Here is a 72089-nt window from a genome sequence, read left to right as displayed (position 1 = left end):
AGTCATTCATTGACCATATGCCCGGAGTCGTCAACTTCAATTCAAACATTCTTAATTTCAACCTGTAATTTATTGAGACACATTTGTAATTTATGGACAATCTTCTTGTTGAATTTATCACAATTTCCATTATTAGGAAACCTTTTGTTTTAGACAGAACATAATGGAAATATGACTTAGTCTCCATTAGTAGCCATGACAAAGAAACCCATTTAAGAAACCCATTTGAAATGAAAAGATAGGATGAAGAATCAAATATTCATGAAGCATGATAAGACATCCCATTCAAGGAAATGGGTTATCACATCTTCTCGCTCTAAAAATTTACAAAATCCACATTTTTAAAGTAAAGAAGAAATTAATGCCACTCTTTTTTGCATATATATATTTATAATAGCATATGACTTCTAACTTTAATCACCCCCATAACATAGTAACAAATAACCTTCTGACTCTAAAATTTTGCTTTCCTTTCTGTTTAAAAGATTTTCTTCATCTTCATGAATATATATGGACTTAATCTTTATTTAATAAAGGGTTAATTGTAAATTTATACACCAACTTTACCCTAATTTGCAATTTTTTTTTTGATGAATCGAATATATATTAAAGACCGAAAAAGGCGACAAAAACCCCCCTACTCAAAGCTTTCGCATAAGAAGTGGCACATACTAGATGGCACACTAAAGGCTACGACTAAGAGAGAAGATTAAAAATTTACATCCTGAAACAGAATACAGTAAGGATTTCTAAAAAAATCCAAGCCTGAATAAGCAAAATTTCTATTGAAACATTTAAATAAATAAATTACTCTCGAAAAGCAATTGAAGGTGACCTCTTCGCTAGAACTAGTTTTGCCCTGAAAGATTTGATTGTTGCGATGCTTCCAAATCTCCCACACTATTAAAAACCAAAGCATCTGCCATAATTCATGGTATTGACCGTTTGGAACAATCTCAAGCCATTGCCTATAAAAATCAATAAAAGAGTTCGGAAAAACCCACAAAATATCATGCTTATGGAGAATGTTACACCAAACCTCTTTAGCAAAACGGCAATGGACAAATAAATGAACTTGAGTTTCCACCACATCACACAAAGAACATTTATCATTATCTCCCTGAATAATCGACCGTCTTGCTAAAAAATCAAGCGTTGGTACCCTATTGTGAAAAGCAACCCATATGAAGAACTTAATTCTTGGAGGCATATTTGATTTCCAAATCTGAATAAAAGGAGGTCTTTCAAAGCTCCGAATAATTCTTCCTACCCTCACTTCCGCAACATAATTAATTCTCCCTGTAATAGCACATGAAGTCCTTTCTCCTATCAAGTTTCCTTCGGCAGCCTCACCCCTAGCAGCCTCACGCCTCATAACAGCAGACTCACGCCCAACAGAAGCAGACCCATCAGCAGCAACCTCCCTCCCAGCAGCAGCAGACCTGTCGGCAGCAGCAGACCCGTCGTACATCTCCGCAGCACTCGCTTCAACAACCATAGGACAGGTATAAAAAGAACAATAAGAGGTTGCAGTGTAGTTACCTTTGGCTGTGTTCCAAGTTACCTCATCTCTGTGATCAACTCTCCGAATAAGACGAGTAAAAATCGTGATAAAAGCTGTCAAAAAAATCTGCTCATTACCACGAAGACGCCTTCTCCATCTCCATCCATTAATCCAAACATCTCTTATTTTTGCACGTTTCATATTCGAAATATTAAAAATTCGAGGAAAAATACTAGATGTCAAACCATTTCCCATCCAATTATCATGCCAAAGCAATATTGAACTCCCATCGCCAACGCTATAATTAACATTTGAAATAAAAATATTCCACGCTTGCTTATCAACACAGCAACTTTTTCGAATTCCTTTCCAAATGTACGAAAATTGCTTTGAATCACCAACCTGTAAATCATTCCATCCAGCAATAGAAGAACAATACAGAATAACCTTATTCCAAAGTAAATTCTCATGATTTATACGAATCCTCCAAACCCATTTAAACAAAAGACTTTGATTTCGAACTCGAAGCGTGTGGATACCTAAACCCCCTTTGTCAAGATCTTTGCAAATATTAGCCCATGAAACTTTACTAAGAACCCGAGAAGAGGTATCACCTTCACAAAGAAAATGCTTGATATACATCTCAAGTGTAGAAGAAACCGCAGATGGCATATTGTGAACGGACATGTAATAAACCGGTACACTAAAAAGCACAGATTTAATAAGAATTAATCTGCCAGCTGGAGACAATAACGATCCTTTCCACAATGCCAGACGGGATTTAAAGCGCTCTACAACATGCTCCCACGACCCAACTGTAAGTTTCCGATTTGCTAGCGGCAAACCCAGGTAAGTAATCGGTAAAGAGTCAACTTTACAGCCTACCACATCTGCGGCCTGTAAAAGACCACTAGTATTGACATTAATTCCCATTAAAGAGCTTTTATGGAAGTTAATAGTCAAACCTGAGATTAACTCAAAACAACGCAAAATTCTAGTTAAGTTCTGCAATTTTTCCATGTCAAAAGGCAGGAACAGAAGCGTGTCATCAGCAAACTGCAGTAAGGAGATCTGATCATGATTGTCTGTGAAGTTAAACCCATTGGTAAAACCCAAATCAACTTATTTATCAAGAATACGTTTCAGCCCCTCAACCGCAATCAAAAATAAATAAGGAGAAATAGGGTCTCCCTGTCGAACACCTCTCCTTAGAAAAATTGGCTTCACAGGACTACCATTTACCAAAACTGCAGTATTAGCTATAGACAGGCAAACAGACATCCACACCACCCACTTAACTGGGAAGTTCATACAACACATCACATCAAGCAAATAATCCCAGCTAATACTATCAAACGCCTTCTGAAAATCAAGTTTTAACACTAACAACCTGTCTTTTCTTCTTGATGCTAAGTGAATGAGTTCATTAGCAATCATCGAACAATCCAGAATACTTCTACCTTTCAAAAAGGCATGCTGACTATCTGAAATAACCTTGGACAAGATAGGTGCTAGTCTCAGAGATAAGGTTTTAGAAAGAAGCTTAAAGAAGCCGTTGACCAAACTAATTGGTCTATAATCTTTGACGTTAGCAGAACCGACCACCTTAGGAATAAGCACCATAAAAGATGTATTAATACCCTTAGGTAGAGTATTGATACTGTGGAAAACATCAAAGAATTCAATGAAAGTCTGTTTCATAAAAACCCATGCACGCCTGTAGAAATAGAAGTTAAAACCGTCTGGTCCTGGTGCCTTTTTCTCTCCACAAGCTGTAAGAGCTGCCAAGATCTCGGATTCAGCAAAAGGAAGAAGCAAAAGTTCGGCCTCCTCCTCAGATATTCTGTTGAAATTAAGCCCAGAGAGATCAAACTCCATCTTTTCTTGTTCACTGTAAAGATCTTTAAAGAAGTCTCTAACATGAGATCTAATATCGTTTGGCTCTGAAAACACTACATCACCCACTTGAATAGAGGAGATGAAGTTATTTCTATAATGTTTGGAGGCAACACTATGAAAAAACTTCGTGTTCTTATCCCCTTCTAAAGTCCACTTCAGCCGCGATTTCTGAGCCCAAATAATTTCAGCTCTTTTTTCAGCTTGCCATAACTCTGCTTTCATGTTGTTTAAAGACACGCGTTCCTCTTCGGAAATCTGAGTTAAATCAGCCCTCGCTTCCTTAATGAAAATTTCTGCCGTGAGGTCTTTGATTTTTCTATTCTGGTCTCCAAAGATTTTATCATTCCAATCTTTAAGAAGCTGCCGAAATTTTTTAAGCCTGAAAACTAAGCTAGGAGAAGAAGAACACACCGAAGCCCAAGTAGTCTCTGCAAATGAAGAAAAATCCTCATGGTCCCACCATGCATCTATAGAACGAAAAGGTTTAGGGCCCCAATCAATACCATTACAAGAGCGAAAACAGATAGGGGTATGATCAGAGAGATTCCCTGGAAGCGCAGATAAAGACATGAAGGGCCATAAAACACCTGCCGTAGCTGAAACCAAGCAACGATCAATACGCGATTTAGAAAACGAGTTTTGCCAAGTAAAAACTCTACCCTGAAGCGGAAGATCTAAAAGCTCATTAGAGTTAACAAAATCTCGAAAAGCAATCATAGACTGAGAAAATCCAATACTATTCAATCTCTCCTCCGGAACCAAAGTTTCATTGAAGTCCCCACTAATAATCACTGTCCCTATGAAATCTGATAAACCGCTCAATTCCTGCCATAACAAAAGCCTCTCTGGAGCTGTGTTGTACGCATAAACAAGAACATGACGACAATAGCTATTTTGCACAAAAAAATCCATCACAATCCATCTAGCACCTTTAGTAATTACAACATTTCCCAAAACAATTGGGTTCCAGATCAGCAATAAACCACCTGATGCCCCAATTGATGGAATCCAATCATAAGAAAAATCCATAATTGGCCATTGCCTTCTCACCAAAAAATCATCCACTACCTCTTTTTTTGATTCAAGTAAACCAATAAAAGATAATTTATGATCGTAATCAAATCTCGAATAAAATTTTGCTTTCTCAAACTCGATAAACCGCCTCTACAATTCCAGGAAGTAAAAGAGAATGGCACAGACATTAAAAAATAAAAAACCTTGAAAAAGAGAATAAGTTAAACTTGCCTCTTTCTGCTTGATACCATGTTCTGCTTCAACTTCGTTAGAGTAGTCGATCGTGTCTCTCTTTTAAATATTCCCAGCTCATGACCAATTTGCCATGTTTTGTCTATCTCCTCATCTGAAAAAGTGTTGCTGATCGTTACCAGTGAGTTCAACCGGTTCATATTTGTAATGTTCGAGTCTGATATTTCATTATCTAATTCCTGTTGCTTGTCCTTGTTCTCAATTTTAAGAGATTTAGCATTTAAAATTGCTGGTTGATCAGTCCCTTCCTTGATCACAACTGGACATGTCAACATAGAACTCTGATTTGGACAAAATTGCTGCCGACCATGGGAATCATCATCATCAGTTACAGTCAAAATTTCTGGAAGCAGGTTTTTGACGGGAAAATCTAGCAAAACAGTAGTTGAAACCTCCTTGGACTGTATCAGATCATCTGCATGACCCGACGCTGTATCGTCACCCTTAGCACTTCCAGCGTTAGAGGAATTAAAAATTGAAGCAGCACTTCCTTTCCAGCAAACCCGACCTGAAGTCATAAGGTCTTCATCATCTTCCGCTGAAAAATTTCCATTAGATTTAATTGGTGTATCATCAACAAAAGAGTCTTTGACAAAACTGCCAGATGGTGAACTCAGTTTGCTAATAAGTTTTCTATTCCTGTAACTCACTCCACTACCACTCTTAAAAGGAGATTTTCTTCCATCTTTAAAAACAATAGGATTTGGAGAAACAACCATAGTATCTTCCTCTTCACCACAGTTGATTTCCTTTTCCGTATTGATGTGAAGATTAAAATCCTACACAGAGTTAGGAACCCTATTCTCAGCTGAGATATTAGACAACGATGCCAAATTCTTATTAGAATCTTTCCAAGCATCGGGTTCCTCTAAGAAAACAGATTTACCAGATTCAACCAAATGGATAATTCGAGAAGCATCGCCAATTTTAATCGTAGCTGAGTGATTAATATATCGACAAGTGCTCGAAATGAGAATTAATCCTGTATCCAAACGATCATCAATGTCGAACGCAATGGCCTCACCAATAGAGTTTCCAATATCCAGGAAGGTTTGTGCTGACCAAAGGTATAACGGTAAACCCATGACAGAAAACCAAACCAACCGTTGCAGTGACTGTTTAAAGTCTGCAGCCCAAGAAAAGGATTGAAAGAAATCCAACAAACATGGACCCTGTGAATCCTTAAAAAACTTAGCATCTTTAAACGATTCAAAGGTCAACAAGACAACATTACCTCCCATTAATGAAGTCTTGGCCTTAATATTATGATTTGAAAGGAAGTTATTGACTGTCAAAATCGTATGAATATTATTAACCCTAGCAACAATTGAACGAGACATCCATTCATGTGTTTCCAGTAAAACCGCCTCATTCGAAATTAAAATCTGCAGGTCCGTATTTGGTGCTTAAACTGAAGAGGAGTTGTGTGCTATTTCTTTGTTTGACAAAACATCCCTGAATGATCTACTATCTTGAAAAGCTGGAGAATTAATAGGTTTAGGGGGATGAGGTTTAGGGCTAATCTGATTCTGCAAGGGTTTGAATTTCTTCTCCGGGAACCTAGAGCGGAAAGCCCTAAGCTTGAATTTGCCAATAGCAATCATATTAAGCTGTTTCAGGATCCAGGATAAATCCTTTTCCATATCTGGCCTATGGAATCCAAAACTACAATTGCCTTTTGATAGTTTTGTTGCTAGAGAAACTCTTCCAATAACGCCATACCTCGCAAAAACTTTTTCTAAATCTCTATACCTCCAGTGTTTCGGGAAATTTTCGAAGTAGATAAGTTTCTGAGATGAATACCCTTGTTGATCTTCCGCTGACAGTAAATTATCGTTTGCTGCAGATAATTTCCGTGCATGGTTTTCTGATTTATTAGGGTTAACCCTAATAACCTGAGCATGAGCTGTGTTGCTGATTGCTGGATGTTCTTGATGATTGATGTGTACCTGAATTGTTGGCTTTATGTGTACCTGAGTTGCTGGCTGTTTGTTGTTCGGAGTGTGGCGGTTCGAAATCGCCGGGCTGGGGTTCCAGCGGTCGTCCATTGCTACTCGATTTAATCCTTTTTTAATTTGCAATTAAAACATAAATTTTGAAACTTGGCAATGTTAGTAACCAACTTTACACTTTTGGTAAATCGATGCACCAAACACGAAAAAGACTAACGTGGATATTGTAATATACCACCATGTGTCGTTGCGTGATTGATTGGTGTACCAATTTGCCAAAAAATAAAAGTTGGTTACTGACAATGACATTGCCAAATTTTAAAGTTTATGTTGTAATTGCAAATTAGGATAAAGTTCGTGTATGCATTTGCAATTAACCCTCTAATAAAATCTCTACGTTATGTAACTTTCTGATATGGAATTTATCGTTTTCTTAAAAGAAATTTTTATGCTTATTTATAAAAAAAAGGCTTAAATGCACAAAAAACCACCAACTTTCGCGTATTTTTGGTATTTAACATGAACTTTTAATTTTTGCGTAAAAATACATGAACTATCAAAATTTTGCATATAAGACCAAACTTGCATTTTTTTTCAAAAAATGATGTCGTTTTAAGGAAAAAACAGTGCCGTTTTAGGGGAGCACCGATGTCGTTTTATGTCCAAAATGATGTTCGTGTTATTATTGCAAAAATCAGATAGTTCGTGTATTTTTATGCCAAAATTAAAGTTCATGTTAAATACCCAAAACACGCGAAAGTTGGTGGTTTTTTATGCATTTAAGCCTAAAAAAAATTATACTTTTATGTTTTATTTTGTGATTTGTTTTTTTAAATCTTTCAAAAATTTGTAGTGTTTGTTCGGATTTTAAAATTAATTTCTTGTAAATTTAAGATTTTAAAGGATTATTTATTGAATAAAGGATCAATTCACCCCCTCAACTTGGCACGAAATATCAAAAAAGTCATTTTGAATGTTTTTGGATCAAACAAACCCGCAACTTGCGTTTTTCGGTCAAAAAGCCCCTCCCCCACTCTCAGTTAAGCGAGTGTGTTACACTCTCCGTATACAATTGGAAAAAGTTTGAAAAAACTCTTAATATTTTATTTATTTTTTAAATTGATCCTTAATAATTCTAAAATTTCAGTTATATTATTATAATTTAATAAATTTAATAATTATTTTAATTTTAAATAATATTTTAAGGACCTAATTTTACTTTTTTTTATTTTTTCTTCTCTCTTTCTCCGGCCAACTGCTTCTCCCCCAACCAACTCCTTTCACCTCCACTTCCAACCGAACCTACCTACAAAAACCGGAACAACCTCCATCACCGTTCTTCCCTTTTAGGGATGAACAGCTCTGTTCATCCCTAAAAGGGAAGAATGATTTGTTCATCCTTTTAAAAGGGATGAACAGTTCATCCCTTTTATAAGGGATGAACAGTTCATCCCTTTTATAAGGGATGAACAGATCTGGTTCATCCCTTTTAAAAGGGATGAATCAGTTCATCCCATTTAAAATTCATCCCTTTTAAAAAGGATGAACAGATCAGATCTAGTTCATCCCTTTTAAAAGGGATGAATCAGTTCATCCCATTTAAATGGGATGTACAGTTCAGTTCATCCCATTTAAAAGGGATGAATCGATCTAGTTCATCCCATTTAAATGGGATGAACAGTTCAGTTCATCCCTTAAAGGGATGAACCCAGATCGGTTCATCCCTTTAAGGGATGAACAGCGGCACGGATAGGGCGACAGCGGTGGTGGTGGCGGTGGGTAGGGCGACGGCGGCGGAGGTTTCCGATGAGTTAAATTTAAGTGTAATTAGTTATAATTTGGTTTAATTAGTGTTAAATAGAGTTTAAATTGTATTTAATTAATATTTAATTAGGATTAATTAGATTTAAAATTTGGATTAACTAATCCACTCTCTTTTTAGTGTCAGAAGGGCTTTTTTGATACGAAAACGTAAGTTGCGGGGTTTTTTGATACGAAAACGCAAGTTGTGGGTCTGATTGATCTAAAACCCTCCAAAATGACTTATTTGATATTTCGTGCCAAGTTGAGGGGGTGAATTGACCCTTTGTTCATTATTTATTTAATATTTCAGTGCTAGTCCACCAAGGACTGAAAAGAAAGGTGTCCACACCAAACATTAAAAAAAGGTTAATAAATATACAACTTACATGGCAAGGAAAAAAAGGTTAGTAAAAAGATGAAATTCTAGCATGAAGAAGCAATTAGTGAAAAACAAGTATAAATATGGAACACAAAATCACCAACAATCGATGCAAACACAATCTAGACAAAACACTTTGGCAATTTTTCTACTCCCTCCATTCTATATTAGATGACGTTTTAGATTGCTAATTCTGTTTTCAAATACTTGGCGTTTTGTAATTCCAAGACACTTTTAAGTTATGTATTCCTTATTTATCCTTATCTCCAAAAGCATGCAAACGTGTATTCAAAAGATATATACCTCTTTTTTATGGATAAATTAGTCAATAACAGCTCTACTAAAGGTAAATTAATTGCTATCTTAATTTTTGTGCTATTTCCTTAAACGTCATCTAATATAGAATGGAGGGAGTACCATTTATCTTAGTTTAAGTATTTAGCCAATTAGCTTCAGTCTCATATATTTTTCTATTTTAAATGCTTTAACAAGTTCCTTTTAACTTTTTGTATTTTAATTCTCTTTTTATGAATGAAATTTTATAAAAGTAATCAATGAAATTTTCAAAAAATAAATGTTTTAGATTTTCAATTAACGAAACCGAATCTAAATATAACCGTTTGAGTACTTTGAGACAATAAAAAACCCTTATCAGTTACAAATTGATCTAAATCGCTGGCTTACTCACAACACATATTTTATTAGAGTTCTACAAAGTTTAGAAAACAATAGTAATTCAATAAAAAAAATAAGAAAAGTATGTTTATTTATAAAATAATTAAATTTTCTTAATTGACATCTAAATGTAAAAGAGCAAGTCCGTATATGCCAAGTGTTTGAAAATTTTAACTTGTGAAGTAGGTCTTATATTTGTTTAATTTAATTTTCTCTCTAAAAAAACTCTATCCGCCAAGAGTTTTTTTTTTAAATTTCTTCTCCGGCTACTGTTAATGGTTTGATTTTCTTTATTAACGGTAGACATTCCTTTATTTATGTTATTTTAATTTCATAGAATATAATAAATATCGATTTTTTTTCATTTTTTCTTGATAGATTAAAATCTATTAACGGAGCGCAATTCAGTTACTAAGAAGCGAAGATAGACTAAAGATCTTTCAACAACAAAATAGAATTGTTTATGAGCTATATTAGTTGTATTTATTTTTCATTGTTTGTCGTTTTTCTGAATATTTTATTTTATCCTTTGTTTATGAAAGGTTTGTTGTCCTTTATCTGTGAAAGATTTGCTGTCATTTTTTTATGGAAGAGTTATCAAGTGGTGATTGAATGGAATGTTGTGAGTTTGTGGGTGATTGGAGAAATTTGATCGAAGAGTGATTGAAAACTGTATTTATTTAGCGAAACAATTAGTAATTTATTTTTATTTTCGTAAGTACGATCCGCGAATCAGGCAGCATATTGTCTGTTCCATGTCAGGTCATCAGGTTTAGTTTTAAATTATCCCAATTTTTTTTACAAATATAACGGTTTTATATTCGATTTAATGAGATTTGATGATTTAAAAAAAAAGGTCTTATGTCAGTGCAATGTCAATTACCAAAAATTAGTTATTATCAAATTTAATTTGGTTACCAACTACCGAGATTTTATGGGTTATGTTAACCATTCCAGTTTCTAACATATTAATACATGCTATTTTCGTTTTTATTTAATTTAAAGAAAAATATCTATAAGTAGATGTCGTTATGGGAATTTTATACTTTTGCAGTTGTATACACAATTTAATCTTTTTATTAAAGTCACTTTATTAAATAATAATTTAGTTTTTAAAGTTAAATTTTGACAAATAGAGCTAATAATTTTATTTTTAAGGTTAAATTTTTATTAATAGAGTTAATAAATGAAATTAAATATTACAATTTAAAATAAAAATATAATTTGTTGATAGCAATTTATTTGACAGCAACACCTAAAACAAGCGGAAAATATTTCATATAAAGCAAACTAGCTAGTTTAGAGTTTTTCCTTAAAAGGAAACTTTTTAGCTATAGTAGTTAGTGGGCAGGCCACTAACTAAATAAATTTCAATATAAGTTATAAATAGCTAAAAATTAGTTAAACTAATATCATATAGTATATGATTGAAGTCTCATCATCATATATAACAAATTGGTCTGATGTATTCTTGTCATAACAGATCAACAATAAAAATTAATGTATTTTTAATTGAGATTAGAAGTCGATTTTTTTCTATATGAATAGATGGATTTTATTTTGGAGTCGATTCTACTCTCTCTTTAAAAATAATAAAATATTTTTTTCATTTTTTTGAGAATGGAAGAAATTTTTTCCGGTTAACCGAAAAATCATTTTCTCATCGCCCATATAACTATTATTTATAGATTTATCTTTCTTGTTTTAATAAATTTTATTTAAAATGTTTGTTTGTTTGGATTTTAATTTAATTGAATAAATTTTGAAAGCTTTTGCAACTCTTTGATTCAAAGTTTTAGATTGCTCAAGATTCTTTAGTTTTTTTTCGAAGTTTTAGATCCACATTTTTGTAGATATAAGATTTGAAATATATTCTTTGATGTTGTATTTTATTTCTTATTAGATCTAACTTTTGATTTCATGTTGAAGATGAGACTTGAAGTTTCAAGGATAGAGCGGTTTCAATATCGTATTTCAATAGGCTAAATATACATATTAGACACTCATGTTTGGTTCAATTTTGAATTTGGACCCTAATGAACTTGTTTTTCGATAAAGGTACTTAACGTTATAAAAGAATTTCACATCGGACCCTCCGAACCTAAATATGCCACATGTCCGTTAGTGACTGGCCAATGTGAACCGTCGAACTAAATACATCAGCGTTGAGTTGGCTAATCACTAATGGACATGTGACATTTTAGGTTCAGAGGGTCCGATGTGAATTTTTTTTATGACATTAAGTATCTCCATCGAAAAAAAAATCCATTAGGGTCCGAATTCAAAACCGAACCAAACGAGAGGGTCCAATCCATATATATGACCTATTTCAATATCTGAACCATAAATATATTTGGTGACCATTTGATGGTTTGAAAACCCATATCGATGAATGTACAGCTGTATTTACATCACTCATTATTATCTTAGAACAGTTATTTCAATTTGTCGAAGAACTGTTAATTTATGTAATTCTCGTTATTATTAATAAATTTTTTAGCTTTTGATAAAAAAAGAATAGATGGATTATGTCTGAGATGGTCTTCGCGGTACACAATTTCTTTTATTAAATATAAAAATTATACTGATAGTTTATATAATTGGCAAAAATAATAAAATAAAAATATTAAAATGGTCATGTTAAAATCTTTAAAGTAAATTACTTTAAAACTCCACATATTTGTTACAATTCATATTCTGATCCCTTTATTTTACAAAATCAAACAATCTGGTCTCTCGCTTTTAATTCTGCCAACAATTTAATTCCTCCATCTATTTTTATTATTAGTCAACCTAGTCAAGAAATTTAGGGATAAATTAATATCAAATTTGAGGGACGAATTCATAGATAAAAATAAAAGTGGGGGGCCAAATTATTACTCCCTCCGTCCCAATAGAGTTGTCCACTTTGCCTTTATCACACAGTTTAAGAAAAACAATTATTGTTTATGGGTTTTAAATAATTCACCTTACTTTTCTTGTCATACCCCTATTTAATATAGAGTTCACTTGTAATTTACTTTTTAGTGGATTTTAAATAGGTATAATATAGGAAAATTAGGTGTAAAAGTTATTTACTTTTTGAAAGTGGACAAGAGTTTTGGGACAAAAAAATTTCTCAAAGTGGACAACTCTATTGGGAAGGAGGGAGTATTTTATAATTAATTTTTTTTAATTCAGTCATTTGACTCAGTTGACTAGCACCAAAAATGAACGGAAGGACTAAATCTGTAATATCCCGTGTTTTTTCATTGGTTTTCGGCGTTCTTCCGTCACCGTGTTGATCTTTTTTTTTATGTTCGTTAGACTCGTTTTGGTCCATGTTTAGGCTCGGGTCCAGCTGCGTCGTTGCTGTGGGGCCCTGTGCAAGCTTGCACGTTGGTTATGGGTCCAATAAGGTAGGGCGCGGCGGAGGGCGCGATGGGTTCATCGTGCCTCGCAACGTGCCGTAAGGGAACTTGGAGGGCGCAATGGGTCCATCGTGCCTTGCAACGTGCCCTCTAGCGGGCCCTGATGCTGATTTTCTACGGGGTCTATCATTAGACCCCTTAACTTGACCTAACCTAATTTTTGACTTTTATAAAACCCTAGAGCGGCCCTAACATCTGAGATACTCTATTTCCCTTCATTTCCTTCGGTTTAATCATCCGGTAAGCGTTTCTAACACTTTGTTTTCTTTGTTTAATCAATTCCTTATTGCGTATATCTATTGTTAACTTATTCGAACCCCTTTTTCCAGCGTGTTATGGCGTTGATTCACTGTTTTCATTCGGTTCTTTCGCTGATCTTGTTTCTTAACGGTATGTGTTGCTATCCCTTGATTTTTTTGAGTAGGGATTCATATGTTAGGTTGCTAGACTGTGTTCTAATGTGATTTACCCATGTTGTGGCTGATTTGATCTCTGGATTTTCATGTCAATTCAATAATAGGGTGTCTAACATTAGGTTGACTTGGTTTAATAATTAAATCTCATATCAATTGTTGAGTTTAAATGATAGTTGATTTCGTATGTTTATGGCTTGTTAAATTTCTGTTTTAGCATTGTTATAGAGGGCTGGAAATTCATATTTTGGGGCTGATCTTATGTGTTTGAATCAATGGTACATTTTGACATGCTTGGTAAATCATATGTTTATTATATAAATTATAATGCATGATTTCACCTTGTTGTTGTGTTGATTACTTTTCAATGATTTAGTTGCTATCCATTATTATGTTGGGGATGTTCTGTGTCGTTCTTGACATGTTGACATTGCTTTGTTTGCGTTAGACTCATTCGTGTTGATTTTACCTTAGTAGACAAGTTTATGCAATGAATTGATTATCGTTTCAAATCCGAGTTTAACGTTTAAATGGATGATTTAATCCTTTTTGGTTCATTTAAAAGAAGTTTAACATACTTGTGTTAGTATGGAGTGATATGCCAATTGTTGGTTAAACGATGGATTGTGTTCTTGCTTTTAAAAGATTATACTTTTCATTCAAGTAATTCAAGATTTAAACTTGGTTTAACTTTTGGGTTGGTTTAGACTTTGGTCGCCCAACAAGTGGGAAGAAATTTGGTAGTTTGTGATAACTTGGCTGACTCACTGATATGGATTTTAACTTGGTTTATTTTAAGTTGTTTTCTGATTTATTCAGATTGTTTTTTGATATGGGAACTTATATGGTTTGTATTGTATAACTTGGATTATGGTTTGAATGCGTATAAATCTTATGCGTTCGGTTATACCTTAGCTTGTTATTATTTGTGCTAGTCTTATATGGTGTCTAGTACTCCCTAAAGTTAGAGTCTGTTTTTAATTATTATTTATACACTGTCTAGAGTCGTCGACCGTTCGTGCTTCTGAGGCGAACCAGAATTAGATTGCTTGCAGGATTATCGCGGGGATAGCTAGCAGTGAGTTTGTATCTCTATTTACCGCTTTATTAAGTAAACTATATATTTTGTATGTATATTGTATAAATAGCTTTCGAACTGTTTTTCGACATTATGGATCTGAATTGGAACGGGCTACTCGATGGGAATCATCGAGACTGGGTGCGCCGGTATGATCATATGGTATTGAGGTAGGTTAAAGATACGTCTCGCCTTAATGAGGGCGCCAGTGGAAGATACGTTTCCTGGGACTTACGTGATTTATTTAAGTGATAATCGGGGATCGGTTATGGAGATATACCTCACCGACACGAAAAATGGATTTAGATATTGTGATTTAGGGTTTCAATGCTTATCCATAATGATATAAATATTTTAAAAGTTTTCCAACTTAATAAATGTAAATGGCTATATAAACTCATCTTAGTATATATGACCCCGTTGTTTTCCCAACTTTCCAGGTTTATGATTTGAGCGTTTAGTTGATTTCCGATTTCTTCATACTTCGAAGGTTATTTTTATTTTCAGAATAAATGGTCAAACTGTTTTAAACTCTTAAACCGCAGTAGTATTAGATGTCTTATGTTCTATACTTATGTTTTATGTTCTGGACTTATACTTTGTTGGAGTGGTCCAACTGTTTTATTATTATTATTGACATGTATACATTGTTTATGGTTGTTATATATATTGCCATACTGTTGGAGAATCGGATTGAGCTGAGTATACTTTGGATACATGTTGTTTCTATATACTGCTAGACTATGTGGGAGTCTCGGTTGCCCCGAATATGTGGTTTTATGCAGGTATATTGTTATTTATTGATTATTGTTTGTTATCTGCAATGATAGCTACGGGTTTCGGTACTATCATACCCATACCCTAACGTCGGTCACGTTCTATGAAAATAGGTCGTGACAAAATCGTTGACGGAAACAAAAGAGAGGGAGCAAATTATTTAATTTTCAAACAAAACATACAAAAGTGTGAATTATCATATATGTGGGAAATTTTAAAATAATTTGCTCTAAATGTTAGTATACTAAAATTATAATATTCAATTTTATATCTAAATTTTTTAAAATTATTAGAGTTATATAGCGGATGGTAGAGAAATGGTCCTGACATGAGGATGAGATCCAAAATTTATTTTATAAAATATCATTTAAGCATCAATTTGCCTCTTTAAATTGCAAGCGATGATCAACACATATTTCAATGCTTCTTATCAGTTTGCCCCTTCAACTTGTCACTTTTATCAACTAGACCAAAGGATTATCACGTAAGTCTAAATTGGTATAAACAACATTTAATTTAGCCTCTCAATTCATATTTAGTATAATTAGGCTAAAATTATATAAAATAATTAGAATAATATTTTAAAAATCTAAAAAATATATATATTATTCGAACAAAGGATCAACGCGCCCCCTAAACTTGTGACACGGGGTCATCTAATCAAATTTATACTTGTTTGAGCAACTAACCCCGAAACTCTTCATTTTTGGATCAAATAACCCTATAATTATATTTTTAAAACGCGTAAATACAAATAGGAGGTAAGGGATGCAAAAAAATAATTAGATACTTCCTAAAATTGTTGCGACATTATTATTCTAAATTTATTTTTTAAAATAAAAATATAAATTATGGGATTATTGACCCAAAAATAAAGAGTTTCAGGGTTAATTGCTCAACCAAGTATAAATTGGGTTAGATGATCATGTGTTACAAGTTCAGGGGGCGCGTTGACCCTTTGTTCTATATTATTCTATATGTTTTCTCTTAAATTAATTTTAAATTATTAACGCAATAAATTAAGATTAACTCTAAATAAATAAAATTAATTGAATTTAATATATTCTATCATTTAAGGCGTAATCATAAAAAAATGTCAAACCTTTATGTCTTGTGTCAGTTATAGTCAAAATTTTCAAAATCACCAGATTTAACCAATTCTATCATATTCTGTTTCTTTTTCGGCCATTTTTGAATCGAACCATATTTATTGCCCACATTGCACATGTCATTCATGTCACTTCCAACTCAGCAAATTAGCTGACATGGCAACATCCCAAACCACTAACTCAACTTAATCAAATCAAATAGTAAATGAAACAAAATCAAATCCAACTAAATCAAATACTACTAAATAAAATAAAATAATTAATTGATTAATTATTAAAACTCATATATATTTAAAAAAATTAATATTAATTTATTTCATTTAATAACTAATGGATATATAATTAATTTTCAATTTTCACTAAATAAATTAAGTAAATAAAATCGTAAAATTCGAACAGACATCATAAAATTCAAAAATATTTATATTTAAAAATATTTATATTTAAAAATATTTATATTTAAAAATAATTAATATTATTTATTTAACTAATTAAAATTTATATAATATCTAATTAAAATTAAATTTAAATAAACTTATTAGAAAAGATTTATTAAAATTATATTTTATTAAAATAAACCTTAATTATCTCAAGACTCGCCGCCACTGAGACCGACTGCCGTAGCTCCTCCTCCGAGAAGGAGCAGATCTGCTCTTTCTCAAGCGAGAAGGAACAGATTTGCAAGAAGGAGCATCTTTCACAGGCGAGAAGGAGCGAGCTACTCCTTCTCACAACGGAGAAGGAGCGATCTACTCCTTCTCAGAGGAGGACCAACAACTTCTCCTCCGGCGGTCAGTCTCGGTAGAGGCGGGTCTTTAGATAATTAAGGTTTATTTAATAAAATATAATTTTAATTAAATTTTTCTAATAAGTTTATTTAATTTTAATTTTAATTACTTTTTATATAAATTTTTAATAAGTTAATTAAAAATATTAATTATTTTTAAATATTAAATTTACAATATTTGTTCGAATTTTATGATTTTTTATTTATTTAATTTATTTAGTAAAAATTTAAATTAATTATATATCTATTAGTTAATAAATGAAATATATTAATTTGTAATTTTTAAAAGGCTTATCCTCTGGGAAAAAACCCCCACCTTTTAGCCCCAGTTTGATTGCACTCTCACGTTGTAAAACCAGCAAATATACCCAAAATTACGACCTTTCACTTTCAGTTTCATCCTCAAGCATCAAATTGACATATTTTCACTTGAAAAAAGTTCAAATTAATACTTTAAATTTTAACATATATTATAAATAGGGTTTAATGTTATAATTGAAATAAAAATAAAACTATTCTTTTTAAAAATTATAAAACTTAACAATAATTTTTTATTTAATATGAATAAATATATTCAATTTATAAAAATACATATCCGCAACCACGCCGCGTCGACTCTACAAAGTTTTTAACGATATTCCGATATTTAAATGATTTTGTCGTCACTATTCGACTCGCTAAAGAAATTTATATTCAATAATTTTTAAAAAATAAAATAATTTTTCTAGCTATAAAATAATTTTAATTTTTTTAAATTAAAAATTAATACTCGTTCGTCTTTCTCGAGACAAACCATTCATCTTCCTCGGATCTTTAGGAAGACGATCTTCCTCAGACCTTAATGAAGACGAACTCGTCTTCCTCATATGAGGAAGACGAACTCGTCTTCCTCGGATTTTTTACTTTTTATTTTTTTTAAAGTAAAATTATTTTATATTCAAAAAACTATTTATTTTTTTTAAATTATTTATTAATATATTTAATTAATTTATATTTAATAAAAATATTATTAATTTTTAAAATTTAAGGTTTTTTGGGTTTAATTATAACTGTGAGAATCATTTAAAATATTTATTAAAATTTGAAGTATTGGAAAAAGGTCGATTTGATGTTTAAGGGTATAATTGAAATCAAAAGGTGTGGATTTTAATATTTGAGGGTGCAATTGAAAGTGAAAGGTTGTAATTTGGGTATATTTGATGGTTTTACAACGTGAGGGTGCAAACCAATTGGGGCTAAAAGGTGGGGGATTTTTTAGAGGATAAGCCTTTTTAAAAATATGTATGAGTTTTAATAATTAGTTAATAATTAATTTGATTTGATTTAGTTGGATTTGATTTGGTTTAGTTTGATTAAGTTGAGTTAGTGGTTTGGAATATTGTCATGTCAGCTAGTTTGCTGAGGTGGAAGTGATATGGATGACATGGACACAACAAATGCGGTTCGATTAAAAAATGGTTTAAAAAGAAACAGAATATGGCAAAATTGGCTAAATCTGGTGATTTTGAAAGATTTGACTATAACTGGCACAAGATGTAAACGTTTTTTTGGTGATTAAACCTTTAAAAAGTACTTAAAACTTTATTCAAAACCAGAAGTTAAAAAAACCAGACAATTTGGAATATTGCATTAAGTTTTAGTTGTTTTTCGCTTCAACTTATTCCTTCTTATTCTCCTGTTAGTAACTTTTTTTCCCAATTGTCAATGTTGTCATTATTTTTCTTCATTCCGTATGAATAAAGTTTGCAAGATTTACACAGCCTATATTTTTCAAACAAAGTTGTAATAACCCGGAATTTTGAATTATTAAATTAAGCTATATGTCGTAATTTGGACGATCGGGATTATAAGAAGTGATATTTAAATTCAAATGGAGAATTTAAATAATCGAGGAAGCTTATTAATATATTTGGAGTCCAAGGAATAAATTTGGGAATTTTTGGACGAAAAAGTATATTTAAGCCGGACTGCAATTGGACTGCAGAATGGATAAAGAAAATTTATTATAAAATAAAATAAACGTCCCGAGATAATAATTTGGAAGTTATTATTCATGAAATAATATTTGGAAATGTTTGAGAGAATTAAATATCGAAAATGATAAAAGTCAATTTTACCCTAAACTTCGATTTATTTACGAAATTGCCACAAGGGCAAACTTATAATTTTGCCTAAACTAATAAATATCCTAAGTCTTCTTCCCCACTTCATTTCCAGCAAATTTCTTTTACCTCCATTGTTGAATGCTCTCAACTCACCATTTACCCTTAACTATATTATTTATTTGTTATTTCTCAATAATTCCTTAACGAAAAACGTTGGAAATCACCCGCTAATTACTAATCTACAATTGCATGTAGGATCAAGGTATAATTGCTAGCTCAAATCTTTGTGTTTATTTTCTGATGTTTAATAAGTTTAAAGTATGTGTTTTAGTTGTTGAAATTTGTGGTTTAATTGTGTTTAATTCGGTTTTTGGGTATAGTTTTGATATATTCGGTTTGAATTAATTTTTATATATGGGAAATTAAATCAATTTTAAGTTATGGGCTGATGTTAAATATTATTTTTAAATATGTTTTAAAAGGTTGATTTTTATGGATTAAAAATGTTAAAAATTGTGGGTATTATTAATTAAAGATGGGTTTCGGTTTTTAAGTGTTTTAAATGCTTAAAATTGTTAAAAATATGAAAAATTGAGTTGATTTATATTTCTGGGCTGATGTTGTTATTTAATAAATTATATGTTAAATATTTGTGGAATTAAAATGTTTAATTGATGAATTTTGAAGGTTGTTTAAATCGAGTTCGGTTTTGATGATTTAAATGGTTTAAAAATTATCAAAACTATAGAAAATAATTTATTTTGACTTAGGGGCTGCTGTTTTAAAAATATTAAATTAAAATATGCATTGGTTGATTTTTGGGTGCTTAAAATTGTGTAAAAATGATTTTTGAACGTTTTAACGGTTTTTAAAGCTCATCGGAGTTTGACCGGAATCCGGTGACCGGAATTTGGTGACCGGAGTGATCAAAACATAAATGGGATTCTGAGTTTGAGAGTTGTTGATTTATTGAATTTGGTTGAGTTTGGACTTGATTGTCAAAATTTAAAGTTTAGGAGTTAAAGTGTAATTTTTGTAAAATTGAAGGACCAATCAGTAATTTAACCATATTTCCAGATTATTGATGTATATAATCTGATGTGAAATGATTTTTAGAATTATAAATAATTTTAATGATTTTTGGAAAGATTTGAATGTTTTTGCCGAAAACTAGAGTTTTGGGGTTAAATTGTATTTTTCCAAATTCGAAGGGCTACATGGTATGTTAGCCAACGTTTCCAGATTATATTTGTTAATAATCTGAGGTAAAATGATTTTGGGTATTTTAAGTAATTTTGTCGATTTTAAAATCGATTGATTTACAAAAGGACCTAAATGGTCAATTTTGAAAAGTTTGAGGATATTTGGTATTTTGACCAAAAGTGGAATTTAAGCTAATATGAGGCTGTTTTGATAGATTTAAATAAATAACTTTGAAGTGGAAAATATTATTTGATATAAGGAAATATATTTTATATAATAAAGTATATTATGAAAAATGAAATATTTAAATGAATATTTCCGAAAAATGGTTTTATGTGTAAAAAGAGATAAGTAAAGAAAAATTACCTGAATAAAAATATAGAGTTATTAAATAAGAAATTATTTGGGGGGGTTATAATTAATTAATTAAATTAAATTAAGATGGATAGAGTTAATTCCGTAGTTAGGATTTTATTAATTAAGAGAATTAATATTTTGATCCTAACTAGATTCGACAAGTTGTTGAGCTATCGGGTCGGAGGACCAAGGAAATTAATGGAGTTGTTTAAAGGAGCATTGACGGAGTAATACCGTAGTTAAACGGTTTCTGTGAGTACATGTTTTTACATTTCGGTATTCGTAAAGTCTCATATTTTAACATGCTGTATGATATATGTGTTGCGGTGATATATGTTTACATGCCTTGTATGGATGTATGTTTTATGTATATACTATATGTATATATTATTTTGATATAGAAAGGTACACACATAGTTTTGAAAATTATTATGCAATTGCTTATGCTTGAATGTGTACTGCATCGGTTGGCTTCGCTATCGATGTCAGGATTGTGTGTGTGTGTGTTACATCGGTTGGCTTTGCTATCGATGTCAGGATTGTGTGTGTGTGTTACATCGGTTGGCTTCGCTATCGATGTCAGGATTGTGTGTGTGTGTGTTACATCAGTTGGCTTCGCTATCGATGTCAGGATTGTGTGTGTGTGTTACATCGGTTGGCTTCGCTATCGATGTCAGTTTATGTGTGTGTGTTACATCGGTTGGCTTCGCTATCGATGTCAGGAATGTGTGTGTGTTACATCGGTTGGCTTCGCTATCGATGTCAGTTTATGTGTGTGTGTTACATCGGTTGGCTTCGCTATCGATGTCAGTTTATGTGTGTGTTACATCGGTTTGCTGTGCTATCGATGTCAGGCGATTAGGAAAGATCGGTTGGCTGTGCTATCGGTCTCAGGCGATTAGGAAAGATCGGTTGGCTGTGTTATCGGTCTCAGGCGATTAGGAAAAATCGGTTGGCTGTGATATCGGTCTCAGGCGATTAGGAAAGATCGGTTGGCTGTGCTATCGGTCTCAGGCGATTAGGAAAGATCGGCTGGCTGTGCTATCGGTCTCAGGCGATTAGGAAAGATCGGTTGGCTGTGCTATCGGTCTCAGGCGATTAGGAAAGATCGGTTGGCTGTGCTATCGGTCTCAGGTGAATATGGTTGATCGGTTGGCTGCGCTATCGGTCCCATTATATTGTGTGTGTGTGTGTGTTAGATCGGTTGGCTGTGCTATCGGTCCCAGGTGAATATGGTTGATCGGTTGGCTGTGCTATCGGTCCCATAATATTGTGTGTGTGTGTGTGTGTGTTAGATCGGTTGGCTGTGCTATCGGTCTCAGGTGAATATGGTTGATCGGTTAGCTATGCTATCGACCCCATAGTAATATGTGTGTATATTACATCTGTTAGTTTTGCCATCAATGATCGATGGATGGAATTGAGAAATGTGTTTTCGATTTAAAAGTCAAGGCGAATGGTTGACTTTTATTGATATGGAATGATTTGTCAAAATATGTTATGTGTGAGCTCAGGCTTCAATTGTTTTTAAGACGTTTTTAAAGGATTTCGAAAATACATAAAGTTATTTTAAATATAAAACGGTTTTCACTTTATATAATATTTATTTATAACAGCATGAACTCACTCAGTTTTATACTGACCCACTCCTCCCAACATTTTCAGGGAAAGCTGGTCCAATTTTGAAGGAGGCTTTCGAATGTTTATTTTTCGGAAGTCTATTTTGGTAAAAGACTGTATAAAAGGTTTTAAGTTCTAGTTGTCCGCAGTAGATTAGTATAGTCTTATTGTATTCAAATGTTTTAAAGCGCATTTAAACTCTGATATTTTGTCTCATCAGTTATTTAATAAATATTTCATACATGTCTATTTTTCAAAACGAAAAATTTATAGTGTTTTTTTAGGCTTGCTACGGGTTTCGGAGCAACCACTCCCATTCCCTAGCGCCGGTCTCGACTCGAGATTTCGGGTCGTGACAAAAGTTCCTGCGGAATTTTCATCTTTGTCATTAATGATGGATCTGGATGTTTGACGTGTGTCTTGGATCTTCGAAGGTGAACTAAGAGAAGAGAATTAGGGACAGTGAGTTTAGGGTCCGATATCCATTCTTGAGCTCTTGATTTGTAAATTGTTTAGCGGAGTGGACGTTGTTGGTTCAAATTGCCTGTCCTGGGCATATGGGCTTGTGTCTTTTTTATAGTGTTCTCTAGCGTGTTTGTCTATTCCTCCCTTTTTAACCGATGTGAGATTTTATAATTTTAACATTTCCTTTTGTTTTATTTGCTTATTCCATCATTAATCACCCCCATGAGTGATTATTGTGGCTGGGTATTTATGCCTAGCTTTGGTCATTGCAATTTTTGTGACTCTTGTTTCTTCTTAAATTTTGGTCGTTTTACTGTTTGTGTTTTATTCTGCTCCTCGTTTGCTGATGCCGTTTTGTCCACCCATTTCTGTTGTCCTTTGATGATCTGCTCCATTTCGAGGTCTGTTCCGTTTTTCTTTGCAGTTTGTGTTGGTGTTTCAGAGAGAATGGGATGCACGTCTGAAGCGGTCAGAACGGCCTTCGTCTATTTCTTCCTTTCTTCACTTCTGGGTTCTTCCTCTGCTTTTTGTAGCATGTTTTAGTTGCCTGGTTTTGTTTAACCCCACTAAAACAGGCTACAAAGAGACTAAGGAAGACTCCACTCTTTGGCATTTCCTCTTTTGTGTGTGATTTTCTTATTTCTTTCTCTTGTATTTATAGTGTCGTAGGATAACGCATTATAGCTGTCACGTCTTTTTGAATTTTCCTCTTTTTTGCGCATCGTGCTTCTCTCTCCTGATTGCTTTTGACGGTTGCGTTGCCTTTGCCTCTTCGTTTCTAGCGCTGCAGTGGTTGCGGTTACTTTATTGTCATTTATTACTTCTGCTTTTGACTCTTTTACCCCTTTTGTTTTTTCTTTTTACCTTCCAAGGAAAGGTTATAAATATATATCTTCTTTATCATTTTTTTTCTTTACTTCTTTCGGAATTCTCTTCTGCTTCTACTTTTCTTCTTTCATAAGAATGGCGAAGGACATCTTTGATGTTTTGGACGCAGGTATGTTGATTGATGACGAGGTCATTGTCATGTCCAGCCTTCCCTTGCTTGATCGACGTTCCACACCTTTTATTTCTCTTTTTTCTGATAATGAGGATGGGCCTTCTGCTTCTCTGGCATCTCTCCCGGTGGTCATGCCCGTTGTTGCTTTCTCCAGGGCCATTTCTTCTGTCGCCACCGACTCCGTATCGGTTGTGGTGGTATCCTATCCCACTGTTACATCGTCTGTTCCTCTTTCGTCAGTTTCTTCCGAGGGGACCAAGAAGCGCCCTGCCACCGGTCCTCCTGATTCTTCCTTGGAGCCAGCTTCTCGCCCACGTCGGGATGTTCCTTGCTCTACTTTTGTTCTCAAGGGTGGTATTGTTGATCGGGACTATTTTATTTTTCCAAAGGGCTCTCCCTTAGACTCTAATCACATTCGTAGCGCCATATTTGCCTGCCTTCAGAGTCAATGTCCGCTACCTATTTCTGGAAAAGTTCCTGCATTGGGGGTGTGCTTTCTCTATATGCCAGCGCCCTTCGTCTCCTTGACGACGTTCGTCGACTGGAGGAAGATCGGACCCGTCTTTTGGCTTATGCGAACTCTCGGTCGGAGGTTGATTCTCAATTTGATCAGATGTTTGCAGCTCTGAAGAGGTTTCAGGAGTTAAGACAACGTCAGGCGAAGGAGATTGTTTCTTTGAAGGCTTTGAATGATTCTTTAAGGACCGATCTTCATGAGAAGACCTTGATCGCCACTTCTTTAGAGAAGCAACTCGATCAGCGGGGCAAACAGGTGGAGACGTTGCAGAGTTCTTCTCGGTCGCAGGAGAATCATATTGCGGATCTAGAAGCTCGTTAAACAACGTTCGTCTTGACCGGGCGAAGGTGGAGGCAGAGCGCAAGCATTTGGAGTTGCACAATCAGGCCCTGAAAAGCCAAATAGAGGAGGCCACTAAGGTGGTTCCTCTGATGTTCCAGCATTACCGTCGGTCCATTAAGTCGGCTATTTTGAAGGACTATTCGGTGGCGGATCTTTCTTTCCTGTAGGTTGATCTGGCTCGGTTTCGGAGTGAGTGCCTCTCCACTCTAGCTTCTCACAAGTCTACGATGGATCTATTGGTTAGTGCTTCCCCCTCTCCTGGGGGTGCTTCTCAGGTTTCGGCCTTAGTCGTGGGCTCAGCCTCTCCTGCCCCTTCTTCTATAACTTTTTCGTTGCTCTCCGCCTTCTTCTATCGGCTGTGCTTGATGGAGGGTCGCTCTAATTTTGTTGTTATTTTTTTTTTGTACTTCCTGAAGAGTGTGGCCTCCTGTTGTGCTGCATATGTAATTTTAATAATATATCTTTGTGTTCCAGTTTGTTTCTCTAGCTATTGTTGTTTTGCTTATATTTTACTTCATTTGGTTTTATTTTGTGATTTCTCGTAGCTTAGTCGTTGCTTCGTGGGATGTATTCCTTTTATACTTGTTGTTTTCTTTGTTGGTTTTTTTCTTCCTTCGTTTGGTTGTTGCTTCAAGATATGTGTATCCCGAGCTATTTGGTTATCGTTTTCAGGAGATATGTATCTCTTTTTTAGGTTGTCGTAGCCTTTAGGAGATATGCATCTCTATTTTCATTGGTTGTTGCCTTAGAAGATATGTATTTTGTTATTTGGTCGTTGCCTTTAGGAGATATGTATCTCTCTTTATTTTTTTTTGGTTGTTGCCTTTGGGAGATATGTATTTATTTTGTTGCTTGTTTGTGTGGATTTGTTCGCATCTTTTGCTTATTGTTGTTTTTGTATTTTGCTAATATCGACAAAAGTGAACTTTGATTGTATTAAAATTAACATGAAAATTGCTAGCACAAAAAGTGAAGGCTATCATCTTTATCTTATTTGCATTCGGTCTCGGATTCTTCTTCTTCTTGGCGAGGCGCTCTTATTCCTCCGTTTCTTTCATTGCCACAGTGTAGCACCCGGATGCCATCTCTTGATCCCCTTTTACGCTGATGACCTCTTCCACAGTTGGTATTTTCATTATTAAGTAACAGATACTGGTAATTGCCCCTGAATCGAAAACGGCCTTCCCAGTATTCCGTTCAAGACCAGCGGCATGTCAACGACGAAGAACATTGTTTTAATCTCTTTCGTCTCCCTTCCTTCTCTTCCGAATTCTTTTATCAATTCCGCCAAGCCTTTGGGTTGGATGGGTGCTCCTCCAAGTCCTATTATCGATATCGGGCAATGCTTGAGCTTTCCTAGCTCTCCTCCGTTTCATTTGTATGCCTCCCACGTTAGTAGGTTCACCGCGATTCCCTTATCTACTAGCAGCTTTATGACCAAGAAATTGTTTTTAATTGCCTCTACTACTAACGCATCGTTATATGGTCCCTTCGCATGTATTCCATCGTCGTTCGAAAAAGTGATTGTCTTTGTTACCTCCATCTTTCTTTCTGCATGCTCCATTACTTGAATTATTTCAGCCATTTGTCCTTTTTTCCCTTCCCTCATGCTTTTTCTGATGACGACGTTATAACCCCCGCAATTTCTTTCTTCCTTCCCCTTTCTTCATCTTTATTTTCTTCTTTGTCGGTTCCTTCTTTCCGTTTCTCCTTCTCCTCTTTGTGGCTTGTGAACTTCCTTAACGCTCCAGACTCTATCAGCTTCTTAATTTCTTTCTTCAGGTCGTAGCACTCTTCTGTGTCATGTCCGTAGTCCTCATGGAACTTATAGTATCAGTTTTTATCTCTTGAGCCTGTCCTGTGGATCATCTTTCGGGGCCATGTCACGGGCGTCCGGTTTTCTTTGACACACATCAGGACATTCGCCCTTGTGGTGTTTAGTGGCGTGAATGCCTCGGCCCTTTTGCCATGCCTTGACCTGTAATCGCTGGTGTATCTGTTATCGCTTCTCCAGTGGTTACTGTCTTCTTACGACATATACATGCCAATGCTGCGGTGACCCGTGCCATAGTCTTTTCATGTGTAAGATGATTGTCTTTGGGAGGTACCTCCTTTGCTTTCCTCCTTTTTCGTTGCGTCGATGGTCTTCTGTCGTCTCCCGTCGTCCATATTTATACACTTATGGGCTACCGCCATTACTTCTTGACAAGTCTTTGGCTTCTTTAAACTTAGCTTGTCCCCTAGTATTCCCATCTGCGTACCCTTCTTCAGGGCTTGCACCATTGTGTCGTTGTTCAAGTCTTCAATTTTCATGGCTTCATTGTTGAATCTTTCAATGTACGCTCTAAGTGTTTCTCCTTCACCTTGCGTGCATCTGTAGAGAAATTCTGAATTTCTCTTGGGCGGAATGTTCGTGAAGAACCTTATCACAAACTCTCGGTTCAGTTGTCTCCATGTGGCTATCGATCCGGCCTTCAACCCATTGTGCAATCGTTGTTCCGTGTCGCTCAGCGTGGCCAGGAAGGTTTTGTAGAGTATTGCGTCTGTAACGTCCAATAGGATCATTTTGTAGTAAAACTTCTTGATGTGAATTTCCGGACAACCGGTTCCGTCGAAGTTATCAAAATTGGGTATCTTGAGCCTTTCCGGCCACTTCTCGGACAGCACGCTCGTAGCCAAGGGTGACTTTCCTTCTGTCATATTGCTAGTTTGTATGTGTTCTCTTGACTTTTCTTCAACGGCCTTATGCATTGCCTCCGCTATGAGCCTTTGCACCTCCTACAAATCCACGCGTTCCATTCCTATCTCCGATCGTCTAGGAGCGGACGTGTCTGCTTCTTACTTCTCGTCGTCTCCTACCACGAGCACCTCCGATTCCTTTTCTTTTGGGTTGTCACCTGCTCGGGGTGTTTTCTCTCCCTTACTCGCTCGTCCTCCGGTTGCCTCTTTGTTCTTGCCATTGGGTGCATGGGACATGATTGACTCGGTAGTTTCTTTGACCATAGTGGCCACTTTTCCCCGAAAGCGCCTCATCGCACCGTCCATCATGTGATCCATGGCTTTTTGGAAGTCTTTGTTTGATCCACACTCCGGAGTGGGTGTCGGACTGCCGAAGTCTTGGAAGAAGATTCCGGATCTCCCGATTGCCCCCGATGCTATGGGGGTTCGGGGACTGTCTTCGGCTGATAATTCCTGTCCACTCGAAAAGGTATCTTTCTCCATTGCCGTTTATCCTGTAGTGTCTTTGCTCACGTCTGCCATCCTTGGATCCGATTAGTGAAATTTGTTCCCGGAATGGGTTCCTACAGACGGCGCCAAATAATGGATCCGGATGTCTGACGTGTGTCTTGGACCTTCAAAGGTGAACTAAGGGATGAGGATTGGGGACAGTGAGTTTAGGATCCGGGATCCACTCTTGAGCTCCTGATTCGTAAGTTGTTTAGCGGAGTGGACGTTTGTTTGTTCGGATTGCCTGTTCTGTGCGCTTGTGTCCTTTTTATAGTGTTCTCTAGCGTGTTTGTCTATTCCTCCCTTCCTAACCAATATGGGATTTTATGACTTTAACGTTTTATTTTATTTTATTTGCTTACATCAATTAACAATTAAGTAAATGCAACAACAAACATGCTACAATCACTATATAATAATTTAAAAATAGTAAAAATAAAATCATAAGCAAAAAAATTAACAAAATAATAAAAGTAGGAAAAAGGTATATATAAAATATACAAATAACAATATTAAACGGTTTGTCAGAATTTTAAATAAAAAAAATAAAAATATACAAAAATTAAAGATTAAGCATACAACAAGAATACAAAAATATAAAAATAATAATAAAAAAATATCTTCTTTAAATCTCATACCTGACATCACCAAATACATAATACAATCAGATAGAATAACATTTCATATTAATTTTTTAAACAAAATAACATAACCAACAGTAAAAACACACAACAACATAAACAACAATTAAAAAAATAAAAAAGGAGAAACCGGAAGTTTCATAAGAGTTGATTGGTAACTAAAATCTTAGCAAATCATAAGAGTTGTTATACCAAAATTATATTTTCAGTATATCAAAAGTATACCTTTTGTATCTTTAATTGTCAATTCAAAATGTAAAGTACAAATATACTATAATATGAGACAAGTAAGATTCGTCCATCGTGAAACATACATTATCACTCAAGCATTTTATCAAACTCATTAAGTGCACTCCATAAACTGTGAAAAGAAAATCAAATCATTATCCTACAAATATCAGAATATGACACTTAAAGTAAAATTCATTACTTTATAACAAAAGGCTTTTATAATCAATCATAAACTTATTATTACTAATTTCTTGTCTTAACAAATTATTACTATAGTTCCAAGAAAACAACAAAACCGCTCATTTGATAGCTAAATGGGTGTTATCTATTACGGATATTCAGGTATTTTAATTTGGAGGATGTTTTTAACCACGTTTGGCCTTATATTACCGAAGATATTGTTCAGGCATTCGCGAGTTAATATGTTTCTCCTTTGATGATAAAAAAAAGTTTGTGCAAAATTAAAACTCGATTCCGAGAAAGGAAAAACAACGATCAAGAGCACAAAATGCAATTCGGGAGCCGATAAATGTCTAAGAAAAAATAAGAAAAATCAGTATTATAACATTTGAATATAAACGCCATTTTGATGAAACTTTGAAAAATGATAACTAGATGATTGCCCAACTTCTTGTTGAAGATTTTAATAAACCTAGTTGACCGAAATTGAAACATATTTTACTAAAATAAGATTAAAATTGAATTTTCTTTTGAGATATTAAATTTGATGTTTTTAAAATATTGGGACCATTCAATTATTTAATTAGTTAACATGCTATCAAAAAAATTTAGTTAACATCAGATTCTATTGAAGTACATCAAGCAAGTCAATATGTAGTACTAAGTGTTTGAAAAATAAAACCTATGCGGTAGGATAATTTGGTACCTTAGTCCATTAAAAAATGCTTGGTAATTTACCATGTTAAAGAATGCTTGGTTACTAAGACATAATATATCATTAAAACCGCCAAGTCAAGGGAATTTGTTTTTGTAGTTGAGATAGGTGTTCAGTTGGTGACAGTTGGTTAAATGTCAATTACCAAAAATTTGTTGTTACCAATTTTAATTTAATTTTAATTTTTTATATATATATTAATTATGGAACGAATGAAATTTATTATTTAACAGATTACTGTTAAATGCTTATACACTTTAATTAATTTAAGTGGCAATTTACCCCCTCAACTTGTAAGTAATGGCAATTAACACATATATTAATTTTGTGGGCGAATTAGTCATGAATTTGATAGTTATGGACAATTTATCCCATTTGGCAAATTAGTTTACAAGTTGAGGAGGCACATAAATATTGTCAATTTAAGGAACAACTATCAACTGGTTACCAGTTGAGGAGGCAAATTGCCAAAATGTAATTAATTGCCTATAATTAACAAGTTTGTGACTAATTTATCTATAAAATTAATTTATATATTAATTGCCCACTGCTCACAAGTTGAAGGGACAAATTGATATTTAAGTGCATTTTAATTTACAGTTCATTTGTTTGATTATATAATCTCCATCATTCATGTAAAACAAACCAGGTGGAATTTTCCATTGTGGTTGAAAAGAAATCAAGATACATATACACAGGGTAGCCAAAAGTTCAAACTAAAAGAGATAAACTGTAATAATTTGCATATGGTTAATTAGAATTACTGGGATCAACATATAATTATTTTTCTTAAATAATATGTACACATTAAAGTTAATTTTATTTAGAATTTTTTTTTAATAAAAAAAACAAATGTCTTTCTTATCAACATGTGGCTCCGGTAAATAGATATACGTATTATATATACGTGTATGTGTGTATATACACATATTTTACACGTGCCTCAAAATGTAATTTTTTGATTTATATTTTATTATTTCATTATAAAATTAAAAGTAATTTAAATTAGGAAGTTCTAGTGTTTTTTTTATGTATCACATTTGAAGGAGAGGAGCTATTCTTATTCAAAAGATGGGATAATTAATTCTAAATATCAGAGGACTTTGAAGTTTTTTTTATTTCAGTTATTAAACTATTTTTTATTACTAAACATTCATTTTTTTCATTTTGATATTTTTTGGCAAAAAAATGCTTAGGTGACGGCCATATTTTACCTCAAAATTATGTACGTGTGATAAATTTTTAAAGTAAAAATAGCAAAATCTGATTGTCACATGTAAACTTCCGACTGCCATCTAAGCATTTTTGGTCTGAAAATATTAAAAAAAAAAGAGTAAAATAATTAAAAGTAAAAAAATTAGTTTAGCCTCTGAAATGAAAAAAATTAAAAACTCAATAATAATCAGGATCAAATTAATCATCCCAAAAATGACCGCAAGTGACTTTAGTTTGCTGCTGCCTCCTATAGTGGTGACCGGATCAGCCCGCGAACCGGCCTGGTCAAATCCGGTCTGGAACTAGTCAAATTCAAAACCGGATTAAAATTGGCTCAAACCGTAAAAGGACTGGTTCCGGACTAGTTCTAAATTTTTATTTTTTAATATATATATTATTTTTATTATATTATATTATATATTTTATTATATTATACATTAAATATATCTAAGCACTTTTTTTTTTTTTGAAATTATATATCTAAGCACTTAAACAGTGACCCTTTGCAAAATTGCAAACGATCACTTTGTGACTTCTAACCAAAATTGTTTGCAAACTTTAGTTATTTGTTTAATAGTAATTATGCAACTGCAATGGTAGGATTTAAATTCTCTCAAGTTCATTTAAACTTGAGAAGGTTATATTCACGATTTACACTGTTCATTATATAATGAACGGTGTAGATTAATTTGATTAAAATTGTATTTTTGATCTACACCGTAACATAACCCCCTCAAGTTCAAAATGAACTTGAGAGAATCCCAATCCGCAATGATAATATACTACTAATATTTGATTATCAAATTATCAATATACTTTAGTTAACATATATATATTATATAATTTAATATTACAGAATTGTAAAAGATTTTATAAGGATTACAAATAAATTTGTTTAGTATTATTTAATTGTTTTAGTTAATATAATATTTAAAAATTTATTTTATTTTATTATTATTTTTATAATATTATCTCTGCGTGTTATTTTATTTTTAAAATATACTTTTTAGTTTTTAGTAATTAAAATTCAATTTTCGTTGAATTTTTTGAACCGCCCGCAATCCGAAATAGGAACCCAAAACCAGCCAGCTCTTAACCGGCATGGAATTGTCACTTAGACAGTTTCAGGCTGGTTCCATTTTCTCTTGAACCGTGTCGAAACCGCCAAATCATGAACCGTGGCCACCTCTAGTTTGCGGGCAGGGTTTGAATTTTGCTTGCTTTGGAAGTTATTTGCTTTTAGGGAGAGTTAGGTGTCGGCCTCTGGTTTGTATGGGTTTGAGTTGGGCCTTTGAGTTTTGATGCTTTCTCTGTTGGCCTTTGGGCTTGTTTCTAGCCTAAGTTGGGCCTTTGATTTTGTGGTATATTTCTTGGGCTTTTATTAAAAGAAACAAGATTCTTATTTTGTTTATAAATATACGGTGGCAACTTTCTATTTTTAAAATACTATACACATTGAGTATTATAACATTTATACAGTTTATTATATTTCTTCTTCATTTCCATCTTCCTCATCTCACCTTCTTTTTTTCATCTTCAAATAATTCTAATTTTAACTGCGAACGATGAGCACCGCGGTTTCATCACTGTCGTGGCCGTCTAGATGTCGTTGTTATGTTTCTTTTTTCTTCAAATCTGAATTTAATATTGTTATTCCGCCTTTTTCCGCCATTCCACCTTCGTCTTGCTGTCGAAGTCATTTTCTTTATTTGTTGTTACCATCGAAGCTATTATATCCGTTCGTTGTTACTGTCATCATTTTTTATTTTGATTTCCTACAATTTTCTTTTTCTTTTTACTGTTTTTATATAGCAGTAATTTTTGACCATAAAACATGTATAAACATTATCTTTAAAGAATAATAACACTACTTTTCATGTTAAATAAGATGATTTTATAATTTTATGGAATACAGTTCTATTATTTATGTATGTATTTTTATCGTGTTTGGTTGTATTTATGCGTTTTTTATTATGCAGCACGATTTGTTGATGATGGTTGATTACTGAATTAATGTAATGTTACAATGTTGTTGATTTTATATTGATGTTGTGTTGATAATCAGATGATCTTATGTTGATATTTGATTGATTTTAACATTAGTGAAGAAGGTGATTTTATTCATGAAATAAAATAAAAAAATTAAATTAAATTGAAATAATATTAAAAAAGTAAAAATTAATTTAAAATAAAAATAGAAATTTAATTTAGTTAGTTTATTTGTTGTTCATTTTTTGTTGGTTTTGTTTTGGTCTTATGTTGATATATGAAAAAAAAAATTAACACTACTCATAAACTGCCATTTAAGGACGAATTTTTCCGTCGCTAAATTGCCAAATTCCGTCGCTAACATGTTTAGCGACGGAATAGCGGTAGGCATTACATGTTTGTTTGCAAAATTTTATAGTGACGGAAAAAAAATTGCGATGGACATTTAAAAAATTAGCGAGGGATTTAGGCGATGGATTTAAATCCGTCGCTAATTTTATAAAAAAATAATAATAAAATATTTTAACTTTTTTTATTTAAAATCATAAAATGAAATATTATTTAAACGGTCGGCCACCGTCACCAACCCATCCACAATAGACCACACATTATCACACACCCGCAAGTTTTACAAAATTATCAATAGGTCATCTATCTGTCCATTGCTCCCATTCAAATCTCTTTAACCCTGTAGTTCCCCCACGTGTAACTTCATATTAACCAACTTAGATTCTTATATTTAAATACAACTAAAATAAACGAATATTCACTCCCACAATTTACTCTTGCATTATAAAATATTATTTTTCATACTAATTATTTTATAAATAAATAATTAATAAATGAGTTTTTTCAATATTTATTTTAAATAAAAACAACAAATGATTACTCTTACTCTTTACTCCCGTATCCTAATATTATGATTTTTTTAATAAATAATTGTTCTTCTAATAAATAATTAAATATTTTTATAAAAATAATACTTTTGGTGACGGATTTCACAACCCGTCACTAATGAAATAGAAATTGGAAGGATTCATCCCGCCAATTTTAGCGACGCAATGTTTTTTAGGATTTAGCGCCAGATTCAAAATTAGTTGCTATATCTGATTTTAGCGACGGATTTAAAATCCGTCGCTAATCGACTGTTTTCTAGTAATGTAAAATTAAAAATATGGTAAATAATAAATGCTGATAAATTATGAGAAAAAAATAAAAATAAAACAAATAAAAATTTGTATAAAAAAATTTAAAAATTAATATTATTCAGTTTATTAAATATTGTAGATATTGTGTTAATGTTGTTTTGATATTAAAATAGACGAAAAATGTCAATAGTTAAAAAAAGTCAAAAAATTAAAAATTAAAAATTTCAGTATATGATAAGTATTAAATGCAGAAATATAATGGTAAAAAAAATTAATAATGAATTTTTTTTAAAAAAAAAATGAGAGTTAGTCTAGAAAGTAAAATATTAAAAAGGTACTATAAAAAAAAATTAGTATGGAATATAAATATTTAAAAGAGGTAATAAATAAACAAATATTGTAGAAAGAACAGTATTTTCTATAAAAAGCCTATATTTCTTTGAGGAAATTACACCTGTTACGTCGTTTTATTACATCTTTTTTGAAGTTACTTAATTTTTTTAACATAGTTAAAAAAATTCATTTGTAAGCGTATACGCTTTTTTAACTGACCATATAAATATGCTTTTTTTATGAAAAAAATATGTTTTTGTTTGTTTACTAGGATAATTATAGAACAAAGGGTCAACGCGCCCTCTGAACTTGTAACACGGGATCATTTAATCCAATTTTAACTTGTTTAAGCAACTAAACCCAAAACTTTTCATTTCTTGGTCACATTGTCACGACCCAATCTCATGGACCGAAACCGGCGCTAGGGAATGGAAGTGGTTGCTCCGATTACCCGTAGCAAGCCTAAAAACGTAAAATAATGTTTCGCAAACATCACATATCATGCATGACATACAGAAACATGTGTCATGCTGAAAACATGTCAGGCCATACATTATCCTCTGACAGCCACAAACAGTAATAACGCAGCAAGCATCATATAAACATATGTTTAAAACATCAGAGTTATATTTACAGAAAACCGTTTGATACAAAATAAAATACAAACATCTATCTATTGCAGATCTAGAAGTAAAGTATTGTATCTTTACATACTTTCAAAAATACAAGACTTCTGAAAGAAGGATAGAAGTCAGTTGCTTTAAAACTTCTTTTCACCTGAGAGGAAAAACTGTAAGGGGTCAGTATACGGGAATATACTGAGTGAGTTCATATATTTACTAATAAGTATTCATATAAAACATAAAGCAATGCAATAGCGTTTAAATCACGTGTAGTCAAGTATAAGATCCGATTGAAACCCTAATCCTCGAACATGCCGAATATATATAATCAAATCAGACTGATCGAAATGGTCCGGCCCCGGGATAACTCAACCGCGTCAGCCGTGACCAATCTCTTAATTCCAAGTGGTGGGTCCCGGGATAACTCAACCGAGTTCAACCCACTAGATACGGGGCTCGGGTTACTTTAACCGAGTTCACTCTCGTATCCACATTCATATATATCCAACTTCCATATTCGTATTCATAACCAAATGTACAGGTGTAATAAATCAAAATGGTGATCACGTAGTCCTATTGTCGCCCAATAGGTAGCACGTTCCATCAGATCAATACTGGTTTCAAACCAATATGTATGCAATTCATATAAAGAGTTCGCATTGAAAACATTCAAATCAAACATAAAAGCAATATAAAACGTTTGCTTATAAACAATACTCATTTAAATACTTTAAAAGTAAATAAATATAAACTCACAGAAAATGCTATCCAAAAATACTTCGGTATTCAAACACTGTCAAGCTTCGTGAGCTCCCTATCCGGTAGTTGCTTGCCTTGCCGGATCTAGGAAAAGATAAACACAATTGAGTAGGAACCTAAATCTAGAGACAATCTAGACTCGAGATACAAACATAACTCATCGAGTTCTAATTACGTTTTACTCGACTCACTTCCCTTTTTTACTTATTGATCTTCGGTATAGCCTCGATACGGATTTAGGTTTATAAATAAACATAATTTCTTGATATCGAATCATACATTACATCTTTATGTTCGTTCTTTGTCAAATCATCTTCCGAAAGCTTTAAATCGGCTCAAGAAACGACTAGTTTAATGTCCAAGCATCAGGAGGGGTGTTGCGTCGCGACCATGGCCGTCGCGTCGCGGCGCCATCCCCCGCGTCGCGTCGCGGCGCCATCCCCCGCGTCGCGTCGCGGCGCCATGATGGCGCGACGTGAGGTCGAGGGCAGCAGGCCCTCGCCTCCACAAAACACCTCCCAACTCGATTCTGACGAGATTAACACACCTACGAACGTATCCGACACTAAATCCATCCATAAACATACCAGAAACGTTTAAAACAAATCGAATACGTAATCGCAATACAGTTTCGTTGTGACTTAATATTCAATTCAATATTACATCAAATAAACTCAAACAAACGGCGAAACGACGTACTTACCGTGATTACCCGTCGAAATACGATCGATTCGAGCTAAGAAACATCAAAAAACGGACGAGAAACGAGATCATGCGAAGGAAAGGTAATTGATCGGTGAAGAAACGAAGGAAATGAAGATATCATCTTCTCAATTTGCACTTTAGTCCTTGAAACTTTTAAAAAGTTGCAATTTAATCCAAAATTTATCCGCGTCCAAATTTTAAATGGTCTCTGATTGATTCGAAACTTTTACCCTAAATACTATAAAATATTTCGCGGACTTTGGCGAAGTAATTCCATTACCGGATTTATATTTTATTTTATATTAATTTTCAAAGTTATATCGTTAAATCCCGCTAATTCGCTTAATAATAATTATTCTAAATTTCCAATATTATTAAATTAAATCCTTCTTAATTTAATTTATCAGAATTCACGACACGTGGCACGATTTAATTATTTTAAAATATTTGGGATATTATAAAATTGCCCCAAAATTATATTTTTAAAAACACGTAAAATACAAATTGAAGTCGAGGGATGCGAAAAAAGAATTAGAAAGTTCACTAATTGTTACGATAAAATTATCGTAAATTTATTTTTTTGCAATAAAAATATAAATTATGGGGTAATTTGACCAAAAATTGAAGAGTTTTGAGGTTAGTTGCTCAAACAAATTTAAATTGGATTAAATGATCTCGAATTACAAGTTCAGGGGGCGCGTTAACTCTTTATTCGATAATTATATAACCATTAGATTCATTTTGTCCATTTCACTTTAGTTTTGTCAAACCAATACATCCATTTGTGCTAATTGTTTTATTTCTTACAAATGTTATTATTTTTATTAATCAATATTTTAATTTTTTAATATATTTTTATGTTTTTATTTGTTAATAATTTTTTTATTTTTTTATTCAACCTTATTTATTAGATCTTTTTTTTTCATCTTTATATTATAATTTCAATTTTTATATTTTTATTTATTTATTTATTTTCTTATTAATATAATGAATATTAAAATAAATCCATTCTTCATATGTATATATTATGTAAATTATTACATGATTAATGTTAATTATAAAATTTTACCGTTGTGCACGTGTCTTTTATAATTAATATTTTCAATAGTTTGTAATTTAATATTTATTTATTTGGACACATGTTATCTAATTTTAAATAATTATTTTTAATAATTAAACACATGTTCTGTAACTTCTTTTTTAATTTAGACACTTGTCTTTTATAGTCAACTCTTATAATTTACATTTTTAATTTTTTTTGAAAAAATTAAGATAAATACTCCATTTTTAAAGATAATATAATTTCCTACCTCAATTAAAAAAAATAAAAAAATACCACTGCTTTAATATTTTTATTTTTTTTTACTCTAACACCTATTTATATTATAATTATACCTACCTTTTATAATTATTTTATCCTAACCATATTTGTTTTACTCTTAAGTGACAACTGTCACTTTTTTTTCTCTTTCTCTATTTCTTCGTTGTTCTTTTTTTCATGTCATTCTTCTTCTTCTTTATTTCTTTTTCATTTTTGTTCTCTTCTTATTCATCGTTAATTTATCGCTCCGTCGTCGCTCTGCCATTATTCCGCCGTCCCTCCGCTTTTTTTTATATTTAATTTTAGCGATTGTTTCTCAGCTCCTGGTGATTAATACGATTTGTTTTAACATTCATATCTAAATAAATTACTCTTGACTTTTCTCGATTTTAGATCTAAAATTTGCATTAAAAACGTTTTTATGCATAAAAAACTATTTTCTGCAAAAACAACAGCTTCTGATTATCATACGAGTATCATCATTGCATTATCATATAAGTATCTTAACACTGTAGAAAAAATTAATTTTTTATTTAAAAAAACAGTGTCTGATTATCATATGGATATCAATGTATTATCATATAGTTATCATAATGTTATATGATTATGATAAAGTTTTGATAATACAATGTATGATAATGATAATAGTATGATAAGATTTTTATGACAGTAAAATGATAAGTTTATGATAGCAATATGATGATATGATACCTACATAAAAAAATTACATAAAAATTATGATAACGGGATGATAATATGAAGATAATAGATTGATAAGATTTTATGATAATAAAATGATAAGATTATGATAATAGTATGATAATACGATACCTACATGAAAAAAAATTACAGAAATATTATGATAACGAGATGATAATGTGATAATAACTACATGATAACAGAGTAAAGTTATAATTATTTTAAAAATGAGAGTAAAAGCATAATTCTGAAAAAATCTTGAAGTATTTTCTATAACTTTTCCGTTTTGAGATAAAAAATAATTATTTTCAGTTTTTGAGGTAAATACGTAAACAATCCATTTTTTTAGCTTAGACTATTATATTTCATATTTATACACTTGTCATTTTATATTTATTTTATTTTAAAGTTTTAAGGTTATTTTCATCATAAAAATCTTTATCATTTTTTATTATTTTTAGTAAAGTTGCTCTGCTACATTATCAATTTTTGATTCAAATTTTGGTTGCTTGTTGATTGTTTTTTGGTTGTTCTTTAATTATTTTTTAATTGATGATCCAATTTTTGCAATAATTTTCTATATTCTTGTTTTTATAAATTTTATATTTTATATTTTTTAATATGAATTTAGTTGGTTTATTTTCTCTCTTTTTTACATCAAATATATGAAATAGGGAAACAATTATAATTTTTGTATTTTTAAGTTGATAATAAGTTATGGTTCTTTATTCTTCATATTTTTATGTTTATGGAATTTTCTGATTTAAGTTTTTTATAATACTTTTCCAATAATACATGCTATTTGAATATATTAATCTATTAAAAAATTATCTGAAATTTACTTCTATATTACTATTTTAAACAAAAAGAGATTATAAGTGTGAATTTTTTTAATAAAGAACATTTTTATGTAATTTTAAAATTCTTTGTAATTATATTTACATAATAAAATTGTATTATCTTTATTTTTAAAGATGGATAATTTTTTTAATTAATATTTTATTTTATTTTACTCTCTAATTACTTTGTCGCTTGCTCGTTGCTTTACAGTTGCTTTGTAGTTGCTCTCTGGTTTTTTTGTAGTTGCTTTCTAGTTGCTTTTCTTTTACTCATAGAATATTTTCAGTAAACTAATGAATTTTGATAAAGGCCTAATTACTTAAAAAGCCCCCACCTTATAACATTTTTTCGTTTATACCACGACCTAGGAAAAAATTTATTTGTACCCTTTTTTTGATTTTTCGTTTTCAACTGTACCCTAAAGCATCAAATTAAACTTTTTTTTATTTAAAACAAAGTTTAAAATAGTCCTTCATTTTTTAACCTATATTCTAATTAGACTTAGTGTTATTAATGGTATAAAATTACATTCTTCTTCATAAAATAAAACTTTTAATTATTATTTAATTTATATTAATTATTAATAATTTATTAAATACAAAATCGTAAAAATAAATAATTTTAAATAAAAAATATTTCGACTCTCCTTCTGGAAGAGGAGCCCTGGAGGAGCAGATCTGCAATATTTTTGTACTTGGCCTGAAAATGGCACTTGAAATATTTTTAGGTACTTTAAAATATTGGAATTGAAAACAAATAATTATTGCTAGGTTTAACTTTTGCCTTTGACCTCTTTTTTGCCAAGCTTTTAGCCAAATTCAACTTCCTTTAATACAACATTCAACTTTCTAGTATCACTTTTAAGAAAAAAAAATTCGGTACATTCGGTCTAACACGTTATCCATAGACTAAATTTATTACTATATTTTAACACATCATTAAAATAATGACATTATTAATGGAATATCACCATTAAAAGATGTAAAAAAGTAACACCCAAAATTACGATAATATTACTATTTTAATGACGTGTTATAATATGATAGGTTAATCTATAAATAACGTGATAGACTGAATCTACCTAAAAATTTCTCCACTTTTAGCATTATATAAAGTTAAACCCATTTAGAGGCCCTTGTACTTTTATTCTTCAGGTCCCTCTACTTACATAATTTTTGATTTTCATGTCCTTTTTTAGTTTTCTCCAGTCCCTCTACTTACAATTTTTTTGTTCCTCTAGTCCTTTAAAAGGACCTGAAAATCGGAATTTTGCCAAGTACAGGGACTTAAAGAACAAAAAAAGAGTATAAGGACTTTTTGAATAAAAATAATATAATAAAAGGGCCTTTAGATGGGTTTAGCCTTAAAATAATAAGGCATTTAAACCTTCACTGGATGTGATCATTGCGGAATCTAAGTATTTCTCTTCTGATCCTATGTTTTTAAATACTTTGAATATTTACATAACGACGGATCAATCTTAATGTTGTAAGTTTGGCTTGACTTGCTTTCTGGCTATTTGCTCTTCTTCATTGAGGAAGGAAGAAAATGTCATATGTTTTATTTATTCTCTTGCTTCAAGAGTCCCCGTAACGTACTAATTAAGTACAATTCATTTAAATTGGCTTGAGCAAAAACTTTTTTGACAATACATTTAAAATAAAAAGGCATTAATTGTAGAAAAAATAACTATAATAATACATGATGTCGGTGAAAGATTTATTTCGTGATAATCATTCTGAAAAATTACAATAAAATCGAGTAATTCGCTTGAAAGTGGATCTCTATATCCCGCTCCCTAAAGCACAAGACGGTTTGTGTTGTAGGTAGCAAGATATAGAGTTCAACTTTCAAGTAAAGATTTGCTTGATTTTACTGTGTTTTTTTAAATGATCACCGTGAAATAATTCTTCCACTGATATTAATAATATCAATTCTTCTTTATTAATTTTAAAAATATTGTATAAAAATTTTGTTCTCACTAATTCGAAGGAATTTATAACTATACTATCATATGATTAGGCAGTGCATTTGGTAGGTTCGGTCGGTTTTGGTGACCGAACCGAAAAAACCAAAAATCGAAAATAGGTAAAAAGCTAAAACCAAACTGAAACCGAAGTTAGTCCAAACCGAATCCGAAAAAACTGAAATTTTTGGTCCAGTTCGGTTAAAACACATTCTTTTATTATTTTATAATTTTAAAAACTATAAAAATTATTGACTAACAACAATTTTGTTTATGTTATTAGAACATTTTATCTATTATAAAAAATATTTGTCTACCGTGGTCCGTATGAGTATTTTCAAAAACCACCTTCTCATTTCTATACTAGTTTATTAAACCAAACAACATATGAAAAATAATCAACTATCATATTGGTTCCTTTTCATTTCTATTTTCATTCCGACTTTCATTCTTAATTTTGAACCAAACGCACCCTACCAATTCTGTATGATTTCTAAAAATATAATGTTAAATAGAATGTTTTTAAAAATTTAGAAATACAAATAAAATTTAGAATAAAAGAGTAACAAGTTTCAAAAATTAGAGTATTTTTTACAAATAAAGTTTGAGAATGAGTATTTCTACGACAAAATGCTTTTATATAATCACAATTTTAATTATTTTATAAAGTATAATTTTAAAAATAACTTGAACATTATCTATCAAATTTATAAATTTTATAAATATATTTAGTTTACATTTATTTTTAGACACATAATTTAATTTTTAAAAGTAAATTACAATGAAAGATTAATTATATAAAAAAAATTAATAATTAAAAGTTTATAAAAGTAAATTTCAAAACTAATTATATTTTGGAGTCTGATGTATTTGTGCAATTTATATATTTAGTGGACCAAAATATTTAAAATGATAGTAAAAAAAGTTTTTGCCTATTTCTTACAAATTCCCAACCAAAACTGAAGAAAAAGAAGTGCAGTCCAAGAACATAAAAAATGAAGGGAATCAACCTGATTCAAAAGATGGTTAGGCGCGGTGGTTTATCACTGAATTTCAGTTCAGTTCGCTGTTCTTCTTCTTCATCTCTTTATCAAACCACAATTGCAAGTCCAGCAATCAATGACTCATCATTAAAACCATCACTTTCCAATAATTTATCAGCTTACACTGCCTCAAAACTTCAATTCCAAAGAACCCTTTGTTCATCACCAGGTATTTTCTTTGAATTCTCAGTAGTAATAAAGCTGTAATCTTTTTCTCTAATGGTCTTTTGGGTGACATTATTTCAGATGATTCTAATGTTATGCTCATTAAATCAGAAGAACAGTTCAATAGCTCTATGAAAAATGTGCAAGGTTTAATCTTTTTCTTTTACCAGTCTTTATTATTTACTGTTTAACTGCATAAGGTAATAATAAGAGTTCTTGTTATGTATTGTATCAGACAAGTGTTTGCCAGCAATCTTCTATTTCACTGCTGTGTGGTGTGGACCCTGTAAGTTCATGGTCTATAATGATTATCTTATTTGTTTGTTATTTCTTGTTTTAATTGATGATTATTGGATATGAACTTGTTGTGCAGGCAAGTTCATAGCTCCAATTCTCAAAGAGGAAAGTAACAAGTACCCTGATGTTACGACGTATAAGATTGACATTGACCAGGTATTACTTAATGGTTTGTGGTTTTGTGATTTATATTCTATTATCTAATTTGATGATTCCAGTTTTACTAAGGAGTACATGAATTACTGTGTGAGACTTGGTAATCATTGTGATAGTGTTAATTTTTGTTAGGAGTGAAACATGGGAACACCGTTTGTTTGTTTTTTTGAAATTGTGATAGGTTCTTTTACATAATTTGTTTATTGAAAGTACTAAGATATTGTTACGTATGAAGAATAATATCAATTTAGCATCTATAAAGGTCGAAATTGGCATTGTTAGTAGAATCTTTGCTATTATATTTCGACTATTTGCCTTATCCTTAATTGCATATTATTAAATACGTTAAACTTTCATGGATCCTGAAGCCAATGAATAAACACAGTGCGGTCAATAGCATGACGGTATCTATATTTGTATAAGTAGAACTGTAGAAGTTTTATGCTATTATGTCAAAGTGATGCTTTTAGCCTATTAAGGTTATTGATAAGAAACATTGTCATATAAGACCCCTTACTTAACAATTATACACCTTTAAAAGGGTCATTCCTACAGCCTTACTTAAATCTTTCATTATATTGCATTGATGAGCCTAGTTATTAAAGGAGCGTCTGCAGCGTTAGGTGTAACAGGCGCTATGTTTTGCATCTCATCCACCACAATCAGGCGATACTATGTCGCTATAAAGCATGCCTTTGTAATTGTTTTTGTTTAAAATTAGTTTTTTCAACAAAAGAACTCGGTGAAATGTTCTTAAAAGACAATGATGCTTATGATGTGTGATGACTGATAACTAAAGTTCTTAGCTACATGCTTAGCTAATGTATTCCAATTCATAAGATTGTTTTAGATATTCCTAAAAGACAATGATGCTTATGGAGCTCTTTATTCTAGAACTATTTTGAATATACCTGATTGTTTGATGAAGCATTGCTATTTTGTTTTCATCATCATGGCTTTTCTGTTCCATATCACATCTGCATGTGGAATTTGTGTTCATGAATCATGATGATAGTGTTGTTTTTTTTATATTTATGTGGTCATGAGGCTATCGGAACATGGATTAATAACAAATGATGTTCACAGGAAGGCCTTCGGAGCGTATTGAGCCGATTGGGTATTAGTGCTGTGGTAAGCCAGCTGTTTGCTTCTGAATATTGAGTTATATTTTTCTTCCATACATATGCACGTCTATAAAGGAACTGACTGTATTTTTGTATCTCTTATTCTTTAATCTTGTGAGATCCTTCGTAATGTTCGATAGTAAGTACTTAGGCTTGCAATTAGGCAGTTATGAGTCCTATAATTAAGAGTAGCTGCTTCATGCAGCAATATAGAAGGTTTACTTTGTTGGGAAAGTTCCATTTCAACATTTACACCGTTTGGAATAGCTACATGCAACAGTGCAGAAGGTTTACACTTTGTATAGTTCTATGTTAGTCTTTGCACTGATTGTGTACTTCCCTATAAGCCTCTCTCTATGATATTACTTTGTATAGAATGAAAATAGAAATGTTTAAATGTGGAAAAGAATTTCCCTTACCTCCTAGGCACTGCAATCCAGATCCCATATTCCGAAATATGGTATTGTGCTCTGGAACTTTAACCAAATAACCAAAGAAATGATTGTGCTCTGGAAATATGGTATGTGATAGCAATCCAATGAAGTCTAAACACATACCGTATAAGTGTATGGGTATGAACTATCACATACTATAATGAACTCATACCCATACACTTATCATGTACCATGATGAACTATCACGTACTATAATGAACTGATAGTTGCATACAAAATAAGCTCCATACTGTAGGAATCCTCAGTAAGGTCTTCATAATGGTTTTTTTTCTATTTTTCTTTTTTGCTATATTTTGCTATCAATGTTAAGGAAATATGCTTCCATTGTAGAAGTGGTTTTTTATTTTGATAAACTATGGAAAAGGACCCAAGTTATTTTGAAGAAGTTCCATTTAATGGTAAAATTATATTTTCATAAATCTCACTTTGTTTTGTAGTTCTAGAGTTTACTTCATCAATCTTTCTGTCCCTTTCTATTCTTCTTAGATATTGTTTCTCATTTCATACCCGAATAAAGATTGATTAGCCAGTGATTTCTAACTGAAAGGCCTTAAAATGGCGGCCATAATTTGCTAAAAGCTGCTCTTTTGAGAAAGATCAGGAACTTTCTTTTCCTCACCTAATATGCTTTTACAAACTATGGTATGTGCTGATGCCCAATTTTAATGATTTTAAGAAATTTTACCTTATAATCTGTATTTGCTTTTGAGGCAGTTAATCTATGTTCTGATGGGTTTTTTTTGGCACTAGAAAGCAGGCATCTCTATTTCTTCTTCTCTGTTACTCCTTCTGATGTTTTTTTGGCTCTTTAAAGCAGGCTTCTCTAGTTTTCTTCTCCTTTGTTACTACCTTTTCTGATGTTTTTTTTGGCTCTAAAATAGCAGGCATCTCTAGTTTTCTTCTCTGTTCTTCTCTAGCTCAAGTTTATATCCAGTGTTTATAGGATAATAGAGTGATGAAGTTGATCTAATTGTCTTAATGATTTGGGGTGGGGATGTAATTCCTGAACCCTGCCATTGGTTAGGAATGAGCTTCTAGCTCCTGGGATTTGGCAAGATCAGGTTTATTGGCCCCACCTGCATCCAAATGAACCTCATTGCTATCCTTGAACTATCATCTTTATGTTTTGGTCATTGCTTGATCATTTATTCTCTCTCAGCATTGGTTATGGTGGTTAAATTTGTGAGTAAACAACTTTAGATGTATTTTACAATGGTGATATAAGATATCTTCATGAAGAATCTTATTTAATTCTGAACCCACAAGGTAAAAAGGTCATTAAGAAGAGTCATTGTAATCTGCAAACATGAACTTCAAAAGGCTTTTATTGGCTGCTATATGTCTTCATTAGAGATTTTTCTCTTATTTTGGCAATTGGAGTATGCTTGTTGTGTCGGTTCTTTTTCATGTTCAATTGTTTATTCTCTTTTGGGTGCCTGCAATTGCCACTTCATATAAATTGTGGTCTTTAGTCATTAATTTATTGGCTTGTTGTATTTTTTATGCTCATCTGCTATCACATTGGGAGGGATATGACCAACATAAAATCTATAACGATTATGCCTCATTTTGCAGCCAACACTCCATTTCTTCGAGAATGGGAAAAAGGTAACTGAAGTTGTTGGAGCTGACATTCAACAAATGAAGGATACAATGGAAGAGCTCTACGGGTAATTCTTAACTGATTATTTTCCGTTTTCCTTATCTTTTTGTTAAGACGGCATAAACCTGTTACAAGGGAGAAATGAAATTGCATCATGATAAAATAACTCTATATTCGTTCACTTTGATTTTTTATTCAGTTAAAAAAAGTATTAATACCAATACCATATATTTAAGAAGAAATTTAGGCATCTATTTATATTCTGTATACTGTCTGCATTTTGAAGTATTATATGTATAAAAAGTTGCTACTTTGACTTTGCATGCTCTCTAAAAAAGTTGACATATTAAAAGAACACCTTAGTGTCTACAATTTGGTTTGGTCTCATTGGAGATGATTAAACCAATGCGCTCAAAATGAACTATAAATGAATTGCTTTGTTTTGCAATCTATACCATATTGTAGTCATATTATTTGGGGCGAAATTTCATCTATTTGGCATTGGCACTTATATACTTGATGCAACTTTCTTGCTGACATGAACAATTATGTTTGGAATTTGTCTCTAGCAAGACATAAGTGGATTCATCCTGCATTTGTTTGCCCATGCCTCATGGAACTTTGGTGATTGTTGGAGGTTGAACATTGTCTCTCGCTGAAGCACAGTTTCCTAAATATACAAAAGCTACAACTGATTTTAGTAATTTTTGACTTGAATAATGAGTTTGTTTTCTTAAATCCGGTCCTGATGCTTTTCCTAGTTTTCATCCTACCTCAAACTAAATGTAGAAATCTCGAAAAAATGGTCTTAGAAGAGAACTTGTATCAAAGGGATGAACGAACTTGATTCAAACTAATTTATGTCTGTTCTTAATAATACTTGGCTCATGTCGTTTACCGGGATGTACTACTTTTAAACATGAGTTTCACTGATAAGTGCACTAAATTTTCTTGTGTGTAAGAATCTAGATGTAAACTTTTGGGCATTACTTTCTGAATGCTTTGTTTTCTGGTTTTGTTTTTCAGGAAAGATTAAATTGGAAATGGCTTCGAAAGAGCATTACGTCATCTTATGTTTATTAATCAGTTTAGTAATGGAACAATAGTGAGTTTCTCATCTTTTCTGTAATTTCTTCCCTTTTCTAATTTTGAGAGGCTATATTTATGGATGATGCATTCTTGACCTAATAATACCTGAGATCCAAACTTGGTGACTAAAGCCAAGCAATTTCGAGTGGACAAGTTTTTAAAAGATTTTGATTTTTACAAAAATGACTAGAAGTTATAGTAATTACACAAATACAAAGTTAAATGGAGGTCTTACAAAAAAAACTCAAATTTTCAAAATGTCAAGAATATCATAATAAGGTAAACGAATAATTTGACAAGGGTAAATACTAAAAGCTTCTAATGTATAATAAAAATAAGGATAATTAATAAACTCTCATAAAATTAGGTTGTATTGTAATTATTAGTTGGGTTAATTACATATAAAATCACCACCTTTACACGAATTTTCAAAAATAACACGACGTTTAAAACGTGTCAATCCAGGGCATCACCTTTCATTTCTTTTCAAAAACAACATGAACACGTTTTTTAATAAAATTTTGCTGACTTGGACAGCCGATGAGAGTGCCAAGTGTCACGCCATGTCAGCAAAAATGCCACTAAAAATGTGCCTGTGTTATTTTTGAAAAGAAATGAAAGGTGGTGCCCTGAATTGCCACATTTTAAAGGTCGTGTTATTTTTGCAATTTCGTGAAAAGATGGTGATTTTATATATAATTAACCCTTATTAGTTTCTATATAACTTTTAAATAGTTAATAGTTTTCCTCCTGACATTGATTGAAATAAAAGTCCCATTCTCAAAATTTAAATTGATTTTGAGCCTTTAACTTATCATAAAATGATAAAACAAGTCAAATAGCTATTAAATTAGTTTGTAATTATTTACTAAACAATAACACGCACATAATGTAATTAGAAAATGTTTTTAGCTAAACTATAACACACACAAACAATTCAAAAATTTTATTAAAAAAATGTAATTAGATTTAATATGTTTTTGATCGATTCGATTCAAAAACTCTAAAAATCACTATGTTTTTGGTATGTGTGGACATTTGTTATTTGGATACAGAAAAATGCAGAAAAGATGTTGAAGACTCCAACGGTATTTTTCAGGGAAACAAATCCGAGTTGCAAGTTAATTGGTTGTTTTGAAGAATTTACGGATTAACATGACACTTCATAATAAAATTGCGGATTGAATCATAATTTTCGCAAATAACTCATACAAATCCAAAAGTTTTGTGGCCAACCGAAGTTCCAATGGTCAAACTATTCTCAAGACTAAAAATTTGTGCATCAATTTGTACAATTCAGAGGAGACCAAATGTTGAAAAGCCTAATTGAACCCATTTGGTGAGAGTTGATGTTAATGAAGAACAGAGAAGAGAAAATAGCTTTTATGAAAGTTCAAACTTTGACAAAACTAATGGAGGAAGAGCATGAGGACCAACGAAACATTCTAGTCTTTGCGGAAGAAAACTATGTATTGTTGTTATATATAAAAACTAAAAATTATTAGTATTTTCAATTTTGTAGTTAAATCATGTTATAGAAATTTTTTAACATTGAATTAATAGGAGCTAACAGTGTTTCAATTTCGTGAACTCGCATTGCAAAAGGATTGTGAATGAAATTAAAGGTGTATAATGTCGATAAATTGTAGTAGTAGAAAGTCCCAATTCAACAAAGCTGTCAAATGTTGGCAAAAAAAAAAAACAAAGCTGTCAAATGTCGGGACCAAAATATAAAATTTGTCAAACTTTTAACAGAATAAATATACTTTCTTCGTCCCGATTAACAATTTTAATTTTATTCTATATTAAAATGATGTCTCATTTAAGATATTTTTCACAATTATATCTAAAGTTTGAATTTTATTTGTTAAATCTAAATCTTTACGTTTCAATACTAAATTTTATACTAACAATTCTTAAAAACTAAATAATTTTTTTTAAATTTGATTATAATTGATAAATGAAATAAAAATTTAAATTTAAAAAATAAAATTTAAAATTTTGAATACACAACAAAACTTTTTAAAATTAAAAAATTTATTGGTAATAGTTAAACAATAAAAATGTCTAGATTTTAAAAATACATTTTTAAGAAATAGAAGTTCCTGCTTTTTGTTTTTTTTTTGAGTTCGGGGAGAAGAAGAGAATGGGAGCAGCAGTAAGAGAGTGGCTAAACGGAGACGAGAGCGGAAAGGAGATGCTGATTAGGGTTTTCAGGGAGCGCCCCTACTTACATCTCCCACCTCCTTTCCACAAACTACCGCTCCGCGTCGGAAACGTAATCGAGCTCTTCGGCTCATCTCCTTCCGCTAAAACTCACATTCTCATGCACTCCGCAATCTCTTGCATTCTCCCCCTTCGCTACGGCGGCTTAGCTCTCCTACTCCTTTTCATCGACTTGGATTGCCGGTTCGACGTTCTGCGCTTCTCTCACTTGCTCAGATTTCGAATCGCCCAAATGAATCGTAAGTAAGCGTTGGGTTTTGCTGTTTTTTTTTTAAAAATTTTTACTTAAAATTATGTCTGAGAGGATTGAGATGGAAGCAGATGACGAGGCGGATGAGGAAATGCTATTAGGAGAATGCATGAGACGGTTTCTCTACATCCGTTGCTATGATAGCCTTCAATTTCTTGCAACTCTCAAGGTTTGATTGGTTTATTTTGATTAATGAAAACCTAACAACTGCATTTGAATGAAATGTTGAATTCAGTTAAGTCAGGCTCAGTTCGCTCAAATAGTTGGTTAATTGGATTCGAGCTTGAAATTCTGTTCAGTTGACTTATATAGATGGATTGTTTTTTATCTGATATGAATAAGATTAGCATGCGTCGTATTATGTGTTGATTAGTTTGTGTAATTTATGAGCAATATTGAATTTATAGTCTACGAAGCTACTTAGCCATGTTTCGTTTAGTCTATATAATTTATTGGCAATGTGTAAATATGGTTAGTGTGCGCCCAGGCCTAATTGCTCATTTTAAGGTACTTGATCATAGGTATTATATGGCTTGTCGAAATTTTGCGGTACTTGTTTTGATCGGATAATTTGAGTAGATAAATCTCACTGATAGTCATTTAATTTTTTTCATTCTTAGTTATGGTGGATTGGATTATATTTTAAATTGATTCCATCTAAGCGTTTATTAATCTGACAACAATTTCTCAATTACCCTTTTTTTACGATATTGGGTCATAGACTATACATTATCAACTTCAACGGGAAAGCGAAGCTCAAGGAATTACTGTTAGTTGCATGATGATTGACAGGTTTGCCACTGGAATACAGATTGCTAATGTGTTTTCATCACCTTGCCTGTTCATATATTCTCATTTCTATTATTTCATTTAGACATATTATTGCCGCCCCTTTAAGTTTATTTTAGTCTAAGGGCGCCCTTATGAATTGAAGGAAAATGAAATAATAGAGGTGGACTTTTTCTTCCTAGTGGTGGGTAATGTTTTCTACTAACCAATTGCATATATTTGATTGCTTTTCTAAAATATTTGGACATTGATTGGGCAAGCATTGGAAATAGCTTTTATTAGAAGCAAATGTCTTGCAACCTCTTATTAGTTGAATGAGTTTGTTCATTGTTGATTTTTGTTGCGAATCTTAGTGGGGTATTCACCATATTAAAAATTTGTAATAAATTATAATCATATTATTAACTGTAAAAAATTATCTAATGCAATTCTATTTGCTGCTTTTCCAATCTTTTCCCTTTAGTATTGGAGCTTTTCACTGGAATGATCGAGCTTCAACATCTTTCCATCACGGGGATAGCAGGTGATTTTATCTCTCGGTTATATAACTCTTGTTCAATTCTAAAATTTTCTTAATTTAAAGGAAAAGTTAACAATCTGTACACTGTAACTTGTTATTCTTATTTACCATATTGAAGGACTTTGATACAATCATGGTATGTTTGCCACATAGGAAAGGTCTCTCTCTTCAGAATATCTGGGAAACTGTTGTTCTAGAGATTAAAAAGCTTATGCTGGTGCATCCTATGCTTGTTATTGCTGCAAAAGGAACCATTTTTAGGAATCAATCTGCAACAACTAAGATAGGATGGTGAGTTCTTGGGGGACTAATATGATTTTACAGTTATAGTGTATTGTTGTTTCTATTTTGAGAGGTAGATTACTTATTTGGCTTGTTGCGGTGAAAATGCTGCTACATGCATCGATATGAAAGTTATTAGAGATGATAAAATTATATGCAGAGTCTCACCTAACAGCTTAAACTCTCGGTTGTTTGATATGGTATAATAGTCTTTCTGATTTGAGTCAATAGTAATTTCCATTTTGTTAATTAAATATTTTAGGCACAAGGTAAAATAAGTCTATGCTTGTTCATGCTTCATATCTAATGGGCATTCACGTGCGGAGGTGTGTTAAGAGATATTAAATCTATAATTAGATGCTCGCTTAACATTTTAAACTTTTAGCTTGATTTGTTATTTGTTTCTGTTGAGTGGCAAGAACAACTTTTTGCAACTTGCATAAATTTTTCTCTCTTTTCCCTGTTCATCTCTTATTGGACAGTCTTGTTCCAGTTACAGCTATTATTTCCATATGTCCAATACATTCGATGCATTGTAATTTTTATTTAATAAAGTTGTTACAAAAAAATAAAAACATTTTGCTATAATTCATTCATATGTGGCATGACCCTTAATATAATTTTCAATCTGTCAAACCTGATAAATGGGCAAATTTCTAGTTTGAATGTCTACTAGCTTTCCCTCATTCCTACATCGAATTTGGGACGAATTGATGTTTCCATGTATTATAATAGCAATTAGATTCTTGCATAATAGTCTTGAAATGCTTACATAATTTACCCGTCCTAGCCCTATTTATTATCACATCTAGTTCCTTTTAAATAGACATATTGCAATGTATGTTTTCTTAAGCGTTACGACGACAGATTCTATCAATGAAAAGTTATCGTCATTCACTAAATCTGTTATGAGCCAGTTCCTGACATTCTATTTGTTATTCTCATATAATTTGTTTACACATGATAATTGTTTGGGAAAGGAATCTCAAGGGTCCATCAGTTTCAAGTGTACCAACTAATATGAAGCAATTTGTGCATCGTGAGTATATGCCTTCTGTCTGGCAGGTAATATTCCTTGATTTTGTGTGCTTTGGCCTTTTTTCCCCCTGAGAAGCTACTATATATCCCCTGTTTAATAAAACTTTTGCTCCATCTCATGTTGTCTCTCCTTGTTAAATTCTTTTAATTGGCTATCATATTGCATTAATATCACTTGTGAGTCGTGAAAGCAGCTGATTATTTAGATCATTCATTGATTTCTTTGCAGTCCACAACTTTTATGAATTGCAATGCATTAGATTAAAATCTTGATATGAATTGAACACATTAGAAATCATGTGTAAATAACGTGATTGATAGGTGACTAAACCCACTTGTCTGTTTATGAAAATTTCAAATCGTCAAAACAACTATAGAGCACTATAAATTGTGGTGCAAGTTAGACATGTATAAGCTGAATTCTTCCCTTAGCCTAATCATTTTGTGAAATACTAATATTTGAATCAATACTTATTTTGATAGATATACTTCCAAGTCAAAGATGTGCCATATTTGTTTTTATTTGTTATGCACATTATGAAATAACTCTATCTTTAAGCCTTGTTTGGGTGGAAAAAAAATCTAAATAATTGAATTTAAACTGATTTTAGTTTAAATTAAAAGGAATTGATGAGCTTTTCTATTTTAAGAAATTTAGGAATGAGAATTAGATTTATAATGTGTAAGGGGTTTACCTATACTTTGTAGTCAAAATGAATTACAGAAAACTTGAGTACGTGATCTTGTAGATCATAAACCATCAAATTGTAGGTATTATAAGATTCTCCAGGTTTCAAATCCCTCCATCAAAATGCATATTAAAGTTACCCAAGACTATATTGGCACATGTCTGGTGAAAAGATTCGCTAGATGCAATTGTTAGTGAAAAGATAATGAGTTATAGGTTGTTAGTGTTACTAATTTTACTGTAACTTGATTTGGATACTCGGTGAATTTAATTAAATTCACTGTGTAACCAACAATTGTTTTTGCACTAGATTTCTTTACTGATGTATATCCCGGTCCTGAGCCTGGGGGAGAAGGAGGAGTATTGTGGTAGGTTTGTGACAACGAGCAAAAAAACTTATGTCACATTTCATGGTTATTAAAGGCAAAAGGTGCTCCGAGGCGCCAAAGGGTTCTAGTGCCTTAGCCATTTACATTATATGTGTATTCTATCTTTTCTCTCTTCTTTCCAAACCATTTACGTGTTATCTATTTTATTTTTCTGGCTTGGCTATTCCGCCTAGCTGAGCCATTTACATTTATGGCACTACTTTTAACTAGTAACATTTGTTGGGACCATTTTTAACTCTTAAAAGACTATATAATATAGAGATTACGATTATAAAAGCGGTTTTTATGCGATATTAATTACTTGTCTTTGGGGTTGATGCAGTCCTTTGTCACACTCAGAATAGTCGTGCAAGCCAAAGGTTCAAATATTTGCTATCAATATCAATAATTTGACTCTGTTATCTTTTTTACGTAGCCAGCCAAATTTTTTATATCCATTCACATTCCGCAGTTGTGTTGTTGCTTTGCAGATGATCATAATCATACTGAGAGAAACCGTATATATTCGTCAGAATGGTTACTTCCATCACAGAGTTTTGTGGATAACTTTATTGTAGCAGAAGTAAGAAAATGATACTTATTTAGAAACCAAGTTGTTCCTTTTCATGTTGCTGTTTTGAATAATAAACATTGGCAATGTGCAGGCCGGTCTCATTTTTGTTCCATGATCTGTGCATGTACAAACACAAAAGGGAAAAGGTACAAAAATGAATTCAATATATATTTGTATCTCAACTGCTAGACACTCAATGATTTCCGAGTTTTGAATACGACCCTTGCGCTTTTGAAAGATGAACTTTAAACACCCCCAGTTAGCATGGATTCATTTGTTCGTTAACAAAGTTGAAGTAGAAAATAGATGTATTGATTAATAACGACACAGTGGTAGTCTATATTTTTATTTTTACCACATCATCCCATTTTCTTCTTTGCCCTTTTCTTTAAATCTTTCTTTCTCTAAAATGCTCAACTTTCCCTCACTTTCTGTAAGAGCACTGCAGATTGAACTATTATTTCCCACAATTTGACAATGTAATTATCGAATTGTAGCAATTTTAACCCTCTCAGACATGCTTATATGTTGATATATATCATGATGCAGGTGGTGAAGGTATACATTAATTTGTTGCAGCACTTAAGATATCTCTGTAAAGCATAAAGTATAGGTTGCCCATACTTGTAATGGCAGTGGATCTAGTCCGGATTAGCTGTTGCTTTAGGTTATTAATTATGTTTTTTTTTTGTTGATAATTTTTTTTTGTATCTTATTTCAATCTGTAACTTTTAGTGTTACGTTTTGCACTCTTTCTGGGTATTTGGTTCAATGAAGAAATGGATTTTAATGCCACTCACAACCGTCTTTCGAATTCCTGACAGTTCTCTCTTATTTTCACCTTTCCCTCATTTTTCTTTCTTTACCTTTCCCTCGTTCATCCCCTTACTTTTTCGTACTCCTCGTTGCCACTGTCTTTACCTCAGTTTCCTCTATTGCAGTTGTTTTCTTGCTTTTCATTTTCGTACTCTGTCGCCGTCGTTGTTGCCAATTAATTAATTTGTATACTATATACGCAACTATCACTAATTTTTTGTGATTGGTACGAACATCGGTACATGAACATTTACACATCACGTGAACTTGTTTATATTAAATTCATATACGCTTAATTTCGTGCTGTGTCTATAATTGCCAAGTCGAGTATTATACGCAAAAGGATAAAGTGATATACATGTACCTGCATTGTGAGTCCATGCATAAAAGCGATTGCAAGATAAATTGAGGGAGACGAGTTCTTGAAGAGGATGAAAGATAGATAGATTTAGAGTACAAGTTGTTCCTGCAAGCCGAGTTGTGTGATTGAGGAAAATTGCAGTGACGCTGTTGGAAGTAGCACTGCATGTAACTCTATCCCAATCACAGCAATTGCCCATTCCATCATCAACCCATGAATCCAGATTGTCTTGAATCTCACAGTTTGAGTTCAGAATACTATCTTTAATCTCTAGCAAGCTTATTCTCTCCTTCTCCGAGCAACATTCGTATCCTTTCAATTGTATCAAAATTAAAACAATACATAATGAAAACTTTATCAACAATCTTTCCATTTTTTCCAGGAAGAAAAAACAAAGTGTTGTAGTATTTCATAATGGAAAAATTTTTATGTAGACTCAGTCTACCGCGTCATCTGTGAACTAAGTCAATCATATTATAACACTTCATTATCCCAAGTCTAAATAAACTAGTGAAACACTTTGTTTCTGTATTTAGCTCAGCTCGTTGTTTGATAGCATATTAGCAATTTTGGGCATAATGATAATGATAATGAAATCCCACCTACTAAACAGAGAATAATTTAATGGAAATTGCACCCTTTACGCTTTTTTCTTTTTTCTTTTTAAATATACCTTGTCAATTGTGTAATTTACAAGCGTGCTCTTTATTATCTTTTGGTTTTCATATTTACGCTTTTTTGTTTAGACTATCATATACAGCCGACCCTCTAATAATTAATACACATAGTGGATCAAAAAATTATTAACTATTAGAATTATTAATTTATTGAATTTGTATAAAAAAAATTATAAAATATAAAAGATATTTTAAACCTTCTACATTAATAGACCTAATATTAATACTATATAATAAGAAAACTAACTAAATACACTTTACAATCACTCAATTTAAAAGAAATATTTTTATATTCAATTTAAAAAATATCAATTTAATATCGAACCAAAAAATAATTATCAAGAAGTTGTATTCGTAAAGTAAAATAATTTTTAATATCTTTTTATACTAATGATGTTTCACTTATTTTGACATGTTTATCTAATAACTTCCATTGAGATTTCTCAAATGAATAAGAAAATTATTATTTAATGGTATTTTAGCTTCCATTTTGTCAATGTTATCTCAAATAAATCATCAATTGTTATATATTTTTTTTTAAAAATCTCTCTAATAATTAATATTCATATAGAATATATTTTAAATTTTATTAATTATTAAATAATAGAATTATTAATTATTTAACGTGGAACGATATTAGTTCTCTCAATTTTTTATTAATTATTATAATTATTAATTTATTGAATATTAGCTATTAGAGGGTCGACTGTACTATATATGTTTAGTGGAATTGTTATGCACTTTGAAGGTTCTTTTAATCCCCGCTGCTTTGAATTTTGTACAATCAGTGTTTATTTTGTTTTTGTTTATTATGTGCTAACTATTTTATATGCTATAAATGTTTAATTTTTTTTAATCATTATTTTTGCCCTAAATTTTATTTTTTATTTATATTTCATTTATTAATAGTTTTTATTTTTTTATTCAATTTTATTTAGTTTCTCTTTGTTTTTCATTTAATTTAATAATTTAATTTCTGTATTTTTTATCAATTATTTTTTTATTTTTTTTATTAATAAAATAAAGATAAAGATAAAGATAAATTCGTTTTTGTTATGGCTATATTAAGTAAACAACCACATAATTGATATTGATATCAAATTTTATTATTATACACATGTCTTTTATAATTAATATACTTGATAATTTTTATTATTATACAAATGTGGAGAAAACCCTCCAAGAAGTCTTCTGCAATGGTTGATGCATGATGAACATGAAATTACATACTGTAGAAGGATTGCTATAGGTTAGTTTCAGGCTTATGCCTTTTCATTTTTGTAACAAAAAAAAGTGTTTGGTTTATAAAATTTGCATACACGCAATTATTTAAATCAAACTATATATATATATATATATATATGTATTAAATTGTATTAATTGATTTAACTTCTCCCACATCCTTAAAATTTAAATAATATAAATATCATTTAAAAAAATAAAAAAGATCAAATACATAAAATATATATCTAAATTTAGATGATAACTTTCTATATGTGAATAATAAATAATGAGTAATCAACAATCAACTAACGAGCAACTAACAATCAATTAATGATTAACCAACGAGCAACAAAAAAAGCAACTAATGAGCAATATTTTAAAAAATAACCAACGAGTAATAAAAAAAACAAACAACGAGTAATTAAAATTGAAATCAATAAAATTTAATTTTCACACATATCCTCTTTTTATTTTAATTTTAATTTTCACACATATAAATTATTATTTTTGAAATTTATTTATAATTTTTATTTATTAATTTGTCTAATTTTTCTATTTGAATTATTGTTATGGTAAAAAAATATTAAAAGAGAAAATTCTGTTTTAAGATGAAAAATATAATATTTTTAGTTATCTTAATGCTAACTCTTCTAATACCAATAATAAAGAGAAAATTACATCTGATATCCATTTTTTTTAAACTTTATAAAACTATTCTTACTAAAGTTTTATTGACAAACGTGCATGATTTGTGATTATTACTTTCAAATGTATGCTTTTTTATGTAGCTTTTAGAGGGGAATTGGACGAATTAAATGCTGCCACGTAAGGAGGGACAATGAATAAGGTATAAAATGGTGGGTTAAATAGTATTTTTCTTTTATGTATATGCATGTGATTTCCTTTTTTGTTTCTTTAACATTGATTTTTTTTTATTTATAATTATCAATTAAATTGATTTTCGTTTTCTTATTTTTTTTATCACTTAGATTTGAATTTATTACAATTTTAACATAATCTACTAAAATATATTTTGGATTCACTTTAGAAAAAAATGGTCTAGATAGTATTGTTTTTCTTATTCTTTTAATTGTTTAACTTTTTATTTAACTTTTAAAAATAATTTTTATTTATAAAAGTGTACATTATTATTTTTTATAAGCAAATATCATTTTTATTTTTAACATTTTTATTTTTATTATGAAACACTTGTTATTTTAATTTATTATTTAAAAAAATTATAATATCATTTTTAATTATAAAAATTCTTATATGGTATCATTTATTATTAAATTTAATTTCAAATCAGTTTTGATTACTCGATAATTAATTTTGCGGTGGTTGGTGAATGATTAATGAGCTATTAGTAATAGATAAAACTTTAAACATGTGTGTCTGAACTCTTCATTAGATCTGATGGCATGAGAAGGATTAATTGTTTTTCTTGCACTTATTAAATCCACATAACTGTACAATATTCTTTAAAACAATTTGTAAAAATAGTAGATAATAAATATATATCTGTTTGTAGGTAAATAAGAATAATCAATTTTTATAAGTGATTATTAAACATGAAGGGAAAAAATGATTTACAATAAAAATAAATAAAAAGCAATTAACAATCAATTAACGAGTAACCAATGATCAACCAACAAGTAACTAACGAGCAACCAAAAATCAACCAAAAGAGCAACTAACGAACAATAAAAAAATAATCAACTATCAGTTAAAAATACAATCAATGAAAAATTAAAATTAAAATCGAATCATATTTAATTCTCATACATGTCTTCCTTTTTATTATATTTTTAATTTATAAATCATCGATTTTAAAATATATTTATAATTTTTAAGGATATTGAAAAAACAAATCCCAATGTTTCACGTTTTTAGAGATTTAACCAACATTTAAAATTTTACGAAATAAATTTTAACTTTTTCAGTTTTGCATTTTATAGCCTCGTCCTGAATTCCGACCATTTTATCATCTTTTTAAGGCTACAGATTGCAAAAATACGAAATATTGGGATTTTATTTGCAAAATTTTAAAACATTCGAATTTGATATGCTAATAATATGGCTGCCACATATGCAAATAATGGCCGAAAAACGATATGGAAACAAAATACAGAAAATGGAAAAGTTAGAATTTATTTCGTAATATTTTATATATTAGGTTTAAATTGCAAAAAAAAAACGTTAAGATTTGTTGTGCCAATACCTTTAATTTTTATCTACTAATATTTTTAATTTATATTATGGTAAAAAATATTGAAAGAGAATCTTATTTTAAAATGAAAAATATAATATTTTCGATTATTTTGATGTGACCTTCCTAATATCAATAATAAATTAAATAGCTAATTAAAATGAATTAATGTTATAATTTGATTTATAGAGTTTTTGGTAAGAGAATAATATTGGATGCATGAAACAGGATTAGGTTTAGACACGTGTAGATAACATATTAAAAAAGCGTATAACTGTATAAATTTTATTTACAGCGTATCTTTGCAATTTAAATCCGCTTATTTTATATATTTGTGAAGAAGTCCAATAATTTATTGAAAGTGGTCCCAAACCTATAGAGCTAAATTAATACTCTGAAATTTTATTAATTTATTATGAAACGTGATACAAACAATTAATGGAGTTATGTATCTCAATTTCTGGAAAAACGAACCAAAAACATGGGATGATAATATGAGCGGAGGCTGGGTTACCTTGGGCTGTACTGTTGTTACTTGTTCATTTGATTTTGTGATTCAACTCAACAAACTCAGGAGCTTTTGGAAGGAGAGTGTGATGATGTTAAAATTCACCCTCTGCATTGTTCTATTTTTTTGGCCAAATGTTATAAAAAGACCAAAATTTTTATAAAAGTTTCACAAAAGTCATGACATTTCAATTTTGTCGATTTTGGTCAAAAATAAATTATTTGGTTTCAGTTGTGGCAAACTCTCAATTTGATTTCAATTTGCCTATGTGACACCTATGTGGCGCCTATGTAGCATGCCAAATATTGAAAGGTCAGGACTTTTGTGAAACCAAATAATTTATTTTTGGCCAAAATCGACAAAATTGAAAGGTCGGGACTTTTGTGAAACCAAATAATCAGTTTTTGGCCAAAATCGACAAAATTGAAAAGTCAGGACTTTTGTGAAACTTTTGTAAAAAGGTTTGGCCTTTTTACAACATTTGACCTTTTTTTTATGCTACAATAATATTATGAGCATATCCCTACCTAATAAATTAATTATATGTATACTATTAAATTTAATAATATATAATCTAAATATATTCATATTTCTTACAATAATAAAATAACTATATTCTAAAATTAATATATTTATTAAATGATAAAACACATTAAAATATACTTTTTGTATTTAAAAAACACCAGTGATTTATTCAATATTAAAAAAAATTAAAATATATTTATTAAACAAATATAAAATTACATATTAAAATTAAAATAGTCTATTGCAATCGCCAATTTAATTAAAAACACAAACACACTTGTGAGCGGAGCGGGATTTGGGCCACTCGCCCAGACTTATGGCTGATTTCGGATTTGAAAAGGTTCGAAAATGGAGTCGTCATCTAATTCAACTAGTAAATGTCTTTATACCGAATAGATAACCTTACTCGCTTATCGTGCATCGAACCAAAAAACCGGGTTTGTGGACCTCCCCGAGACTCATGTGCTTAACTTATCTGTTACTGGTTTTATTTACCGAACATATTCGTTTGTTCTCATCTCAACATACAATAACAGTACATAGGATATGGTGCTGGAAATATAAACAAGTCTGGAAAAGCAGTAAACATGTTTGACACGCATATGACTCGATCTAGACTGGTCATGCAAAACAAGTACCTGATACTCCTAAACATACATCTAAACTTGGCGGTTTCTAACAAATAGTAAGAGTCTAACTGGTCTTGATTAATTACATGCACAAAGTCTAAACCGGGAGTCTAAATTTAATTGATTTTATTAGGTAATCTTGAATTCCCTATACAGCCTTTTACTACATTTTTTGTAGCAGTCCTAAAATGTCTAAGTGATTAGCTGAAATTGATTTGATTTAACTAATTTAACGTGGTTAGTCCTTTAACCTGTTAATAATGGATTTGGCATGCTTTTTGAAAGTGGTAAACATTGCAAACGTGCTTACGCAGTTGGTATGCATATAAGGTGAGGTATAGTTTTAAACCTCGTTGTCTTTTGAGTGCCTGGCACTCGCGCGTGTTCGACCGTCAGTGTGGTCAGAGCTGGTACTTGGATTGAACACAGAAGTTGTCCATCTCATCGATACGATTCTATCAGTTTGAACCGGGATCGATTCCGAATTTGGGCGGTCCTTGAACTCGGCCTGGATGTGTCTGCGTTTGCCGGTTGTGGGCTCATGGGGCCGGTTTATACTTTATGTTATATTTTTGGATTTCTAGGTCAGGATTACATCGGGTCTGCCTCCACTACTAAAAAACAGCCATTTGGCGACGGATTTTTCCGTCGCTAAATGGCTAAATTCCGTCGCTAAATGAGTTTAGCGACGGACAAAATTTGGTCGCCAATTTTGCAGCGACGGAATAAATTTTTTTTGCGATGGATTTAAAAAAAATTTGCGACGGATTTTGCGACGGATTTAAATCCGACGTTAATTTTTAAAAATAAAAAAAATTATTATTTAATTAAATCGTAAAATGAAATATTATTTAAACGGTCAACCACCGTCACACACCCACCGGCTATACAACACACACCTGCACTGACCCGCAAATATCGCAAATTTTTCAACTTCCCAGTAGGTCACCCATCCTTCACATTACTCCCATCCACTCCTCTTTAACTTTGTAGTTCCCCTGCACGTGACTCCAACTTATCCAGCTCAGATTCTTATTTTATATCTATGTATATTATATTTAAATATAACAAAAAGTAACAAAAAGGTACTCCCGCAATTTACTCCCGCATTATATAAAATAATTTTTTTAAAATAAAAATAAATTATTTTAAATAAAAACAACAAATTATTACTATTACACTTTACTCCAACATTCTAATATAATAATTTTGTTATAAATAATTATTTATAAATAAATAATTATTTTATTAATAAATAATTATAATAAATAATTTTTTAATAAATTGTTTAATAATTATTATCGTTTTAATTAATAAATATTGTTTTAATAAATATATTTTTTAATTATAATTTTTTTAATAAAAATAATACTTTTAGCGACGGATTTAGTAATCCGTCGCTAAAAGTAAGCATTTAGCGACGAATGTGGTATTCTGTCGCTAAATGTATTACTTTTAGCGACGGATTACAAAATTCGTCGCTAAAAGTGAAAAACAAATTGGCGGGATGAATCCCGCCACTTTCCGTCGCTAAAAGTGGCGGGATTCATCCCGCCAATTTGTTTTAGGATTTAGCGACGGATTCAAAATCCGTCGCTAAATCCGTCGCAAAAAATGATTTTAGAAATCTGTCGCTAAAATCCGTCGCAAATCGATTGTTTTCTAGTAGTGCTCGTTACAGTGCATAAAAGTAAAATACATGAAATTCTCTACGTCTTGGTTTAAAATGGGTCTAATTCCGAGCCTAAACGAGTCCAAAAACCTAATTGCAAGTCTGGATCGAGATCTGGAAGATCTGGAAAAGAATTCTGGGGAGAGGGGGACGAATATACGGTTTCGTCACCCACAGTGTCGGCAGCGGCACCGTGTAATTCCGGTGTCGGAAGTTTGTGGCGGATGCGGCGTCTGGACCAGGGAGGACATCAGATCATTTCTACTCGTTTTAGCTCGTTTTCACTCGCTTTAGCTCCGTATTTCGTGCAAAAATAGAGAAAAACGCATAAAACGAAACAAAAAAAATGCAAATATGACAATTAACAAGTGTTTAAAATTGATTTTGAACACCAAAATAGCAATTTACTGCAGTTTGTAGGCAAATATATTCATGGCAGATACACTCAAAAACAACCTAAACATGCATTCTAGGCGTTTTAATTGACTGGGATTCTGGAATTGAGCATACAAAATGTCACGACCCAATTTCATGAATCGTGACCGGCGCTAGAGCATGGGTAATGTAGTACCAACACCCATAGCTAGCCTTCCTTATATCATACAATTACAATAAACCTGCAGCTCGGGGGGCAACCGAGATTTCAGCCTAATTCTAGCAGTTATAATATTCAACATTTAAATTAACATGCTTTCCAATTCTGAGTTGTAAATAGGCATGACATAAATAATTTTGACTAGTCATATAACATGCCAAAGCAATAATAATCCAGTCGAACCAATCCGACAAACAACTAGAATAAATAAAAACGTCTAGTTACTACTGCGGTTTAAGAATAAAATGGTTTGATATAATGAAACCTCAGAGAAAAGTAAAGACGAAGATCACCGGACTCTCTCAGATCATAACTGTGGGAAAAATTGGGAAAACAATGGGGCCATATATATTGAGATGAGTTTATACCACTATTTACATTTATCACGTGAAAAACCATTAAAACCGTTTAAAACATTTAATAACAATATTACGATTAATAGTTGGAACCCTAATCCACAATTCTAAATATATATACATAATCCAATAGGCCTAGTCCCGAGAGTTAAGCTACATCGAGTTACCACTGTCCACACTTATACCATATCCAGAGTCCCGAGAGCTGAGTTACACCGAGTTACTCTACCTGGTCCCAAGAGCTATGCTCACACCGAGTTACCACATTTCACAATATACCTTACCCAGATCATTACCGGTGCGCACGCAGTCCCAATGATGCCCATTAGGTAGCATGTTCCAACTAAGAGCCATAATATAAAAACAGTTCGAAGTATACGTAGAGTATATAATTAATATTAAAATAACAATTTACTTAATAAAGCGGTAAATAGTAAGTACAAACTCACTGTTTGCTAATCCACGTGATAACCGGCAAGCAATTAATCCTGGTTCGTCTTTGAAGCACGAACAGAAGTCGGGTCTAGACAATATGAAATAGTTATTAAAAACGGACCCTAACTCTAGAGAGTACTAGACACCACATAGGACTAGCACAAATAACACGTCGGAATAAAACAATCCAGAATAACACAAAAATATCCAATATGTAGAAACGCCCAATTAATACAGGTCTATTGAGTTCTCGCTTAAAAGTCCATTTCATAAATATTACTCCCTCCGTCCCAATAGAGTTGTCTACTTTACCTTTATCACATAGTTTAAGAAAAGCAATTATTGTTTATGGGTTTTGTAATTTTTTTCTTACTTTTCTTGTCATACCCCTATTTAATATAGGGCCCACTTATAATTTACTCATCAATGGATTTTAAATAGGGGTAATATAGGAAAATTGAGTGTAATAGTTTGCTACTTTTTGAAAGTAGACAAGAGTTTTGGGACAAAAAAATTTCTCAAAGTGGACAACTCTATTGGGACGGAGGGAGTATTTAATAGTCTTTAAATAATAATTAGTTTCCAAATAGTTGATTAGCCGAGTTACCAATACCAAGCTAACCTCACTTGTCGGATGACCCAAGTCTAACCCGACTCAACACGTTTATCAAATATAAACCCGAGTTTATATTTATAAAATAATTCGATAAAATAATAAACCATTTTAAAAACAGAACTCAATAACTTCAATTTCAAGTAACCCGAGTTACAACCAAAACTTAACCATTTTAAGTTTAATTTTTTTTTAGAGACTAAACTGTACTTTAGTCAATTTGATATTCAAAATCAAATTAATTACTTTTGTTTATAATTAAAACAAAATATAAAGTTCATAACCAAAAACTTACTTAAGTTATAAAAATGTTCAAGGGCTAAATTGTAATTTAACCAATTTCATGCAAATTGATATTCGAAATTAAATATAGATATTACAATTCAAAATGAAATATAAGGTTATAACCAACAACTTAATAAGTTAAAAATATGTTTAAGGGCTAAATTGAAGTTTAGCCAATTTTCAAGCCATTTAGATATTCGAAAATAAATATAATTACCTGAGTAATTATATTAGCTTAATTTATGAATAACTATCGTTTTCAATTTATATTAATTATAAATCAAATCAAAATCCTATTTATTAACAAAACAAAAGGTAAAACTAACTTTAAGTATTTATTTGATTTAATAAAAATATTTCAGTGATCACAACGAGTAATTAACCATCCCCTTCATTCAAAACAAACACAATCCCCGCCACACATGACTCTTAAACCATAACTCCATTTTAAAACAAAGCAGTAGGCATAACTTCAAAACAAAGCTTGTATTTAACCATCTTATTCAAACAATAGCATGAGATTAAGGTTTCCAAAGCACATGAATCAACCCAAGCAAAAGCAAGAACTAATCGGCATAATCAACATGAACTCAACGAAGAACCAAACGACAATTTAATACAACGACATAACATAAATCAATCAGTTCCGCTAACCCAATCAATCAAGGATGTTAATTAACGTAATAGTAATCAACAACATGAAACAAAATCATCGGCAGTAAAACGTTTAAACCCAAAACAGTTTATATGAACAAACAAAATGATAAAACGGCAGCGATTGAAACGAGATCGATTGCGTACCGTTAAGCAAAAACGAGATAGGGAATCGTAGAGAATTGAGTCTAGAACCCCTGAGACGAAACGAAATTGATTTCGATCTAACAACGAGAGAGAACGATAAAAAATACGGAGATAACGTTTAAAGCTAAAACTGAAAATCCTTAGAACAAAACAACTTACCGGCCAGCAAGTTTGGAGGACGATAACAACGTTATTTCTCACTGAAAACGGACGTTAAAGATGGCTAGGGTTTTCTTGTAGTGTGGAGAATGAATTAGGGTTGAAATTTTGGTATTTAAGTAGGTTGATTAGGTCAGAAATAAAAAACTAAGCTGCCCCCTGCATAGGTAGAGCTGGTCTTGAACGAGACCAGCTGATAACGAGAGCTGTCTCGTTCGAGAATCATAATCTCGAACGAGACAGAGTGAATTGTTCAGGTCTCTCTTTTGAGACCTTGGTAATTCACCTGTGTTTCAACCGATTGGTTGAACCACAACTCAAAAGAACCAAAACCCGGACTAAATGTTGAATCGAACCAATAAACCGAAAACGACTCAAATTATTTCCGAAAAACTCATTAGAAAAATTTAAAAATTTTCCGGAATATTACACAAAACAGTTAATCTAACTATTAACATGCTTCCTAATCGATTTTCATGACAATTTTATAAAAACATCGAACATGTCAAAGAAAAAGAGGAGTTATTTTAATGATGTGGATTATCAAAAAAGTAACTTAACTCCGTTAATTAATGGAAAAGGAGAGTGTGACACACTTGCCAAATTACATCCACTAAAAGGCATTAAAATAAGGATCATGACAAGTATAGGGACTCAGACCTGACAAACTTTACTTCAGGGGCCTCTCGAATAAAACATGTAAAATATCAGGGCTTCCGCTAGAGTTTTGCCAATATAGTACTTTGGGTAATAGTATGGCTAAATTACAAGTAAAAAAGAGGCCTAATTACTTAAAAAAAACACTTTGTAATGTTTTTGCATTTATACTCTGACTTAGGAAAAAAATTCAATTGTACCATATTTTGAGTTTTCATGTTTCACCTCTATCTCAACCAAAGGTACAATTGATGATTTAAATAATTTAAGGATAAAAACATTAATAACTAAATAGAAAGGTTATACTATATTTTTTCTTATTTGAAAAAATACAAAAATTTCTCAGCTTTAAAAATGTTCAAATAAATTCTACCAATTAATTCTTTTTACAATTTTTTTAAGAAATTAAATTATTAAAAAATTATTTCCATCATACTCCTCCGATTACAAACCCGTCACTGAATTTTTCTAAATATTTTTTTTATCAATATTTGTGTCGCTTCTTCTTCCAACGAAGGAAGGATCACGAACTACTCGAGCTGGTTGTGCTCCTCCCATGGAAGGAAAGAACTGCTGCTCCTTTTCCTTCATGGAAGGAGAAGCAGCTCGTGTTCCTCCTTCGTGGAAAAAAGTAAAAAAAAATTAAAAAAATTAAAAAAATTTATTTTATGTAAATTTTATTTATTTTTTGATTTAACTTTTTTTTTTGACAATTAATATAAATTAAATTATTATTATTTATTGAATTTTTGAAGAAGTTTTTGTGCAATCAATACCATTTATGTCTAATTAGAATATAAGTTAAAAATAAAGAATTATTTTAATCTTTTTTTTCTAATAAAAAGAGGTCAATTTAGTATTTCGGAGTAGAGGTGAAATATTAAAATCTAAAATAGGGTGCAATTAAAATTTTTTTTAGGTTAAGATATAAATGTAAAAATGTTGTAAGATGAGGGATTTTTAAGTAATTAAACGTAAAAAAATATAATAGAATTGCAATTTCACATAAAAATCATATATATATATATATATATATATATATATATATATATATATATATAATTATTTATATATATAATTATTTATAAAATAAAATAATGGGTTTTATAGGCAGATGCAGAGTTGTTTCAATTTTCAACAGCTCATTAATTAATTAGAGTAAGTTAGAGTGTAGGAGCAGGGCTAGAGTGAAGTATAGGGTCAAAGTATAATGGTCAAACTATTGGGACAATGATTTGAGTTTGGAACATCTAATGTTGGGTCCATTTCTATTTTCACTTATTTAGCAACCCTACAAACAATGTGACAAAATAGTCCATTTTTTTTGAATTTATGTAACATTTTTATTAAAAAATACAAATATAGTTCCAGGTACTAAATTTATGTTCTGACATTCACATTTAAAGAAATTTATTTACATTAATTCTATTCCTTAGCTTCACCAAAAAATGAAAAGGAATCCGTCCCTAACCAATAAATTAGAGATATTTAATTAGTTGGTCCTTGATATTCTAAATTTACACTAAAATATTTGAATTTTATAATACTATATTGATTAAAATATCTAAATATTTGATATTTTATACTAATCAATTATTCTATATAAAGACATTACCACAACATCTATTTTTTAAGATATCAATATCCCAAATTTGTCATCAAAAAATATATAAGTAAAACAATATTTATCTTATTTTTTCTCATTTATTTTTAATTTTAAATAATATTTGATATATAATTTTAATTTTTTTTATATAAATTAACTATAGATAATGATAAGTACACATTAATGATATTAATACTATATTTATATATTTATTTTAGAAAATAGATAAGTCGGATAAATATTATAAGGCATGTACAGTAAAAAATGATAAAAAAAGTATTCAGATTAAGAAATATGAAAAAGCTATATACTTTAAAAAAATTATCTATTAGCTCAAGTGTATTTTATATATTTTCCTTTTAATGTTGATAAAAATATATTTTATATATTTATTTAAAATATCCATATTAGTGATAAATAGCAAAACTCAAGGTTCGATTATTCGTATCTTTTGACATTTTTAAAGATAAATATATAAATCAAAGAACAATTACAGGATAAATATAGAAAATAGAAAAAATTAAACATAAAAAGTTGATAATAATTTAGTGATTGAAATGAAAAAATTCAAAAGTTCAGTGACCATCAAGATCAATTACTCATCGATTGCAGAATAAATGGATTGAAGTTACTTTACCCTATATACTGATATTTATAAATTATCATAATCTATACACTTACAACATCATGACCATTTAGCTATAATTTTGTATTTTAGATTTAAATCAGTCACTAATAAAAAAAAGTCATTTTAATTTTGGCAAATTAATAAGAAAGAGAAAAGAATTGAATGCTTGTAGATTTTGTTAATTTTAGAGTGTCTAACCACATAAATATGATGGTTGAGTAGTATTTATAACTGCAACAATTCTCATTTAAGTCTTCCAAAAGAAGACTTTATTTTTACTGAAAAGCGAATAGTCGTGTCCAAAACATAACGACTATTTTGAGTCTCCAATAAAACTTTGCCATATTTCAACCAACTATTGGGGGTTTTGAAAATTAATGTTTCCAACAGTAACAAAGGTCGCGCTCGTGACATATTGGTGGCGTGTCCGTTCCCTTTGAGAATATATATGAAATTTCATCATGTCGCGCCCGTGATTTATGTGTCGCGCCCGCTACTTAAGATTGTCGCGGGCGCGACTTTTCCACTAGAACTTTGGTAATTCAAATTATTGATTCTTGCTAAAAATCTCTGAATCGATCCATGATAGTTTTGGAGGTTCTTACACACTAATAAATAATATTAGAACCTTTTAATTGATTGCCAAAGTCGAAAAATTAGAGAAATCAAAAGGACTTTGTCCAACACACAGCACGCAAATATTTGGCTAAAACTGACACAACAAGTAAAGGTTTGGTATTTTATTGAGATTAAACTTTTTTTAATGTTATTTTTATTGTTTGTTGTTTTTTTTATACTAAGCCATTATACATTAGCATTATAAAAATATATGCAAAACAGTTTAACTACTTAATTCAATTTTGAACAGATGATCACACCGATTTTATGAACTGTTCAGATTTATACATAAAAATTATCCATTTTGGGTTATTGATTAAATGATAGTGATTAAATGTGCTTTACCAAATTATAAAATAAAAACTTCAATTTAAATTTTAGGTGATAATCATTTTTTTCTTTCTAATTTGTTACATTTCATAAAAAAAAATTATAATTTGTTGTTTCTTTTTTTTTATTTAGAAATTAATTCTAGAGATTTATATATTAAAAATTAAAATTAGAAAATTTGGGTGAATTAATGGGAGATTTGGGTAGTCAATATAAAACAACATATAAGCCTCTTTTCCATCCTAAACCAAAGACGACTATAAAAATAAATTTTAGTCTACCATATTTTTTTAGATTTTAAATTATAAAAGATGGATAACAATCCAGACAGTGGAAGGTGATTGCTCTATATATCGTCTATTCTTTTTCTCAATTTATTGTATCATTTTCTCATCGTATTATGTTGCTAGTTTACTTTTATATTAAAATATTATGTCATTAAATCTATTACTATTTTTTTAATCTATAAATCCGTTGAGAAAAAAATATATTTTGTAGTAGTGAATAGTTCTCTTAATATATTATATGTTTTCAGTTTCTAGAGTATTAGATCATTTACCTTCTATTTGCGAGAAAATACATCTATGCTCACAGTTTTGAATTTATAGATGGATAATGTACAATAGATATGCTTTAACCGGTATAGCTCAAGATGATGTAACCATGATTCAAATAATGTAACCAGTATTCTAACAACTATGAGTATCAATTTGAAAATTCGAAGATTTAGGCGAGATTAATGTCAATTCTACTCATAGTTGTAAGAATAAAATACGAAATTCTTACGTGTTGTGTCAGTTTTAACCAAATTTTTGCATGCTGTTAGTTTAACCAAATCTTTACATGTTGTATCATTTATAGCCAAACATTTTCATTCGATCTGACGTCGTTTCGATAAGTCAAATCCGACGTGGACGAAATGCTGAAAAAAAACCCGAACCGGTATAAAAATGGTTATAAAAAATGGAATATGCCAAAATTGGCTAAATCTAGTGAGTTAAAAAAGTTTATTTATAACTAACACAAGTTGTAAACGTTTAGTATTTTTAGGTGAATTGACCTTTAATAAAAGTATAAATTATAAAATATTGATTTTTCTTTAATTGCACTCCGTCAATATTTGTATCAAACCAAATATAACTATACTAATATAATATTTGTTTTTATTGAAAAATGATGATTATATTAGTATAATCACAAGAAGTGAAAGACAGGAAAAACAAACACTAAACTTGAAAAAAAAGTCTAGTAATCTAATTACATTATTCCTATTATAGGTGATACTCAGATTGTGATATTTGTAATAAATCACACCCTTGTTTACACACAAAAAATCATTCCGATTCAATTTCTCTTGGCGAAAAACCTGTTTCTTCCATACTATTCAAATATCCCAAACTCCAAAAAAATAAAACCGACATTTCGTCAAATTTTGGAATTCGAGTTATGTTTCATAAAAATCATTTTCCGAAAAACTAAATTTAATAAATACAACAATATACTTCAGAAATCATATAATTTTTCCAAAAGCATTCAACACTCGTTTCGGCCAAAATCCATATCTCGAGGTTCGAAACCTGAAATCTTGTCAAAACAACGATTTTGCGGAAAACAAGAATAGATTATTATTTCTACAAATATCATTTAATAAAATCCATAACAATAATACCTTTTCGAAAACCTCATAAAAAACCGAAAATCCCGAAGCCATATTTGTAAAAACACTTTTAAATTAAATCCGAGCATAACCGACATAAAGAAAATTAGAAAAGCAATCGATAATATTTTTAATCAAAAATTACCAAAACAGCCCCTAGGACTTAGAAATCACATATTTGGCTAAAGTACAATTTTGTCCCCCAAATTGCCGAAAACGACAATTAAGTCCTTAGACTTAAAAACATGTCAAACACACCAAAATGATGTTAAAATCATAAAACTCTTATGACCAACCTACATACATATTTTGAAGAACCATAATCATGCCATTAAACCATATGCATGATATTAAAATTCATCAAATCAATATTAAGCACGTTAAGTATGAAATTGACCCATAAATCAACTCCAAACATGCTAGAACCAACATGCAAAATAATTGCAGAATATAAACATCTCCCAAATCAACATGTATGTCAAATATTATCATGCTACACCCACCAAAAATTTATTTAAACATGATTAACAAAGTGATCGAACCAAATAGCAATAATTTCAACCAAAATTCCTTAAAATCGACATGCAACCAAGAAACCTTTTGAAGTTTAATAACGAGAAATCAAAACTTGAGAATGAAGAAACCAACTCCTTTTGAAAACTCAAATGATCAAAACCCCATGCATGCTAGCAATCCCTTCAAAGTCTTGAATAAAATCACCCAAGGATCATCAAAAACTCTAAAATGATCACGATCCTAGCTTAAATCAAAGTGTTCGAGTTTTAGAGAGAAAATCATGTTTTTGAA

At 31.2% G+C, this 72089-nt stretch overlaps 3 protein-coding genes across 9 annotated transcripts; 2 read left to right on the top strand and 1 right to left on the bottom strand.

Moving 5' to 3' along the window:
- Positions 1-42174: 42174 nt before the first annotated feature.
- On the top strand, positions 42175-47349 carry LOC126679871 (thioredoxin O2, mitochondrial-like). 2 transcript variants are annotated; one of them, XM_050374881.2, is made up of 7 exons: positions 42179-42466; positions 42544-42609; positions 42698-42748; positions 42836-42915; positions 44002-44046; positions 46070-46164; positions 47124-47349. In XM_050374881.2, the coding sequence occupies exons 1-7, from the start codon at positions 42250-42252 to the stop codon at positions 47131-47133; spliced, it is 564 nt and encodes a 187-aa protein (XP_050230838.2). In that variant the 5' UTR covers positions 42179-42249; the 3' UTR covers positions 47134-47349. The 2 variants fall into 2 exon arrangements, with proteins under 2 accessions (XP_050230839.1, XP_050230838.2); XM_050374882.2 differs by lacking the exon at positions 42544-42609 and having other exon boundaries at positions 42175-42466.
- A 1950-nt stretch (positions 47350-49299) lies between these two features.
- LOC126682757 (DNA repair protein XRCC2 homolog) lies at positions 49300-54738 on the top strand. Of its 6 annotated transcripts, XM_050378513.2 has the most exons (10): positions 49300-49651; positions 49734-49831; positions 50384-50454; positions 50915-50974; positions 51125-51262; positions 52234-52318; positions 53691-53727; positions 53839-53930; positions 54013-54067; positions 54471-54738. In XM_050378513.2, the coding sequence occupies exons 1-9, from the start codon at positions 49333-49335 to the stop codon at positions 54034-54036; spliced, it is 924 nt and encodes a 307-aa protein (XP_050234470.1). In that variant the 5' UTR covers positions 49300-49332; the 3' UTR covers positions 54037-54067; positions 54471-54738. The 6 variants fall into 6 exon arrangements, 4 of the variants coding, with proteins under 4 accessions (XP_050234470.1, XP_050234469.1, XP_050234472.1 ...); XR_007641506.2 differs by lacking the exon at positions 53691-53727; XR_008790737.1 differs by lacking the exon at positions 54471-54738 and having other exon boundaries at positions 53820-53930.
- Positions 54273-55471, bottom strand: LOC126681583 (receptor-like protein 14). The gene is made up of 2 exons (XM_050377129.1): positions 55102-55471; positions 54273-54352 (listed from the first exon to the last, which is right to left on the bottom strand). The coding sequence occupies exons 1-2, from the start codon at positions 55469-55471 to the stop codon at positions 54273-54275; spliced, it is 450 nt and encodes a 149-aa protein (XP_050233086.1).
- Between the last annotated feature and the right edge of the window lie 16618 nt (positions 55472-72089).

Source organism: Mercurialis annua, linkage group LG5 (assembly GCF_937616625.2).
Source record: "Mercurialis annua linkage group LG5, ddMerAnnu1.2, whole genome shotgun sequence".
Classification (NCBI taxonomy): Eukaryota; Viridiplantae; Streptophyta; class Magnoliopsida; order Malpighiales; family Euphorbiaceae; genus Mercurialis; species Mercurialis annua.
Note: the sequence above shows the minus strand (reverse complement) of the source record. Positions and strands in the feature narration are given on the sequence as shown.

Bases quoted from the DNA above. Each gene is read 5' to 3' on its own strand.
- LOC126682757 (XM_050378513.2), top strand. From the start codon at position 49,333: ATGGGAGCAGCAGTAAGAGAGTGGCTAAACGGAGACGAGAGCGGAAAG. The intron at 49,832-50,383 runs GTTTGATTGGTT...ATTGGGTCATAG, and splicing joins AATTTCTTGCAACTCTCAAG to ACTATACATTATCAACTTCA. The intron at 53,728-53,838 runs GTTCAAATATTT...GTTGCTTTGCAG, and splicing joins AATAGTCGTGCAAGCCAAAG to ATGATCATAATCATACTGAG.
- LOC126681583 (XM_050377129.1), bottom strand. From the start codon at position 55,471: ATGGAAAGATTGTTGATAAAGTTTTCATTATGTATTGTTTTAATTTTG. The intron at 54,353-55,101 runs GTACATGTATAT...GTGCTCTTACAG, and splicing joins TGCATGGACTCACAATGCAG to AAAGTGAGGGAAAGTTGAGC.
- LOC126679871 (XM_050374881.2), top strand. From the start codon at position 42,250: ATGAAGGGAATCAACCTGATTCAAAAGATGGTTAGGCGCGGTGGTTTA. The intron at 42,610-42,697 runs GTTTAATCTTTT...GTATTGTATCAG, and splicing joins CTCTATGAAAAATGTGCAAG to ACAAGTGTTTGCCAGCAATC. The intron at 44,047-46,069 runs GTAAGCCAGCTG...CTCATTTTGCAG, and splicing joins GATTGGGTATTAGTGCTGTG to CCAACACTCCATTTCTTCGA.